The sequence below is a fragment of the Garra rufa genome, chromosome 11 (genome assembly GCF_049309525.1).
Source record: "Garra rufa chromosome 11, GarRuf1.0, whole genome shotgun sequence".
NCBI classification, from domain to species: Eukaryota; Metazoa; Chordata; class Actinopteri; order Cypriniformes; family Cyprinidae; genus Garra; species Garra rufa.
In genome coordinates, this window is record NC_133371.1 from 2,747,842 (window position 1) to 2,818,697 (window position 70,856).

The following is a 70,856-nucleotide window of genomic DNA, read 5'->3' on the forward strand; positions in this document are numbered from 1 at the left end:
TGATTTAAAAACACGTTTTGGGCAAATCTAGGTAATTTACTATAGAAATATGATGTTTTTTTTAACGTTTATGATTGTTATAGCACCACCTGTGGTCTGATCTTCCTAAAACTTTGTGTATGCTCATCAGGTTTCGTAAAGTTGAGTTTTCGTTTAGGCTTTATAGGCTTGTGGGTATATTTAGACAGGCCCCTTTTCTAAACGACCCTATACTCTTAAAAATAAAGGTGCTTCACAATGCCATAGAAGAACCTAGTTGTCTAAATGGTTCCATAAAGAAACTATAACATCTGAAGAACCTTTCTGTTTTACAAAAGTTTCTTTGTGGTGAAAGAAGGTTCTTCAGATTAAAAAAGTAAGAAAGGTAAGAAAGAGTTGGTTCTTTAAAGAACAGTTGACTGAATGGTTCTTTGTAGAACCAAAAATGGATCTTCTATGTCATCGCTGTGAAGAACCCTTAAAAGCACCTTATTTTTAAGAGTGTATTATAGCTTCCCAAAGAGTACATTTTAACATTTCTTTGATAATTATTGACCTATAGAGTACTTGTACTGCAGTGTTTTTTCCAGATTGACCGAAAAACTTAGGACTAGTTTGCAAAAGTAGTAGTTTTTACATTTTCTCAACCATTTAACAAATGGTTTTATTGACAGAAGTGGTTCTAGAGGCAAAGTTGTTTGAAACGAGGAGGTCTATATGTGTGAAAAACTGCTTAAGAAAATGGCAGCCATGCTTTTTCAGATACACAGATGTCCTTACAGCCACTTGAGGCACTTTGGACCAATACCATGTGTACCAATTTTTATGTAGATAGGACAAATGGTTGTGTAGTTATGGCCGTTTTTATGTTTATAGATTATAGCGCCACCAAGTGGCCAAGCTACAGAACATTTTGGCATCCTTTTACGACGGAGAGACGAAAGTTCATCTCTTTTTTGATAATTACTGATATTCACTCATCAGAGTATCTTTCTGCACTGTTTGGTTCACAAAAGTAGGTTTTTCAAAAAAAAAAAAAAAAAAAAAAAAAGCAATACCCAAAAAAATGTTTGAAAATCTGACGATTTAGCAATTTTGTACTTTTGATCTCTGTAGCGCCCCTGTCAGGCCGTTTGGGGCGAGCCTTAGTGACATTGTTGACAGTGCTACCATCCCTCCAAATTTGTCATACAGAGTTTTGTTCCGATTGGCCTCCATTAATCTGATAGGTGCTTAAAGTTCTTTGGCCTATGGCAGCCATTTATCAAACGGTTGCATAGTTATGGCCGCTTTTTATGTTTTTCCCTCTTATAGTGCCACCAAGTAGCCAAGCTCCACAAGTTTTTCCATGTGATAGAGCTCTTACATAAGTTTTCTGAGTTTGGCTAAGATATCTCATTCCATTCAGGAGTTACAGGCATTTTACTAAAAGTGGCCCCGCCACTTTCAAAGGTTTTGGCATCCCTTTGCAATGGAGAGGCGTAGTTTGGAAACACTGGTTTGGTTCTGATTGGTAAAAAAAACTAGGAGTACTTTGCAAAAGTAGGTTTTTCAAAAAATGCAAAGTACCCGAAAATGTCGCTTTGTCCGGCGTGAGCCAAGGATTTCAACGGCATAAGACATTTAAGCCTGCGACTTGCAGTTTAGGAGTAATGAGCAATTTCTTACTTTTTATTGCTGTAGTGCCCCACTCAGGCCAATTGGGGCAAGCCTTGGTGACGATGTTGGCGGTGTGAGTACTACCATCCCTCCAAGTTTCAAGTCTCTACAACGTACGGTTTGGTCTGCACAATCAGTTTTACGCGGAGATTGATGATCCTTGGCCATTCTAACAATTACAATAGGGTTTCTGCACTATGCGCTTGAACCCCTTATAACAAAAAGGAAATAAAAACTCAGTATGGGCTAGCTAGGTTGGCATAAAATGTTGGTTTATAGCTTATACAATGTGTTCTTTTTTTCTCTTTCAAAATTTTACATATCAGTGTTATGCTTTTACAGTGCAGTCCTTTTCGACACCAAAAAGGTACAAGTCAAAGGGACTTTATTCAACTCAGTATATTTACTGTGAAACATTGGTTAACTGAAGCAGTCAGTGGAACTGTTTACAGTAGTCAGTAAGAAATCTCCACTTTTTTTGCTTTAACATGTATGACATTGACTTTATATATACTTTGTGACATTCGTTCATAGTATGCATAGAGCTCATTTAATAAAAAAGAAGAAAACAAAACTGATCACATATAAAGCATTTTTGATTTTAAAAGCAAAGGCAGCAACATGCTAGTAAACTGATTTACATGTTTCAAAAACAAAGGTTTTCACTTGCCTCCTCAAGTCTGCTGTCAAAGGAGTTTGAGAGTTTTAAGTGCTTGTCTTGACTTCACATTCTGATTTAGTTGACTACATTAAAAGCATCATGGAAAAGTGTGTAAAGCCAAGTCTACAGATTTCTACACTGAGTGATGAAAATGTCTGTTATCTACAAGAGTTTGTTTCTATCCCTTAGTTCAGGAGCCATTCTAAGTCATGTGTGTAGCATATCTGGATGTGATGTCATATGATTTTACCATCAAGAAAAGAATGGCGACAGATGCAACATTCCTTTCAAATGACTGAGACCAGTCTTTGGTTTATCACAGTGCTCTTTGGCTTCCAGCTGGGAATCTTTGAATTGCTGCATTTGAATCAAGAATACAAAGTAAGACATTAATTGCGTGTTACAAAATGACCAAAATACAGTGAACGGAGATGCACTGCAGCTGCTGTGGAGCTGGACAACATGCAGGAAGTGCAGACAAAAATCAGTGGAAGTCACATTGGCGTATTGTCTAAGCATCAGAGCCTTTTTGCCGGCGTTTGGATGGTGGTACGAGACGGGCAGGCAGCTCGGGGGGCAGGCCGTGACCATCCAGTTTCACTTCAATCAGGTGGCTTGCCAGGGCAAACTCCTCGTCATCCAGCATGCCGTCGCGATCCACATCCGAGAGCTTCCATATGCGGCCCAGCACGGAGTTGGGCAGCCGTGTGCTCACCATCCAATCTTTGGCTTTGGTGCCACTTAGTTTGCCTTCATTTGGCGCTAGGTTGTAGAAGATCTCATCATACTTGGGCTTGTCCTTTGTCACCACCCATTCGTCGTCTTCCTCACCCACCTCGCCATTTTCATCCACAACCTCGCCAAAGGGGTCACCTTCCACAAAGGGTCCAGCACGGGTTCCCAAGAAAGCCCCACCTTGGACCCCAGGTTGGACCCCAGCCTCTATTTCTTCCTGCCTCAGAAGGGGCATGAGTTTGGCAATGTCGGAAGCCAGCAACTCATCCAGCATAGCCATCAGGTTGGGCTTCAGGGCTTTGAACTTGTTGAAGTCATGTGCCAATAGTTGCTCCTAAGGAAAGTGAAGAAACTCTTTCAAGCAACAGAAATGGCATTTTAACCTCAAAAGAAGGATTAGGTGGTTCACTTACCTGCATCTTGGCACAGTCAGGAAAGTCTCCAGGAGAGATGTGATGCTGTAGCTGAATCTTGGAGAAGATGACCGGGAGCTGGTAGATCAGGTTCTTCTTTTTATTGTCCTTCCTGAAGACAGATGGCATCTCTTGCTTCAAGTAACTGATGATATGGGCATGTACCTATGATTGAAGAACACGTTTTATCATTGTACTCACACAAAATAAGTGTTATTCAATATATCATCTATTGTGTTCCACAGAACAGGTTTGGAATGATTTAAAGGATTAGTTCACTTTCAGAACAAAAATGTACAGATAATGTACTCACCCCTTGTCATCAAAGATGTTCATGTCTTTCTTTCTTCAGTCTTAAAGAAATTATGTTTTTTGAGGAAAACAGTTCAGGATTTCTCTCTATATAATGGACTTCTATGGTATGGAGTTTGAACTTTCAAAATGCAGCTTAAATTTAGCTTCAAAGGGCTCTAAATGATCCCAGCCGAGGAAGAAGGGTCTTATCTAGTGAAATGATCTGTTATTTTCTAAAAACATTTACAATTTATATACTTTTTAATCTCTACACAGAGTACACACAGATCTAGACAAGATGAGCATTTGAAGTTTAAAAGTATATAAATTGTAATTTTTTAAAGAAAACAACCAATCGTTTTGCTAGATAAGACCCTTCTTTCCTCGGCTGGGATCGTTTCGAGCCATTTGAAACTGCATTTTGTAAGTTCAAACTCGGGGGCACCATAGAAGTTCATTATATGGAGAGAAATCCTGAAATGTTTTCCTCAAAAAACATAATTTCCTTACGACTGAGAAAAGAAAGACATGAACATCTTGGATGACAAGGGTGTGAGTACATTTATCTGTAAATTTTTGTTCTGAAAGTGAACTAGTCCTTTATAAGTTCCAAAAAAGTTACTGTCATATTAACGTACCCTCACAAGACGAGCCCTCTTGACCAAGTCATTAAGTTTGCGCAGGGCTGCGTTGCGTGGCAGATTCTGGATATCAGCAAACAGGTCTTCCTCCTCCAACTCAAACAGCTTGCGGTTGTCAGAAACCATAAGAGGTTCAGACCAGAAGGACCCGATGTACACTCTCAGAACCTCAGGAGTACCAAACACTTTCCCTAGAGACCACATTAAAGCTCCATACACCCGCATGAGCTGCTGGGTGTCGACCATATCAGCCTTGTTCAGCACAACACGGAGTTTGTCTTCATTGCCTTTTAGGGCCCCAATGGCCTCTGAGAATTCATCCGAGATCTCTAACTTGTGGGCATCAAAGAGAAGGATGATCCGATCCACACGCTCAGCAAACCAGCGGAGAACTGCTGGAAAGTCATATCCTGTAAAATGAAAGAATAGGTAGAACACAATCAATAAACTAAACAAAACAGAAGATTGTGGTGATCAAACCCACCACCTATGATTTGATTTGAAGCAAGGAAGTGTTTGAAAATCTGAAAAAAGGTCAACTTAAAGTGCCAATTAAATCAAAATGGAAGTTTTTTGGCTTTTAGTATGAATATGATAGCCTTAACAAATAAACACAAGCATTGACTAGAGTGGCTGCAATCAGCTTCACAGACTTGTGCAGTAGAAATAATGGATTATCCAAGCTTCAAAGAAATCCCCTTATTCAAGCACTGTGTAGTCACATATGAGGTGTTTTTTGAGGTATGTGTGAGAGATGCAAGGTGAACTGTAAATGCCGAAAGGCCGTTTTTCATTGCAGTTTTGCGAAAAATTCCTTTTTCCAATTGCCTGAATCTAACTGTTTTACTGTTTATTGCACGTTGTTATTGTCCTCGTTATTTCCCTATAGCGGAAAATGAACCAGTAGTCTCACCAGTAGGCTTACTTCCACGCTGAAGAAAAAGGTGGATAGACCTAGACATGTAGAACATACAGTATGTGCGTTTTGTGCGGGCTACTACCCAAACTCTATTGACTCAGATTAAACAGAGTACACATTTGCATGGCAGAGCTAGACAAGACGAGCATTTGAGGTTATTTTTTTATAAAATGACCAATCGTTTCGCTAGATAAGACCCTTATTCCTCGGCTGGGATTGTTTAGAGCCCTTTGAAGCTGCATTGAAACTACAATTTGGACATTCAAACTCACGGGCACCACTGAAGTCCACTATATGGAGATAATTCCTGAAATGTTTTCTGACTGAAGAAAGAAATGCATGAACTTCTTGGATGACAAAGGGGTGAGTACATTATCTGTACATTTTTGTTCTGAAAGTGAACTAACCCTTCAAGGAACCAGTTATGAATCAGTTATTTGAACCGATTCATTGAGCCAAACTGTCCGAAAGAAATACTTTGTGGAAATATATCAGACTTTGCATTACTATAAAGATTTCAGCTCAATTCAACTTGCTAATCAAAGTGTTCCATGATGAAAAAAAACAGCATATGCTGGTTAGGTAGGTTTTGATTCTGGTTTATGCTGGTCCTTTGCTGGTTCATGCTGGTCCTTTTGCTGGTTTAAGTTGGGCCTTGTCCAGCTAGGACCAGAATAAACCAGCATAAACCAGCTAAGGACCAGCTTAAACCAGCATCAAAACATACCTAACCAGCATTCCAGCAACAAAATTACCTAACCAGCATATGCAGTTTTTTTCACCAGGCAAGTGTGTTGGAGTAGGGCTGGAACTGAAGTCTGCAGGATTGTAGCTCTCCAGAAGCAGAGTTGGAGATCCTGTACAGCCTTAGAACTCATGGTAGGCCTCTATTGAAAGGTTTGTGTGGGGATAGCCAACCTTACTCCTGGAGGTCTACCTTCCTGCACACTTCAGTTCCAACTCTGCTCCAACAAACCTGTCTGTAACTTTAAAGCAATCCTGTACACCTTAATTAGCTGGTTCAGGTTTTTTTTTTTTTTAAATCAGGGTTGGAGCTAAATTCCCTCAAGCAACAGAGTTGGCTACTCCTGTTGGACTGTAATTCTGCAACCCAGCTCTTGTAATCTGTTTTCAATGTGCAAATGTTGTGTGAACAATATATGCCAAAATATTTCTGACAGTAGTTGAATCCTCCAGACCCTCCTACATCCCCTTAATACATGTCATGCCTTCACATTCCTTCCCTTTCCTCTCCCAGTCACACCTTAATGGCTCACTTTCCCATTTTGTGCGTCACTTCAATTTCTTAAAAAAATATGTGAGGAAAAGCAGACATCCACCAGAGAGGTGCATGATCACTGATAAGCTAAGATTACCTAATGATGTTCTCTGTGGGAGAGCCTGGAGATTGATCATCTGGTATTTACTTTGAAACATAACTCAGATCAGTATTATCCTTTTTATTTACGTCAGTTAATACCCAATTCTTATGCTGATGATACACTGGGCAACTTTTTGAGCAATGTTGCCGGGCAACTTTGGCAAATGGTGCCGTCAATCGGCAGCCAGGTGCGACACAGGGCCCACAACTGATCTAAATTATCCAGATAGAAATGTGTTACCCATTCTCAATGGGAAAGTGTCCAAGCAACATTACGTAAAAAAAGTTGCCCGATAAAATTGCTCAAAAAGTTGCCCCGTGTATCATCAGCCTTACAGTTTCTCTAGGGGGTCTTAATACAGTTTTAAAACTTTACCAGTAGAAATAGTTTGAAAGACGCATTGTGGAGTAAGGTTAAAAATAAAATACTTCCAAACCCCTCTCCCTATTTTTTTCAGCCAGCTTACCTCGACTCACTCTCTGTTTAGCACCAGAAAGGATTCCCGGGGTGTCAATGATGCTGATACTCTCCAGCACCTGGTTGGGCATCTGAGCACACTGGAATCTGTCAGAGACAAAGATGAAGTTTAAACAGATTTCATATTGCATTCAATTATAGAATCAAACTTCCATAAGTTCCATTATTCGTCTTGGTTGAATAGTTAAAAATAAAGGTGCTTCACAATGCCATAAAAGAAACTTTTTTGTCTAAATGGTTCCATAAAGGACCTTTAACATCTTTCATAAAAGGATTTTTGTGGCGAAAGACGGTTCTTCAGATTATAAAAATGTAAGAAAGAAATGGTTCTTTATAGAACCTTTGACTGAATGGTTCTTTGTGGAACCAAAAACGGTTCTTCTATGGCCTTCGCTGTGAAGAACCTTTTAAAGCATATTTTATCCATGATTTTCCAGCTGCTTTAAGCTACACTCACCCAAATATATTTGGGCACTCAAGCTACATTGTTTTAAAGAAAGACAGTACAAGTGTGTGAACTTGAGGGGATTTTCATACAGCCACTAAAACATGTATTTAATAAAATACTTTAATACTGCATTTTTAAATAATAATACAACATTATAAGTAACAAATGTTGTCTAAAAACTCTTTAAAGCCACTGTATCAGGGGCGTTTCCTTTGAGGAAGCAAGGGAGGCAGTGCCTCCTCAAAATTTTTGAAAAAAAAAAAAAAAAGTCGTTTTACACACTGCTTTGATTTTTTGTCTCATTTCCAGCCAAAATATCTAAAAATTCTTAAATCAAGAAGGATTTTCTAGATGAGTAAAATTTCTTTTCTTGTTTTCAGAAAAAAAAAAAAAACTATTTAAAATTAAGTGAGTTTTGCTTAGAACAAGCAAACTAATCTGCCAATGGGGTAAGCAAAAAAAAAAAAAAAAAATCGTATTGCAAACAGAAAACAAGATTATTGTTCTTACCCCCATTGGCAGATTATTTCGCTTGTTTCAAGCAAACACACACTTAATTTTTACTTGTTTTTTCTGACAACAAGACAATAATTGTTACTCTTCTGAAAATCCTTCTCGATTTAAGAATTTTTAGATATTTTGGCTAGAAACAAGACAAAAAATCTAAGTAAGAAAAGTATTTTTTGCAGTGCAAAAATATGTTAAAAAGTGCCTAAATCAAACGTTTTTCTAAAAAAAAAACATTGTCTAACAGCAACACCAGCAGGTAAAATTACACACGGAGTCCGTGTCTCTTTCGCCTCCTCTGTGCCCATTAAGTTTTAGCAGACGCCCTAAAGAATGCAGTGAATTTGCTGGAGGGTTATTGAGAATCCACCACAATAGGATTGGATATATGACTGGTTATGCTTAACTGTGATTGCTTCATACAAGAAATCCTGTCTCTTGTGTTCGTGCACGTTCTGCATTCAGAAATCAGTCTGAATAAACAATATAATGGTGTTAAAGGAGTAGTTCACTTCCAGAAACAAAAATTTACAAATAATGTACTCACCCCCTCGTCATCCAAGATGTTCATGTCTTTCTTTCTTCAGTTCTAAATAATTTTTTTTTTTTTTTTTTTTTTTTGAGGAAAACATTTCAGGGTTCCTCTCCAAACAGTGGAATTCTATGGTGCCCCCGAGTTTGAACTTCCAAAATGCAGTTTAATTCCAGCTTCAAAGGGCTCTAAATGATCCCAGCCAAGGAAGAAGGGTCTTATCTAGCGAAACGACTAGTTATTTTCTAAAAAAAAAAAAAAAAATTAGATGGGAGTTTTTTGACATACCCTAACTGTCTTGAACTGGAAAAAAAGGTTCATGCAGATCTAGACAAGACAAGCGTTTGAGGTTATATAAAAAGTCTTTTTTTATATATATATAAAATAACCGATTGTTTCACTAGATAAGACCCTTCATCATTGGCTCATTTAGAGCCCTTTGAAGCTGCATTTAAACTGTATTTTAGAAGTTCAAACTCGGGGGCACCATAGAAGTCCATTACATGGAGAGGCATCCTGAAATGTTTTCCTCAAAAAATATAATTTCTTTACGACTGAAGAAAGAATCTTGGATGACAAGGAGGTAAGTAATTTATCTGTACATTTTTGTTCTGGAAGTGAACCAATACTGTAATGGGAAGACTTACTCACACACTATAACACTTTAAGTCAAGTCAAAATAAAACTTAAAATGGCATGAAAATCCGTGGGAGTTTTTTAGTGAGTAATCAGCTTGGTGAAATTTAAGCTGAATCTATGTCTGTAAGCAATATTTACCAAGCTTTGTTTTTTTCTGATTGTGTAAGTAATGTTTATGTAAGCAAGAAAATGTGACTGGGACATGAATTTACATTTGATTAAAAAAATGAACTCCACCGCACACAACTATGTGCATGTGTCATGCTATGCACACAACAGTTGCAACAAGATTCCTTAAAAGGGCACAACTATGAAACATTCAGGAGCTCTTTAGTAAAAATCACTCTCCCCTGAGAAAAGCTTAAAAAATGACCCATTACTTCTATCACAGCTGTTGTGTGTGATCTAAGAAGCAGACTTCCAACGTCACTCCTCCCAGGCCGATCCATTGTGTGGAAGAGGTGCTTGAAACACACAGGGCTTCCTGAGGGAAAATGACCAGCGCTGCCAAAATCAAACAATACTTGCCACTAATGATCTGCGGCATAGAAAAACATGCTTTCTTCCTGCTTTAAATGAGTTTAACGAGTGGACTGCTTCCCTGGGCAGGAAGTAGGAGAAAAGAAGTTCTCAAAACATGTTTGCAAAAATACACCCAAAGAGACTGGGGGAAAGCTCCATCTGATAAAAGCTCCCTGGCGCTCAAAACAGTGCCCTCTCTGGTGATGACAAATAACTACAAGCTAATTATGTTGAAACTCTTTTGGCAAGGCTAATGAGAGGACTGAGGTATTCAGATGACCTGGACTTGAACTAGAGTTTACTTTCCTCCCACTGTTTGGCTACTGCCTGGTATTTTAATTCCAGGCGTTGATCTACCTACCTCTTCATTCATCAAATTAATACTGTTCATTCAAAGGATTTAAAGTCTGTTCTAATTATTAACACCAATGTTTTGTCCAGATCTAGTCATTAATCAAAAAATATTTAAAATGCAATTTGTACATGCAAAGATATAAACCTCTTCGATGATAAGCTTGTTTTTATTTTCTGTTGAGAAAATTGTGGAAGCTCGTTTCCGCCACTGAATTTAAAAAAAAATAATAATAATTACAACTTTGTATCTTACAATTCTGACTTTCTGATTTAAAGTCCAGTTGAGATATAAAGTCCAGTTCTGAGGAGAAAAAAATAGACTAATATGTTCACAGAATTGCGAGTTTATATGACACACTTTAGACTTCATTTCTCAGAATTGCGAGCTTATATCTTGCAATTCTGACTTTATAACTCGCAATTGTGAGTTTATATCTCACAATTCTAAGAAAAAAAGTCAGAATTGCGAGTTTGTATTATGCAATTCTGACTTTTTTTCTCGCAATTGCAGATTTGTATCTCGCAATTCCGACTTTTTTCTTACAATTGCGATTTTGTATCTCGTAAATCTGACATTTTTTCTCACAAACTGGGACTTCTATCTCGCAATTCAGATTTTTTTCTTACAATTGCGGATTTGTATCTCGCAATTCCGACTTTTTTCTCACAATTGCGAGTTTGTATCTCACAATTCTGACTTTTTTCTCATAATTCTGACTTTTTTCGCAATTGCGAGTTTGTATCTCACAATTTTCACTTTCTTTCTTAGAATTGTGAGATATAAACTCGCATTTGTGAGTTATAAAGTCCAGTTCTGAGGAGAAAAAAAATAGCCTGCCATTTTCACAGAATTGTTTATATCTCACAATTCTGACTTAATATCTTGCAATTGCGAGTTTATATCACTCAATTGTGACTTTATTTCTCAGAATTGCGAGTTTATATCTCACAATTCCGACTTTATAACTCGCAATTGTAAGTTTATATCTCACAATTCTGAGAATAAAAGTCAGAATTGTGAGATAAGTCGCAATAACCTTTTTTTAATTTTTTATTTAGTGGCGAAAACGGGCTTCCATAGAAAATGTCAGTGATATAATAAAGAAAAAAGTGGCCAAGGATCAGCAATCTCCACATAAAACTGATCGTGCAGACCAAATCGTAAGTCGTAGAGACTTGAAAATTGGAGGGATGGTGGTACTCACACTGTCTACAGTGTCACCAAGGCTCACCCCAATCGGCCTGATGGGGGCACTTCAGCGATCAAAATCATATGAAATCGCCTCAAGTGTCTTATGTCATTGGAATCCTTGGCTCACGCTGGACAAAACTCATGCATTGGATTCTTCTGTCACCCTTAATTTTTTGTGTATTTTGCATTTTTTTTAAAAAACCCTACTTTTGCGTACTAGTCCTAGGTTTTTCCACCAGTGCAGGAAGATTCTCTGAAGAGTAAATATCAATAATTATCCAAAAAAAACTTGAACTTTTGACTCTCTGTTGCAAAGGGACGGTAAAACGTTCAAAAGGGGCAGAGCTGCCTTTACTAAAATGGCTATAACTTTTGAACAGAATGAGATATCTTCACAAAACTCAAGAGCCTGTAAGCTGAATCTAAGGTCACAAAAAAAAGGTATGGAACTTGGCTACCTTGTGGCGATATAAGGGGAAAAAAACTTAAAAAAACGGCCATAACTATGCAACCATTTGTCCTATAGACGTGAAAATTGGTACGCACGGTCTTGGTCCAAAGTACCACAAGTATCTAGAAGGACATTTGTGTATCTCAAAACTACTTCACTGCTTTTAAATATTTGAAAAATGTTTGTCCACCAAATCAAAGCCATGTGGTGGCAACAACATGCAGAAAATAAAACATATATCAGGAAATTACATCATACAGACTCCAACAGACTCTCATTACTGTATAAAATATGACAAGGTAGGAATTGTATTCAAAGTGTAAGAAAAATATGTTATTACTTTTAGCTACAGTAAGTTGTTACATCACAACTTTAAACTGAGGTCTGTTAACTTTGGTGCATAGCCTATTATTTGCATTACGAATGCTACCTTAAATCATGACGCTCTTTTTCTCTTTCATAAAATTAGTAAGCAACCACACAAACACCTTAGCAATCCCACTGGAATGTCCTGGGAACCACCCATTACACTCCAGCATAGTGTGAAGCCCCATTCACACTATCTTCAGAAAATGCAAAACTTGATTGCAAAATTTGATTATGTAAAGACAAACTTTGAAACAAGGTCTTCTCTATAACCTCTGGTGGACTCTGACTCTTCTAAATCATCATGCATGCACTTTCTGCTTCAGGCACATTAGCGCTCATTGCCCTCTCTTGTGATATCTCCCCCTTCCACAAGTTTTCCACAAACAAGGAAAGTCCCTCCTACCTTAGAAATTTGGCACGGATGCTTGAAATTCCGTAGAGCAAAAACTAACACACTGTTACTCTGTTATCTTCTCTGCGTGCCCAGAGTAATCAGACGGATCAGTCGACACATTCTTTCACACAACCCAGCCTCATTTCTCAAGTCGTGTCGTACATAGCGGCTCAGTGTAACATCTGCCTCTATGACTATATTCACCTGTTGAGGAAGGTGTTTCCAAATGGGTTGAGCTTGCGGAAGGGTTTGTTGGGATCCACTATGAGGGCGTTTCCAGGAATGATCCCCTCTACGTCTCCATGCATGATGGCGGTGAAGCAGTCGGTGGTGGGCTCCGGCCCTATGCGACTCCCTGGGACGTCCTGTTCCAGCAGATACCTGTGTTGACAGGACAAAGCCATGGTTACTGTGTTGACATGATAGCCTTTTAATAACCTTGTGGTTGTCATTCTGCGTCATCTACTAGAACAAACAAAACCCTGTGGGACAGTTCGGTGTAAGTTCAGCAAAATGTATTTCCATTCAGTAAATGATCTAAAACCAATCCTTGAGTTCAAACTAATGTTATATAGGCAGAAAATAAACGCACAGTGAGCCCTTAAGATCACTAATATCTCCATCCAGGGCCACACTCTTAAAAATAAAGGTGCTTCACGATGCCATAGAAGAACCTTTTTTTTGTCTAAATGGTTCCATAAAGAACCTTTAACATCTGAAGGCGGCCACAGAAGGTTCTTCAGATTCTAAAAAGGTAAGAAAGAGATGGTTCTTTAAAGAACCTTTGACTGAATGGTTCTTTATGGAACCAAAAATAGTTCTATGGAATCGTTGTGAAGAACCTTTTAAAGCACCTTTACTTTTAAGAGTGCATGACCACATAGACGCTTCTGTATTCAGAAAAGCCCTAGTGAACTGGGTCTTACTTGATGAAGGTAGTCTTTCCTGTGGAGTACTGCCCAACCACGAGCACCATGGGTTTGTTGTCAAAGTCGGCGTCCTCCAGACTCGGCGAGTGGAAGTCATGGAAGCCGTAGTACTGCTCCAAGGGCAGGAGTTTCTTTCGATAGAGTGATTTGAGGCCCTCGGTCACTGTCCTGATCACCTCAGGGGCCTTCTTGACATTCTTGCGTCCCCAGCGTGACATCTTTGACTTGCGGGAGTATTCAAAGCTTCCTTTGCAGCTGATTTATGACTGTGTTTTGCACTGTTTACGTGTCCTCTGGGACTGTGAAGACTCTTCTCGTGCTTACAGTATTTATAAAATGTACCCAAATATTCTGCCTCGAAGGTTTACAGCGGTTAAGGGACGTTTGCTGAGTAATAAAGCAAACTATAGTATACAATGCTATATAATCGTTAAACTCCGGGTTTCCTCTGTTGACTTTTTTTGCCTGAAAAACATAAAAAGGGTTGAAGATTATATACTGTAGGTGGCCTTGCTCACATTAAAATGCGTAGCTTTTCCTTTTACCTTCACATAAAGAATTTAAAGAGAGGTTTTCAGCCTACAGGGAAAGTAGAGTGCATTGTCCATGCATGTCCCTGGAAAAAGTTGGTGCTCATTTTGGAAGCACTTAAACACACACCCAAACTCGGGGTGCACAAACACACATTCATAACTTATTTCCGTATATTGAAAAGAGTGAGCCATGTTTTCCAGCAGCGGCTGACAGTGGAAAGTTAAATGGGTGAGGGATTACGGTGTGTAAAGGGATGAATACCCCAGTGATGCATCAAGCAAGCACATTCAGTAGCTTTTGTTGAATCCTGACAGGATTTCGCAGTAATTCCATAATGAGCCTTTGGCTCAAAGTAGAGTCAAAACACTCCCTACTAAGGCGTCATGCTCATGAGGAGGACTTATTCTGAAACAAAATGGAGTCTTTATTAACAACTGAAACGTAACTAGTTATGTTGTAATGAAAGTTCAACTTTTGCACAAATGCCTTGGCAAAAGCATTTGATTTGGGATTTGATTTTATGTAATAGGACTCACATGTTGCGCAGAAGAGGGAAAATACCTTGTGGCATCCTTCACCACAATTGCAACACAGACAGTTGACTTCTTTTAGAGAAGCCTTGAGCTTCAGTTAATTTCCATTAGTATTTCAGAAGCAGAACACTGTGTGCCAATATTCAGAGGAAAGGCCAGAGGCATTTACTCCTTAGTTTAGTCCTTTTCTTTGACTCATTGATACATGCATCAACGGCTCTGAACTTTCAGAAGCTAGATTTAATCAGAACACAATTTAAAAAGTAACAGTACACTCCAAAAAGTTCAAGCTTTGTCCTCTTACCTGGACTTGAAGAGATGATGAGCCTTAACCACCAGCCCTGGAGGTGTTTCTACACGTGACGGTGTACCTTAGAAGAACAATCTTTGTCCAAGGCACCCAAGTAGCACCAAGTCAAACGTTTCAAGTGATGTTTCTTGTATTTCAGCTTGATCTGCCTGTGCTTCTGACTCCTCTAGCAAAATCAGCTCTAAGGCATGCACACAAGTACTGCCTCTTTCCCTGCCTACGTTTCTCTCTCTGCACTTCAAACACTGCCTGACGCAGAAGCAGAGGAGAGAGCCCTGGACGGCTGGTGGGTTTTAGATGAGTGATGACAATGGGTTTAAACCAGGGTGGGGACGGGGAGTGAGGGGGCGCATCGAGAATTGAGGTGGAGCCAAGCGTTTTATAGGGAGTCGTTCATTTACATAAAGTACTGCCTGCAAACGGGAGGGTGTGGCGGTGCTTGTCTTTCAGCGGATGAGGCACCATGGGGCAGCATACTGTATTCTATTATTTCTCCTGCTTTTTGTTTGATCTAAGAGATCTGTTTGCAGAGCAGATGTTCACGTGACTCATGATGCTGGCATGACAGACCACCTTTGAGAGACTTGGCAGATGTTGTGCCTCTCCGACTTAGACTTGATTAAGCAACGCCCCCTACTGGCCTGTAAGACCATTACATACACAATAGCGCAGAGTCTTAAAATAACAAACCAAGTCAAATGGCACAAGTGTGATTGTTTCATAAAAGAAGCAAGGTTTAATTTACAGTTTTACTAAATGTACAGTTTTTTTAAAAAGTGTCATTATACACAATAAATACAATACAAAATTAATCTGTAGTACTATACTTCAAATTCTTACAGTTCTATTTTCTTTTTTTCTCTTTACATTATTATTGTTCTTTTTTCCATGTCATTGCTTTCGCTGTGTTTGCTTCTGAACGGTTCAAAGATCTTTCAGTGATTTTAAATGTGTAAAAGTGTCTGAACATACATATGCCTACAAAAAAAAAAAAAAAAAGTAAAGAAGAAGTGGAGGGAGGTTTTGTGTCTGGGAACTGTCAGACTTTCAATATTCTTCCCAGAAAGATCATATTACATTTTTTTTATTAAAGGGTGACCACATTCACTGCTCTGTTTAATGTTTACTTTAGAAATGTGCTCTTGATGCTGGACTGCTTTAAAGGTCAAGAGATTTTCTACAGTTCTGGTGACGTTTGTTTGTGAATGCTCCATTGTTAATTTCTGCAGCCGGATAACCAAAACCAGATTTCATGTATTCGGGGAGACACAGAACACTATTATGCAATAATGAGCCTCCACACAGTGATCACCAGTTCCCAAAAATATAATTACATGGTAAAGGGGGACAATTCCAACAAAGGGAGAAGTGATCCATTAGTCCCTCCAAAATAAATTCTCCAAATGAACTATTTGATATGACAATTTTCATGATATCACTTAAGTTTCTGCAGTCTGCATACGTCACAATAATTACAAACATTATTTATTAAATGAATGGTCATATTTGTCTCTCACAAGTTGAGAGAAATCTTTAAACTGGGAAACCGATGTTCCGAACCAGGAAAAAACAGAGGGACAAATTTTTGAAAATCATATCGAAGTGCACTTTTTATACTTCAGAAAGTACACTTAAAGGGCCATGTGTAAACCAAAAGAACACATTTGATCAGCACAAACCACAGACAAACAAAGCAAACACAGCTGAACATGGGCAAAGTGTCTCCATTTGCTTCCCCGATCCATTGACATCCAGCTTTTCAGTCTTTCAGTCAACATCGGCTAAAGGGGCTGTTATCTACTGTGCGTCTGTGAAACCAAATTCCCATTTTGTCCTCGTCCCCCTACCTGTGGATGCTGGGACATGGGGGCGGACGAGGGTGGCGTGGAGAGGGGAGGCATGGACTGTCTGTAGGAAGGATGGGTTTGGTGCTGATTAGGCAGGTTTTCCCCATGAACCCTCCCTAAAGCCCCTTTCCCTGAGCCTCCGTGCCCAGGTGGGCCCTGCTGGAGGTTCAGTATACTGTCTATGGCACACTGCAGGTGCTCATTTAACGAGTCGTCGGGCGGCGGGCTGCCGCTGGAGAAACTTGCATTGTCCATATCCGGAGAGTCTGATTTGCAGCGTTTGGCAGGAAGTGTGGAGTCTCTTGTGCAGGAAGACTCACCAGGAGAAGGTGGGCCAGGGGCATGCTGATCCATCCTGAAGGTACCCCTTCCTCCCTCTCGGTTTTTGCTCCCTATGCCCTTCGCCCGCCCCAAACTGCCACGTTCCTCTGCCTCGTCCTCATCCTCTTTGTCGGAGAACTCTCGGTGGTGCTGATACGCGTTTTTAATGCCACGGTAGAGGACGTCCTCCACTGCGGCGAGGCTCTGCGACTCCGCGTGAGGGTGAGAACGCCCATGTCCTCCCTGCCTCTCTAGTTTCACGCTGGCTATCACTGTCCGTTCAGGTTGAGGGGAGGAACCTTGTGGCTGGGGGGAAGAAGTAACAGGGGGTCCTGCTGGCAGAATGGGCAATGTATCTCCGCCTCCTCCTGGTACTCCAGGCCTATGACGCGGACTGATGTTCTCACGGTACGTTTTTCGAAGCGGGAGCCGGCAAGTGGTTAGCGGAGGAGTCGCTGTGGACGCTGGAGTCCGTTTAACCCCGCCTACCTCGTGGTGTTCCAGAGTGCCGTTCAACTGCGCCGTAGACGTGGAAGGGGACGATGAAGACCAGGAGGAGGAAAAAGAGGGTGTAGGTCCACTAGAGGACGTTGCGCTACTGGAGGCGGAGCCTGTGTGTGTGGTTACTGTAGTGACAGTGGAAGAGGGGGTGGGGTAAGACGTTGGGGGAGGAGTTCTAATAACAGTTGTGGGCGGGGTTACATGAGTGGGTTTGACTTTCGGCGGCTGCTCGGGGGTCGGCGGTTTTGGAGTGAGTTGGGATTGGGAGTGGACCGGATCTAACGCAGTGTTGTGAACCACCTTGCTAAACCCCGCCTCCTGTTTGATCTTCAGCTTCAAACCTATTCGCTGGCGCGCCTCGTAGGTCTTGATGGGCGGTTTGCTGGTCCGCTGGGGGAGCGCGACATCATCGTCGTCATCAGCGTGGCGGGAGGACGGAGTGCGGCTGAAGGAGGCGCTTGGCGCGACTGGCTCCGCAGATGGCCGGACCGCGGGAGCATGCGTAGGGGTGGAGCTGGTGGACCAGGATACCGATGCTCCCCCTCCACCTTGCTTGATCACCAGCTTGGTAGGAGGGAAGAGGGCAGGGTTAGATGCAGGAGTCGGGGCAGCAACTGGAGTGGGTGCAGAGGTTGGGGTTGGAGCAGGGGTTGCAGCTGGAGCTGGAGCAGGTGTGGCTGCCATAGGTTGACTTGCACCTGCTGCTGCTGTTGCTGATGATGATGACGATGACGTGGTTCGTACTGAACTCAGCTCCACTGGTACAGGTTTCACTGCACTGCTGTCCAGCAAACAGGAATTGGCCACAAACTCTTCTACAAGAAGTAAAAGATAAAGGTGATTAAATTTCAGCAATTTCATGGCAACATTAACTTAGTATTGAATCTCAGTCATTACCTGGTTTCTCCTTAGCCAGAACCCTGTCCTGACTCAGAGCAACCTTCTCCTCCTGAATGAACATCCGGTCAATCATAACCATCTCTGCTGAGGGACCCAGCCTCTGCTCAAGGTAACAAGCACACAAGATACCAATGATTTTATGGCTCATAAGGTCCAAACATCAAGTGAGGTAAAGCGAGTGAGATTTAAATGATACCTTTGATTCCTCAAAAAGCAAGTGACGATATTTATCCACCATTGCTTGTGTGCGCTTCAAGAGTTGGCATGAGACGTTCTCAAATTCATCATCCACTAGACAGACAAGTGTAAAGCAAGAGTTACACAACCAGTCCTGAAGAGCCACACAACTACACTACAGGAGAGTAAACGTGACCCTGGACCACAAAACCAGTCTTACGGGTGCGTTTTCACTGGGAGCGCGAGCGTTTTCAATTCATTCCTATGGAAGTTGAGCTTAAACGCTCTCACGGTGCATTATTGGATTGAAAGCGGCACGGAGAATGTTGAGAGCGTCAAAAAGGTTGGGCATTCCTCAACTTCATGCAAATCTCGAGCGAAAAGTGCCGGGTGACAACTAATCGCCGTGAAAAGTAGGCAAGGTAAGATTTCGACGTATGCTTCCAAGTGTTTGGATTACTGAGCTGAAATCAACTGTTGTTGAAGTCAAATGTTTTATTTAGGGCTGTCTCTATAGACGTCAAAGTGTTTAGTTTCCGAACCCAAGTTAAAAGAAGATGAAATGCAAACAGGGTGTAAACATTGTTTTTAGTGGCATCGTAGCATTGCCAGAGGCACTGAGTGCGGATTTGGCACTGTAGTGGAAACCATTATATTTGTATATTTGTAGCAATAGTCAAAAATACATAGTATGGGTCAAAATAATAGATTTTCCTTTATGGCAAAATCATTAGAATATTAAGTAAATATCATGTTCCATGAAGATTTTTTTGTAAATTTCCTACCTTAAATATATCATAACTTAATTTTTGATTAGTAATATGTATTGTTAAGAACTTCATTTGGACAACTTTAAAGGTGATCTTCTCAATATTTAGATTTTTTTGCACCCTCAGATTTCAGATTTTCAAATAGTTGCCAAATATTGTCCTACCCTAACAAATCATACATCAATGGAAAGCTTATTTATTCAGCAAATCTCAATTTAAAAAAATTGCCCTATGACTGGTTTTGTGGTCCAGAGTCACAAATGTTCACAAAGAGGTATGAGCATCTACCTTTGCGGTAGTCTTCTGAGGATGAAGCCATGCCTTGGTACAGGTGGTACGGCAGCAGTCGATGAAGTGTATCCTCAAATGAGCGGAAAGGAGAGCTGTAGTCAGGATGGAGAACCGAGCCTTGCTGTTTTCGCAACTGTTCCAGCATCCTACAAACAGATACACAAGCATGTGAGTAGGATACCTGATGATTTTTAAAAAAGCATAGTGCAAAACAGCCAGCAGATTATGAACCAATGGTTTTCAACCTTGCATTATGCATACTTAAAGATTTGTGTTCAATGACTGGCAAGCAGTTTACCAGTCCAGAACTAATCCCTTAAGGGGAGACACTGCAGGCAAAAACACTGATTTTTAATGCACCTGTCAAGTTTGAGATTTTGGGCTTTTTGGTTTTTCATAAAGTGTTTTTTCAGACTAGTAGAAAGAAAACATCCAAAAGACGTTCATTTTATAATACAAAGTGTTATTATTTTATAATAAAAGTGTTTATTTTATAGCACTTTATCTATTTGTGTCAATAGATTTTAATTACAATACATATTTGTTAGAGCTGCACAATTAATCGTTAAAAGATCGCGATCTCGATTCGACCCCCCTCACGATCTTAATCCAGCATTTATACGATTCAGCCAATTATATTTTATTTATATATTACAAAACTTTTGCTAGCCTAATTACTGCTCAGACTGCTGTGAGCTGATGCAGTGACAGGTTCACCGTTCTCTCCAACATTACATAACCATTTAAACTTCATCTTCAGCGCACATTCTGTCAGATGCAATTCATGGTGCCTCTGTCTCAATATACTGTACAACTGTACAAATGATAACTCAGCGGCATAATATCCACTGGGGACACGCTTTTCAAAACCCTGTTGGTGTCCACCCACTTTCAAATGTTTTTTTTAAAGTAATTTCTTGTATTGTAGAATGCACGCTCAGCGCTACCGAGAGTTTCGCGGGATTGTTAAAACGAAACCAAAAGCAAAACCCGGACGCGCTTTCAAAAGCAATTTTAATACACTGAGATTAGAGAGCGACTCCCCAATGCGCGCAAATTAAGCTACATAAAACATCTAGTTAACATCTTATTAGTATGTGGGCTATAAGTTGTGTAGTTGTGTAGATAGCTCTGTATCATGCTTGGAAAATTCGGTCTCTATTAGCACTTTGAATATTGAAAGAGTACTTTGATCGTGCCAGATTTATGGACCGACAGAGCAATGGAACCACATATGAGCATGACGATCCATTAACCCCTTAACTGTTACTCCCATTTTTGAACAGAGACGTGAAAATGAAGAATTGAATCTTAAATCTTTATAATTCATGGACAAGAAAATTTAGTAATATGATTTTGATGTGCATTTTCCATGTTAATTCAATGTCTGATTTTAAAATGGCATTCCAAATTTTGAATTTTGAAATTTTAAGTTTTCATCTGATATACAATTTCTTATTATTTCTAATGTGTAATAGGGAAAAAAGGCAACAAGAAAGTCTGTCTGAGTAAAAGGTCAGAACTCCTGTTATGAAGTAGATTTTTGAGGCACACTCTTGTCATAAATGAATCTATGAAACTCTTGTCATAAATTATTTTCCTACATCATTTGTAACACAAAAAAAGTCAAATATCTATTTAGGAGCCTTATCTTTCCAACGATATATAGTTTGTCATGATTAGATTAGGATTTATTTGTAAAATGGTGAAGTAAACTTGGGCATCCCACAGAGTGGACGTTGACAGCCATAAAATGTTGACACCAAAATAGGCTAGTGTTTCTAGCTAAGAATCTTTAAATCGCTTTACTCTGACATAATACCTTTGTATGTTTATTTTTTAATGTTTAATTTTTTTGTTTACATTATTACATTATTTTTCATTACATTTCTTTAAATTTAAAGCAAAGTTTATTTTGTCTTATTTCACTGCTATTTTACTGTTGTTTGATAACCTAATGTTCAGGAGTAAATCTTTAAAATAAAGTTCTCCAGAATCGTGAGAGAATCGTGATCTTTATTCTGAGCAAAAAAAATCGTGATTCTCATTTTATTCAGAATCGTGCAGCTCTAATATTTGTAAAGGCTGCTATCTCAAAATAAGTCTTTTTAACTATACTGAGCCATAAATCTCCACTTCATTAGCATTAACACACACCAAACTTTAATTTTTTTTATTCCTGTCTATATCCTGGAGATTTGTTCATATATAATTTGCTTAATTATATACAACATTTCATTCCCCCCAAAATTGCTTCAAATTATATTGTTTTATGTCTGTTCTAAGTATTTTCTGAATTATGGAGTGACAAAATTAGATACCCAAATTCCCTCTGTAAAAACATTTGACTCTAATATGTCTTTTGTACTAGAAATGTATGCAAATTAGCACATAGTTAATTAAATAATGCTTCATTTGCATATTTAAACCTAAGATTTTAGAAAACTTGTAATACAAAAATTGTTTGCAATTATCAATGTAATCAATTAACTGGGTAAGGCGATAACTATTAGCCGTTTTGTTTTTTTTACCTTATTCACCTGCAGTGTCTCGCCTTTTTATGGGGTTAACATTTATGGGGTTATTCTTAGATTTTACTAATAACATTTGCAATTTGTGCTCTATGTATATATTACCTAGCTTCTTTGCTTGGTTCCATACTAAAAGGCCTTTTTAATGTTGAAGTCTGTGAAAAACCAAGAGATAACAAAGGATTACCACAAATACGCCATTCAGTTCATTTTAGTAGTCTTATGTACTGTGATTCTGAACTGTACCTGTGTTTGAGGAGCAGGTGGTGGAGGTGCAGGCATTTGAGAAAGTGCAGCACCTAAAACCTGTATCTGCAAACCTGCTTTACTCAGAGTCAGCCCACCAACTGAACTTATGACTCCTGGCTTTGCCTGCAAATCAGAGTCAAGAGTGTTCAAAATTGAGTAAAGATACTAAGCGAAGATAATTCTGCAAAGCTATTAATTACTTTAAAAATACGAAACACCACATTTCTCTTTGTCTCACCTGAACAGCCTGCGCAAGATTTGGAGTCGTGATTCCCTGGTTCACTGTAGACCCGGCAGACACAGCAGAAAATACTTGAGTGTCATTTGCACCTGAGGTGAAGATGACACATTGTAAACACAGGAATATTCGAAAGTAAACATCTAAAGGACAAACGCATCTGATTCCAACCTGCAGTAGAGGATTTGACAAGCACAGACTTCTGCTGCAGAAGGGACTGGACTGGCGCTTGGATGGAGCCACTGGCCGATGAAGTTGAAGCTTGGACTGAAGGCTGATCAGGCATTTTGTTGAACTGGTTTGTAGCCTGTTGCTGAGAGGCCTGGGCTTGTGCCTGAGCTTGCTGCTTAGCCTGGAGAAGAATGTTTTGCTGGACCTATAAATCGCAAGCACACATCATTTTATAAAAAGCTGATTTGAAAAAAAAAAAAAAAACATCAAACCCTCACTTTAGTGTACCCTTCACTTCAACTACAAAAATTAACAGATAATTTACTCACCTCCTTGTCATCCAAGATGTTCATGTCTTCAGTCGTAAAGAAATTATGTTTTTTAAGGAAAACATTTCAGGATTTCTCTCCATATATTGGACTTCTATGGTGCCAGTGAGTCTGAATTTCCAAAATGTAGTTTAAATGCAGCTTTAAAGGGCTCTAAACGATCCCAGCCGAGGAAGAAAATGTCTTATCTAGCAAAACAATCAGTTATTTAAAAAAAATAATAATAATTTTATAATTAATATACGGTTTAACTTCAAATGCTCATCGTGTCTAGCTCTGCAGTGTGTGCACTCTGGTTCAAGACAGTTAGGGTATGTCAAAAACTCCCATCTCATTTTCTCCTCCAACTTTAAAATCGCCCTACATTGCTGTTTTATTTAAACTGCATTTTGGAAGTTCAAACTCGGGGGCACCATAGAAGTCCATTAAAATGGTGAACATTCCTGAAATGTTTTCCTCAAGAAACAATTTTTTTACGACTGAAGACAGACATGAACATCTTGGATGACAAATTTTTGTTCTGGAAGTGAACTTCTCCTTTATCCCTTAAAAATGTGCTAATGGGTGATTTTGTCAGTTGTGACAGTATTTTCATTTCAATGCAAACCTTTTCATTAGAAAACAATATAAAGAACAAGGTGATGTTGGGGAAAGTTACTTTTAGAAGTAATGCATTACAATATTGAGTTACTTCCTAAAAAACTAATTAAGTTAGTTACTTTCTATGGAAAGTAATACATTACATTACTTTTGAGTTACTTTTTAAATCTGGGCAGGGTTTGCTTGTTTGTTTTTAATATAAAAAGTTTAATTTTTGGCAAATGTAAAAGCCCTTTCACTCCAAAATCCTCAGGCTGAAGGAAAAATAAATTCATGTCTTTACAGTAGACCACTTAAGAAAAAAGTTCAACACTCTTCAGCGATAAAAAAGAAAAATGTTAGTTTTAAGTCATTTTTGCTTATTAGTATGGTTGCATTGAATCAAAAGTCAGAAACAAAGGCACTAGCTAATAAAATGGGATTGAATACATTAAAAAAATATTATTTAACATTTAATTATTGCAGATTTGCATCATATTCTGAGTTGCATTTCACTGTTTTTATTCATTTTGAGGAATACTGAACCTGTTTTTTGTGAGTGAGATGAATTAATGCATGTTCACATTTACTCTAAAACTAAAGTTACATCTTACTCCTGATTTCTCTCAACATAGAGAAAAGTAACTCAGATATTTTCTTGTAAATAAAAAGTAATGCATTACTTTACTAGTTACTTGAAAAAAGTAATCTGATTACGTAACTCGCTTGTAATGCGTTACCCCCAACTTGAAGGTGATGATGAAATACCTGGTGAAGTTTTTCCAAAAGCTGCTTTTGCTGAGGAGAGGGCTGCGTGATAGATGACATGGTCTGCAGCTGCGCACTGACCAGCTGAAGGTGATGCTGCTGTTCTGCAGTCAGCCCCGGCACCACAGTCACCTGCTGTTTCACCACTGCAGCTGGAGGCGAACTCACAGCAGGCTGAAACTGGAACTGTGCAGGAAGTGGCTGCGGAGGCTTTGGGGAACAGGAGGAAGGAGGTATGTCTGGCTGGAGGGTGGCAGGCTGAGGCAGAGTCTGAGGAAGAACTTGAGGCTGGAGCTGCACTTGTATTTGCTGAGGCTGCTGCTGCTGCTGCTGTTGCTGAGGTGGAGGAGCTGGCTGTGGAGGTTGAGGAGAACCTCCGATCTGATTGTGTATGATGAACAGAGGCGTGCAGGAGCGCGAGGGAGTCTGTGCCTGAGACTGAGGCTGGGGTTGCGACGGAGGCCGAGACTGCTGGTGCTGGTGAGGAGACTGGATCTGCTGCCCGAGGGTTATGGGAGAAACTTGGGCAGGTTGAGGACTGTCTGTCAGGGTGGGTGTTGGTGCAGGGGTGACCACAGGTTGAGATGGGGAGGCGCTTTGGATCTTTATAGTTTGTGAATGTGCTGCCGACGGAACCTAGACGGCATAAAAAGAGGAAGAGGAGGAGGAAGAGGAAAAATAGTCAATAGTTTGTATTTTTGATAAATCATTTTCGAAAAATCTATTTTTAGGGATGCACTGAATTTTTTTGAAATCGAAAATGACACCTTGATCACAATACATAAAAATATTCTCAATAAGTGAAATAATGGTTCAAAGATCATCAAAGTAACATTTTGGAATACTGACATTTGAGCTTTAAAAAATAAAAAAAACAAACATAAAACAGGAGAAATGTTTTCAGGAAGATTTGGACTTTCATATCTATTTGTTTGAGGCTTTCCCTCACTTCTCTGAAAGACATTATCAGTTTTAAGATGATGGGGAACCTCAACAAACCACAACAGTTTACAATAGGGATGCACCGATCCGTATCGGCCGATCACTTGCGCGTTTTGTCAGTAAAGCCGGTTCTGTAATCAGCGGTAAATGCCATCAGGTGCGTGATTTCACGTTGAGCCGTATATACTACACACAGCTGTTGTTTACCGACGAGCTGCGCACTTTCACACTGATAATGAACATTGATTTGCGCAGCTCGTCGGTAAACAACGGCTGTGTGTAGTATATACGGCTCAACGTGAAATCACGCACCTGATGGCATTTACTGCTGATTACAGAACCGGCTTTACTGACAAAACGCGCAAGCATTATCGGCCGGTTCGTATCGGTGCATCCCTAGTTTACAATCATTGCGTGAACTAGGGCAGAACTTCAGTAAAAATGCATCAACTAATAAAGTTGAAACACGATATAACAAGCAGATGGGAACAGCAGAAAAGACAAAACAGTACCATCCTAGGTGCATATGACACCTGTATTATAAAAATGTTCTGGCTCTTCCAAGCTTTATAATGGCAGTGAATTGTAGTTGAGATTTTGAAGCCTAAAAAGTGCATCCACCCATCATAAAAAGTGCTCCACATGGCTCCGGGGGTTTAATAAAGTCCTTCTGAAGCGAATCAATGCATTTGTGTAAGAAAAATATCCATATTTAAAACTTTATAAACTGTAATCTCTAGTTTCCGCTAACTGTCGTACACACATTTAAGACAGAGTGCCGTTCCAGCGGATGATGTAGGACGTAGGCGTAGCGTAAGCTCTGGTGAGATTATGAGAATTTTGATTCTTGTGAGAACCAAGTTTTGTTTACAGAAGCAAAGGAAGCAAAGTTTTTAACAAAAAAAAGTTTGATGTAGGACGTAGGATGATGTAGGGCGTAGGCGTAGCGTAAGCTCTGGTGAGATTATGAGAACCAAGTTTTGTTTACAGAAGCAAAGGAAGCAAAGTTTTTAACAAAAAAAAAAAGTTTAAAGATTTTATTGAAATCCTCCTTCATTTTTCTTTGCAAATCCTCATTTGTACTTCTGATTAGTGGCCGGTGTTTTGTTTTGTGGATATTTTTCTTACACCAATGCATCGTTAATAAAGGCCTCCTGCCTTAATTAACCCCCTAGAGACATGTGGAGCACTTTTTATGATGGATAGACGCACTTTATTGGACTTTTTTTATTCACTGCCATTATAAAGCATATAAGAGCCAGGACATTTCTTAATATAACTCGATTGTATTCATCTCAAAAAGGAATGTCATATACACCCAGGATGGTTTGAGGATGAGTAAACCATGGGGTAATTTCCATTTTTGAGTAAACTATCCTTTTAAATACATACACAAATGTAGCTGCTTCGAATATATACCACAATACACTTTATAAAGTGTCTCACTGGGAAATTACCAAACCTTACCAAAAGCATGAGAAAAACAAAACTGTATCTAAGTTTCAGTTTCAACCAAGAATTTCGTTTCAGTGCATCACTAAAACAATGACTAACTTGCAATCAAGCCTATAAAGTGCAGGGAAAAAAAACACCACACAGCAACAAGCAACAATTAAAAATATAAGTAGGACAATATAAAAGCAAGAAGAAATAGAAAGGAAAAATCTCTTCAAAATCTCAAAAAGACAATTTTCATAAAAACTAAAAACTAAAAGTATTAAAATGTACAAAACTTCTAAAGTGTACACAAGGTACTCATCTAAAAGATTAGTGCTTTCTGGACAGACACTATTGGAGTTAAGACAACAAACATGAGGACATCATTTTTGCAAAGAACAACAAAAATTGGTTCACAGAAACAGACGAAATAAAAACAGTAAAAATCTAAAACTAAAACAGATTTGCTGGTAGAGGGCAAAGGTAATTCAGGGCAGCGAGCAAGTGATCAAGATCAAAATCTTTGAAAGTGATCTTGAAAGGAATTAATTTAATTTCTCTTGGGGAGGCTGGGTGGTGGGGGGGACGGGGACTGATTGAGGTTAAAAACAGCAGTCACTGAACGTGAGGGTAGCAGAAGTGGTGAGTAGGCTGAATGTTAATATGAATGGACAGAATGAGCGGTAACGATTTACAGCAGGGAAACTAATAGGAAGAGTCATTGCTCCATTATGACATGCCCATGGGAGGATGCACGAAAATGATGCAAACACACGACTGAAAAATAAAGTCCCTAGAGTTTCACCATTTGAAGAGCAACAACTGCACTGTTATTTGCACCAACTCATATCTTAATTAGTGTCGATGTAGTTTGGCAAGCTTCCTACTCAAAAATGATCATGCAAATAAACAGCAGGAAACAAACGAATATTGAGGAAAAGGTATAGCATGCACAATAGTACTGATTAATGGAGAAAATAAACCCATAATTATAGTATCAACGACAAACGGATAACAGTGCAGATTGCAGAAAGACCAGATGAAAACAGGCAAAAACATGAGTGAGAATGAGTGACAGAGCAATAAAAAGGCATCCAAGCCTGAGCAATGACAGTAGAAAGACAAGGGGACATAGAAAGGAAGGGAGTTCTGCTGGGAGACAGTGGTCCGATACGCAGCAGTGGCAGCAACAAGTGGGTGGGGCTTAGTGCGGAGCATGAGCTCATCTACCTTGTTAACCACTGTTGCCATGTGGGCGGGGCCAAGGGAGGGACTGGGACTCTGCCTCTGCCGAGTCTCAGCTAACAAGTTGTCATGGCCTGAAGGGGCGGGACCAGAACTGCTGCCGCTGACGATAACAGATGCAGGTACGCCCACAGCGGCAGGTGGGTCTTTTCCTACTTGCTGCTGTTGGTCCTAACATGGGCACATTTATCAGTTCAGGAATGGGAGAGGTAAAACAATCATCCAAACTGGTCAGAGGTCAGCACGGGGATCAAATGTTGTTATGTTAGCTTATTAGCAAAGACACACCGTTTACAAACAACAGATAAGGTTTAAAGAGCGCACACTGACCTGCTGCAGGAACATTTGAAGAGACTCCTGACTGAGGATCATGCTGGAACCAGGTGATGTGAACAGCACCTTTCCTGGGCTATGCTGGGCCTGAGGACCCAAACCCACCATTGAGGACGTAGATGTGGATATAGTTGGGGATGGAGATGAAGAGGAAGGAACCGAAGCTGCTACTGAAACCGGTGGAGTCGCCTGAACCGTGAGAATTGAGGTCTGCGGTTGGGTCTGTGCCGGCTGAGCCGCAGGGTCCGTAGAGCCGCCCAATACCGTGATACCCTCTCCTGGCTGGCACGGCGCCATGGCCGTCGATCCGCTGTTACCGTTATTTGGGATGCCACCGGATTGCTGCAACGTCTGTAAACTGACCGCTGGGCTTGGCATGCCTTGGATGACCGTTTGCACGTGGCCTGTTACCGGATGGGCTTGCGTCTGCGTTTGTGCCAAGGACACCGGCATTTGGAACATCTGACCAGGTTGGAGCTGGATGTGTCCGGAGAGAATGTGGGCGGCACCGGGGTGACCCTGTGAGGCCAACACCTGACCGAGGTTGATGTTCTGATTGGCTGTTAGGATTTGATTAGCGATTATCTGCCCTCCAGGCCCCTGACTGGTAATGATGTGACCCCCGTGGTGCTGAGTCAAGATCTGACCTCCTGCCTGAAGCCCCTGTAGCAGGAACTGGTGGTTTTGGCTCTGCATGACAGTTTGCGAGGGAATGACAATGCTGCCCTGTTGGTTTAACAAGTGAACACTGAGCGGTTTGCCCGATGTTTGGGGGCCCTGCTGCTTAAAGAGCGCTTGGGAAAACTGCGTTCCCTGCGAAGTGGCCTGTGTGCTCAACACTACGTTTGAGCCAGGCTTCCCGAGGAACGTTACATTCTGACCAGCCGATACTGGGATTTGCTGCACCCCCAGAGCCTTATTAGCGTCATTTGGCAAGGCATGTGGAGCAGGAAGCTGTTGCTGCTGCTTGAAGACTTTGGGTTGGATGGCACCCCCTTGCGGAGGTTTGGGCTGTATTGGCGTTGGCGTTCGCTGGATGATGACATTCTGCATAATTTGGCCTTGAGGCTGGGTTTGAGATTGAATTCCTGCACCCAAAGAGGTGTTACCAAAACCCACAATGCTACCAGCGGTGGCCATCGTAGTTGCGCTGTTGTTAGTATTGGTGTTGCTCAAGCAGACAGCCGGCCCATTTAAGGCAGGGGACCCTAGTGTGGCCTTGCCCCCTTGAATTAAAAGTCCACCTCCTTGACTCAAAACCGAGCCTCCAAGCCCAGCCTGCGTTCCAGCGCTTGCTGCCTCAGGCCCAGGTTGATGCAGTTGGTAGCCGCCCATGGTTTTCGCCAAGATCTGCTGCCCGGATGGATTTATAGTCATTACAGTGGGTTGGCCCACAACTTGAATTTGTCCAATGCCCAACGGTCCAGACTGGCTGCCATTCGGTAAGGCCTGAAGGCTTGAAATGGGTTGAAGGGTTACATTTCCAAGCCCCACTTGCTGTACGAAAGGCTGGACACTGATAGCTTTGTTCATGACCTGGGATTGAAGCTGCAGACCAGGATGTGCCAGGACTGAGCTGAGCATGTCTGGGGTGGCAGTAGAGGGTGCAGCAGGGGTGCCTTGGTTTGGAAAAATCTGAGTTGCACCTCCAATGCCCACCCCAGACAGGCCAGCATCAGGCAGGGGTTGGACCACCTGCGTAAGGCCAGTTAGCCCAAACTGACTGAGGTCAAGCTCAGCATCTGCCTCTTGAAGACTCTGCTCTGTGATGTTAGCCTCTGCCAGGCTCTGCTGCAAAATGTCACAAGGCTCATGATTTGTCCCAACACCATTGCTGCCGTTGTCTCCACCCGGCGATCCCCCCAAGATGTCATCTTCCAGGAAGTCCAAATCAACGCTGACTCTTGGAAGGCCCGGCTCACTTGTCGACAGCTGAGCCTGTGGCTGGACCTCAGGAACGTGGCCCTGGAAGAGAAAGAGAAACAATGTTAGCCTTTTAAACTAGCCATGCATTCAGAATGATGACGGAATAAAATGGCAGGGATTGATCTGGGATGGTGGTAGGCCTCTGGGACTGATTGCTGTAGATCTGGCACGCAATGCATCTGATTTAGATGGCGGGGTTGAGGAGCACATGCTACAAAAAAGGATGGAAACGGGAGGTTGGTGCAAATGGGGGATATTACTCACCCCAGTGCTGGAGAAGAATGAGCTGGACGGGTCACTTGAGCCATCCAAAAGGTCATCAGTGTCCAGCTACAGACAGACATACCCAGGATAGGACAGGCAGAAATCACCACAGCACACAGACGGGCGTGTGAAAGCGACAGGGGGCAGATGCACAAGGGGCAAAGAGGCAGACAAAGAGGGAAAGGCAAGGGAAGAGCAAAGTGAGGACAGTGCACCAATCGACCAGAACAAAAATGCAGGCAAGTTAAAAGGCCAAGCAAACAGGAAAGAATAACAGGAGTCAAAAGACAGGAAAATTAGATTAGTATGTCATATACGTGAATTAACCAAAGAGGGGAAAAATCAGGACTGAAATTAAGAGGAGCAGTTATGTTCTAAAGTAAAGATCAATAAGTTGGACAACCGGCTTAGGGGCAGAAATGCAGAAATAACCCGGAAAGGATTAGAAGGTTCAGGGCGAGTGTGCTGTGTTTTTGTGATGTATCTCGTTATTTTTTCAGAGTGGGATTTCTGCCTTACCCACCAGTGGAGCTTGCAAAAACCTGAACCAAACTCTCGGTACTCACTTGTGTTTCTGATCCATGAAGAAAATCATTGAGTGCTTGTGGGTCACTGTACAACAACAAAAAAAAAAGATGTTATTCAGCTGTGTTTATGTACAAGTGATATGCAAAGCCACCTTTGGTGCAAGAGAGTGAACTTACCAAATTACATCTAGCAAGCACCTGCCATCTTCATCATCCATGTCAACTGTTAAAAAAGGGCACAAACATTAGCCCTGCGAACAAATCAGCTAAACATTACACAGAACTCAAAAGCAAATACTTCCTCAGTAGTCAAATGTAGGTCATGTAATTCACAATCAATTTGATATATGAATTGCACCATGCACGGCAATAAAAACAAAGCAGAACAATTAGAAAAAAAAGTTTTTTAACAATTACACTTTGGACTGTTTGAGATCAATCTACAGAAAATAAATCACTGTTGACAAAAATGCAAATAATATTAAAAGCAGATTACAAGGTTTGAATTTGAAGTAAAAGCTGCCTAAATCTTTTGCCATGTGTCAGAAATAATCTATATATATAAAAAAAAAACATAACATAATACCAAAATCTTGTTTGTTTATCCATACATATCACTAAAACACTAACATAACATTGATTTATCTTCGCCTACGTGTTCGTTGTTGAAACGTATAGTGAAATGTAAAGCATTGTAATGCTTTTAGGAGGAACTATTACAACATAAAACGACTGAGCGTTTTCACATCCTTTGAAAGCAGCAGCTGAACTTTCGTGCACTGTTTGTAGCGCCAGTGAAGTTGAGGGAAAAAGCGCGCGCATCACCTCACACTGTCTCACAGACAGAAAAACACCCCCGACTGTCAAATATCACGATTTACACACTCACAAACACCAGTTTTCACGAATTAGTCAGACTTTGGCGAGTCGCCGTCCTGTGCGTGGTCACAGTGTCGATCTAAACAAATCAAAACCACAAAATGAGGATGAGGTAGGCGGGGACGCCGCTAATGTTTGTTGGGGGTAAAACAGTCAACGCGAAGAGCACACAGACCATCATTAACAAATATCTGTTCTGTCAAACATCTGTTTAGGTCATTTTGAGTGCAACGCTGATCAGAAGTGCACCAGAGACATGAATGGACACTCTGGACCTGCAGGACACGGCGGTTATTTTTCGCATTTGCAAAGCTGAAATAACTCGCTCGACATTCCCTTTGGTGCAAATGCTTTTATTTGCAACCATTTCACAAGTTTAACCGTACAGGACGCCTTTAATTCGGCTTTTTGACGCTCGTTCTGCAGCAGATTCGGTTAGCTGTGGCTAGCTAGCTTCCTAGCTGTAATATGTGCGTTTACAGACGCAATACGAACAAATCTGACAATAACTGACTGTAAACACGCAGTATTTCTGCCGTAAGACCGCATTCGCTGGAGCCAATGCACATAACGGGTGAATATTTGGTGTTTGGGCTCCAATAGACAAATTGCGTAGCCTATCTTTATCCCTGCTAAATATGAGTTTATGTTGGAATACTCTTGGATCAGGGGGGTATGCTTGGGAATTCGCTGTAAAATCACCCTATTCACCGACCTATGCAGCGGGCCGGCTTTATGAGGCAGGAAGAGGTGAGGTCTGCATGCGAATGTTGCAGCGTTGCAATAGTTATTGAGAATTAAAGAGAAATTGCTACATTGTATCAAACTCACCCGAGACGATAGAGGTGCAGGCGGCGCGGGGTCTCCAGTACGGCCCTGCACGGGCTCCGCGTCAGGACCCAAGCACAGCGCTCACAAGCAGGAAACGGAGGCCCGACGCGATCGCCTGATTAATAAACAACTCCACACGGTTGTTGTTGTTATTAACATTGCGGCAGACGGCTGTACCCATTTGCCCTGTCATATTGGCACGATATTAAGCTTTATATGTGTATTAGTTTCACTGTGATATTGTGCTGCGTTCCACTGAATAACATTATCGAAAACACTGTTTTGCGGTTGTAAACACAAGACGTTCAATGACAGTATAACCTTGATATGTTTTAATCATTTTATACATAGGATGTCCTATATATACATTAATAATATGTAAACAAGCTACTAAAATTCCTAATAGTTGAAAAATGTGTTAATCGTTTTAAAAAAATTTTAAATTATTTAGAAAAGATACAAAACCAAACGAGTCTTTGAATAAAATAATATTTACTTTTCTACTATTGTATATATTTTTAGACAATTTATGATTAAATGAATTAAATAAAATCGAAAAAAGAACCACATTTCCCTACAAAAGTGAGATGCACTACAATAGTTAGACTCTTTCCACAATAACAAACAGGCGGTTGTCTGTACAGCTTCACCTTGGGTCCGGATGTTTTTATGACAAAGGAGTCTGTTTTGATGAAACACTGGTGGCTGTGATTGGCCCTCTTTGTTAAACATCACAAATAAGGGGTGGTGCGACCTCAGGCATTACAGTGGAGGATTGGCTTCTTTGTAATAAAAGCTAAAATTAACCATTTGCCCCCTTACAAAAAGGCATTTTTATGAAGTACGTACAAGGGGCGTGGTCTTCGCTCTTGTTTACCGCCATTGATTGGTCGCATTTGAAGTTGTGCTTGAATATTGCTTACAGTTTGGGTGTGGCTTGGACCTTCACGATCGTCCCAGTGCTTTAAAACCATCCCTGCCTGGTGTGACAGAAATATCGCAATGAATAGATGTTCACCCACTCCTTCCTCTTTGTCTCCTTTCAACTGCGCATGTCCTGCAATCAATAGAGACGTCTTCCTTTAGTCATGCAAAATCGATCGGAGCTGTAACTTGGTAATTCACTTGATAATGTACCGATCGATTATTACAGATATTTACAGTCGAGATTAATCTATCTGCACCCTTTCATCAATTCAGGTTCTGGTAATAAAGTACACTAATGATGTTGTCACTGCCAACAGTCTTCAGCAGAGGGCGACGGTGCACCTTTTTACGGCTCTCTCCCCAGCAACTTCACTTAAAGGAGTAGTTCACTTTCAGAACTAAGATTAACAGATAATGTACTCACCCCCTTGTCATCCAAGATGTTCATGTCTTTCTTTCTTCTGTCATAAGTAGCTTATGTTTTTTCACTAAAACATTTGAGGATTTCTCTCCATATAATGGACTTCTATGGTGCCTTCGAGTTTGAACTTTCAAAATATATCTTCAAAGATTTCCAAACGATCACAGCCGAGGAAAGAAGGGTCTTATCTAGCAAAACGATTGGGTATTTTCTAAAAAAAAAAAAAAAAAAAAATACAATTTATATACTTTTTAACCTTAAATGCTTGTCTTGGCTCGCTTGGCAAGACAAGCGTTTGAGATTAAAAAGTATATAAGTTGTAAATGTTTTTAGAAAATAACCAATCGTTTCACTAGATAAGACCATTCTTTCTTGGCTGGGACATTTAGAGCTCTTTGAAGCTGCATTTAAGCTTCCATTTTGGAAGTTCAAACTTGGGGGCACTATATAGTCCATTATATGGAGAGAAATCCTGAAATGTTTTTCTCAAAAAACACAATTTCCTTACGACTGAAGAAAGAAAGACATGAACATCTTGGATGACAAGAAGGTGAGTACATTATCTGTAAATTTTTGGTCTGAAAGTGATCTACTCTTTTAAAATTGTGATCGGGAATCAAAAGACAAGTGACTTGTCAACATATTTGTTATCTCTTTTCTGTGAATGGACATGCTCGTTGAGGTTAGTGTTTTTCCTCCAAAATGCGATGCTGTCATTGTGAATTCAAAGTTTTCCCCAGAGTATTTAAAATATATTTCTGTAGAGGAAATTCGTTTTAGGGATTTCTCTGAGACCTTACATGTCACAGTCTGGATATTTTGTACAGAGCACATTCAGGGCTTTTTAGAGATACCAAATGATTGGAAGTTTCATCATGACCACTTCCTCTCCTTGGTATTTAAAAATGGCTGACATTAATTTAGTGATCAAATTTAACAGCCTTATGGAAATATGATCATATTTGGTAATGATCATTTAAATCTGAATAATTTTCACATGGTTTCTCCTAAAACAACATCTCATAAAAATTGTATGGGGTTTCAAATTAAAATATAACTTTCATGCATGTCCACTGTAGAGGACACCAGGACAGGGTGCATGTTTATTACACATTTTGGGAAACACAACAAGTGAATAGGGAAAGAAATTCTATTTCAATATTGCTATGAAATATTAGATATTATTGTGAAAATCTTGACAGTTATTACTCCCATTAGTTGTTCATTATATGTTGCCCTAAAAACACATTAAAATGCAAATGATACACAGTTTATAGATACATTGTTTATAAAAAAAACTGTTTATGGCCATTTTACACATATTTTGCATAAAGAAAAAAGGTTTATCAAATCATTCTGTTATATCTTTGAAAAAAAAATAGTTGAGAATCATCTTTATATAAAGTTTGGAATGAAACATAACAATTGATTTGTGATTAAAACAAAAATTGGACTGTTTTTTGCCTTTTTATGTCTATTCATGTCTTTTTATTTTTATTTTTTTAAATGATTTTTTTAGTCCTGGTGTCCTCTACAGAGGACATAGTATAACATATGAATAAAATATAAAAATTTTCAGAAAATTTTCAATTTAGTTCTTATACACTAAACAATGTAATGACATTTTTTTCCTGATAGTCAGGAGGATATATATATATTATTACTGCTGACAAATCGATTAATTTCATCCATAAAAGTTTGTGTTTAGATAATATATGTGTGTAATGTTTGTATGTATACTATTATATAAGCAATTTTTACATGTATAGATATAAATATATTACCTATATTTATTAAATATTTACATGTTTGCGTGTATATATATATATACATAAAAATATACACACTACACACACATATGTAAATACAAACGTTTATTTTGGATGCGACTGATCATGATTAATCGTTTTGACAGCACATTTTAATTTATACTGCTATTCCATTTAAGATATTCTAATAATGTCACAATATTATTTCTAATACTACAATATTTTACACAATGATTAAAATCAGTTGTGTTCACATAAACAGAATATGTATCAAAAACAAAATAAATAAATAAATGACAAGAAATCATTTTAGAAAAAAAATCCACCCTAAGGAGTTAAGAGTTAAATATTTTTTCCCAACTTTATTAAAAGTTTTAAATGAGAAACGAACAGGCATTTCAATGTTTTCACTGATAAACACATCAACAATAAAACCTAGCAGTATATCATAAACAACATAAAATATTAACAGAATAAAAAATAAAAGTGAAAATTATATCAAAACAAAGCAAAGCAAAATATCTACATTTATCTACATAAGAAACAAATCTACATTTGTGTAATATAAAACGTGGCTACAGTCAACATATTATTACTTAGATATTATCTTACAAAGCAAAATGTACTTTTAATAAGCTGTATGTTTCTGTAACTAGGGAAATATAAACTGCAGTGCTATCAACTAATTTCACACCCCGTAGAATGCCGCTTATCCTGGTTTCCATAGTAACACCAACATTCTTTACGACAGCGTACTGCCGTGTTCTGACAGACCGGTGTCGTACGTTTTTGCAGAATCACCATGGCGTCTGTGTTGAAAGAGACTGCGGGCTTGTATGAAACGTTGAAAGCCGAGTGGAATAAGAAGAATCCAAATCTTAATAAATGTGGTGAGATCCTGAGCAAGCTAAAGGTAGGATCGATGATATCTAAGAGGAATAATACGCCTAAACGATAGGAATAAGCCGTAGTTGTAGCCTGATGAGCAATTAGCAGCGCTGCTATCCACAACTGTCCAGTCCGATTGATTCGTGTTTACCAACAAACTATTTACTTTTGTGTTTGAGCTTATTTGTATCATAAAAAGCACTGGTGATTTTTTGTAATTGAGTTTTGTGGATTTGCGCTTGTTCGTCACCAAAGTACCAAGTTAGCCAGATATTGAATACAATCGAGATATAACGTTAACATAACGTGTGTCAACGTATTAACCTATTTCTTTTCCTTTTCTTACAAATTATGTTAACTTGAATAGTCTTATTATTTAAAATATTGGGTATTATGAAGAAAAATACACAGGTCTCTTAATTGACAGCTCCGAGGAACCAATTTGTATTAAATCTCACATTTTCTGAAGCTGAATCTGAATATTTTAATGATATTTTTTTCCTCTTTCGGGCTAGATATCCCTGTTGGAGCTGAACTTTCTACCAACTACTGGGACCAAGCTAACCAAACAACAGCTTATCCTCGCCAGTGAGTATTTGTAATAGTACTTTGCTTTTTCATTTTAACCCCTTCACATGTTTTATTTATTTATTATTAATGCGTGATTAATTTTTGTAGGAGATGTTTTGGAGATTGGAGCACTATGGAGCATTCTGAAGAAAGACATCCCCTCCTTTGAACGCTACATGGCTCAGCTGAAGTGTTATTACTTTGATTACAAGTAATTTATTTTTCTTCCGTCTTCTGTTTACTCACTGTGACTCAGAATTTACTTAAAAAGGGCCAGATATAATTGTGCTAAAATCACATTTTGCCTAACACACAACAGTGGCCCGGTTTCACAAACAGGGCTTAGCTTAAGCCAGGACTAGGCCTCAGTTGAATTAAGATATTGAAGCAGCTTTTGTAAAAAAAAAAATGTCAGAGCAAGTTATTTTCAGCTGAGACAGCTCAAACATGCATTTTAGACTGGGCCTTGTCTGTGAAATTGGAGGAGGGATTTTACAATGCGTCATCAGTCGGATATGGGTGACTCTAAATGCAAACAATGCCACTGAACTCAACAAAACTCTTATATTTAGCTAATTATTGCTGCTGAAAATGTTTAGTTATTGTCATGTTTTGGGCTGTACTAATCGGTCAGACTGGGAAAAAGATTATTAAGAGTATTATAGACTGCCAAAAGTTGTAACAAATCACAGAAAACGGTTTAAACCAGGATTTCCAGGGCAAGAATCTTGACAACATTAGTGTTATTATTTCCGGTCAGGTAGGTGAAATATTTGGCTAATATCTAAATTAATACTGCTTGTGCATATTTTGTCTAAATATTGCGCCCTTTCCCGCTTACCAAGTCCTTTTCTATATGATTTGTGACCCTGGACCACAAAAAGTAGCACGGGTGTATTTATAGCAATAGCCAAAAATACACTGTATGGGTCAACATTTTTATTTTATGCCAAAAATCATTAGGATATTAAGTAAAGATCATGTTCCATGAAGATATTTAGTAAATGTTCCACCATAAATATATCACAACTTAATTTTTGATTAGTAATAGGCATTGCTAAGAGCTTCATTTGGACAACTTTAAAAGCGATTTTCTCAAAAAAAAAATTTTTGCACCCTCTGATTTCAGATTTTCAAATAAGTGTATATCAGCATAGAAATATGATATTGTCATATCCTAACAAACCATACATCAATGGAAAGCTTATTTCTTCAACTTTCAGATGATGTAAAAACAGGGTTTCCGCGTGGCATTAAAAAGCATTAAAAGTCATTAAATAGATTTTGTGAAAATTAAGGCCTTAAATGTCATTAAAAAGCATTACATTGTTTTATATGGGCATTAAAAGTTTAGTGTTGAAGAAACAAATATTACCAATTTATCTTGAATATAGCCTGTGAAATTAATAACTTTGATTCACTGTCGCGAAGTATGATAAACACGGAACCAGTTTGGTAATTGCTTCTGGCCGGTCCAAAAATGTGTGAGACAGACTTTTTAAGAGCGGCCAGTTTTAGCCTCTAAGAGTTTGAAGTTTCAGAATTTTTTTCTGTTCAGACTTGATGATATTTGAAATTTTGAAATCTGCAAATAAACGCTGACATTTTAAGCTGTCTCCTGATCCATTTCTAATTATGTTCAGCAGAGTAATATATGTTCATTGTTGCTTCATTGTAAGACCGCATGAAAAAGATGCATTATAATATACATGCATTCATACACAGGCATGTTAGTTATTGGTTGCGTATGGCATTAAAAAGGGCATTAAAAGGCATTAAATAAGATTTGAAAATCCTGCAGAAACCCTGAAAAATCTACCCTTATGACTGGTTTTGTGGTCCAAGGTCACATTTTGTCCATGGTTTAGACGGCATAAATTAGCAGAACAATGCATTCAGTAGTATATTAACCGTGCAGTTCATGCTGTTGTTGACATCTGAGTATCACCAATATGGCCACACTTCTGGGAAACTGACCAAATCGTGACATAAGTGCGATCTATCTCTCTATATGCTGTGTGTTGGTATCTGTAGTGTGATAAAATGCAGCATTAAAAATGAAGAATGGAGACACATTGTACACAGGAAATATTCATATTCATTGAATGTTTACGGCATACCACATTTCTTTCAGAAATACATTGAGATTCGGAATACAGTTCTAGTCACCTTTTCAACATGATATATGCGGAATAGTTTTGTTGGCTTTTTCTTTGCTCCTCTTACAGTCTCGTCTCTTGTTAAATGTCACAGGGATGAGTTGCCGGAGTCAGCCTACATACACCAGTTGCTGGGTCTCAACTTGCTCTTCCTGCTCTCTCAGAACAGATTGTCTGAGTTCCACACGGAGCTGGAAAGACTCTGCGCAAAAGACATTCAGACCAATGTCTACATCAGACATCCAGTTTCATTAGAGCAGGTGTGGGGCACTTTATTATCTTATTGTTTATAATAAGTGCATACCGCAGTATCTGTTTTCTGATACGTTTTTGTTTCTGTATTTCAGTATCTGATGGAAGGCAGTTACAACAAGGTCTTCCTTGCCAAAGGAAATATCCCTGCTGAGAGCTACACTTTCTTCATTGACATTCTTCTTGATACTATTCGGTAGGGGTTATTTATTAGCTACATGGAGGTGATTTGGATAGTTCAACAAAAATGATAATTTACTCACCCCCATGTCATCTAAGATGTTCCAAGTCTTTCTTTCTTCGGTCAAAAAGAAATTGTTTTTTTGAGTAAATCATTTTAGGAACGTTCTCCATATAGTGGACTTCAATGGTGAATGGTTTTTTTAAAGAAAGTAACCGATCATTTCGCTAGACCCTTATTGCTCAGCTGGGATTGTTTAGAGCACTTTGAAGCTGCATTTAAACTGCATTTTGGAAGTTCAAACTTGAGGGCACCATAGAAGTCCACTATATGGAGAAATATTCTGAAATACTTTCCTCAAGAAACAATTATATTATGACTGAAGAAAGACATAAACATCTTGGATGACATGGAGATGAGTAAATTATCTGTCACGACATGTCATGTTAATATTTTTTTTTTTTTTTTTTGTAGAGATGAGATTGCTGGTTGTCTAGAGAAAGCATATGAACAAATTCAGTTCAATGAGGCCACACGGGTGCTTTTCTTTTCATCTCCGAAAAAGATGACAGAATATGCAAAGAAAGTAAGTGTTTATTGTTTGTCAAGTATGCTTACAAGGCTTTTCACAATATTGAATTTTGTGAATGACTGTCATACAAATAATTGCAGTTAATGATTTAATTATGTATGGTTCGTGTCACTTTTACTCATTCCTTTTACTTGGAATCTTATAATAATAAATATAATGAAATAAACACATGATTTATTTTAAAGAAATTATTCACAAACATTTGCTGAAAATGTAGTCACCCTAAGGCCATCCAAGATGTAGAGGACTTTGTGTGTCTTCATCAGTACAGATGGGGAGAAATTAAGCATAACATCATTTGCTCACCAGTGGGATCCTTTGCAGAGAATGGGTGCCATCAGAATAAGAGTCCATTAAAAACATCACAATAATCCACACCGCTCCAGTTCATCAATTAAAATCTTGGTATGAAAAGCTGCGTGCTTGTAAGAGAAAAACCCACTGTTCGTGCAATTAACTTTTAAACAATTTTTTGGGGGCTAAAATCACCCTTTTATTGTTAAGTTTGCTTTCTTTAGTGAAAATATCATCTCTTCTGAATCAGGAGAGAAATATGCACAAATCAAGCAAGTGAAAATGATCCAGAACAGCCTATCTAAACATGTTGGTGGATTTTGATGTGAGAGGACAACAGGGGATGGACTTTTTCACTGGTTAAAAGTTAAAATGCCTTTAAAGATGGATTTGTTTCTTACAGTCAAGCAGCTTTTTATATTTGAAGATGTTTACTGATGGACTGGAGTGGTGTGGATTATTTGTGGATTATTATGATGTTTTTATCAGCGGTTCAGACTCTCATTCTGACGGCACCCATTCACTGCAGAGGATTCAATGGTGAATTTCTGCAAATCTGTTCCTATGAAGAAACAAACTCATCTACATCTTGGATGGCCTTAGAGTAAAATGTTAGGGTTAACTTCTCCTTTATTGGAACGATACATATGTTGATGGTTTGGCTTTTGTGCTCTACAGAGAGGTTGGACCCAGAGTTCTGATGGATTGTATTCATTCAGTACCCAGCACCAAAAGACAGAGGAAGTGACCATCCCCTCTACAGAACTGGCCCAACAAGTCATCGAGTACGCAAGGCAGCTGGAAATGATAGTGTAGTGTGGATATAGCAGTGTTTACACACATGTATACATAAAGGATCACGTCTGTTTATTCAAATATACAAATCAAACCATTGTACAGTGACCATATATCTGTACTCAGTTAAGACACAGGATGACACGGCTGCAAGTAATGACTCTCAGAGGATGAGACCAGAACTCTTTAACCTACAAGTTATTAATATCTACCTGTATCAGGGTCTCTCCGTATGATTGTCTGCTGATTGTGTCAACCCTCCTGCATTACTGATGAACATCTAATAACCAGGTCTCATTTTTTTTTTCTAAATAAACATTTAATATGTCTTATTTTGAATATTCACATGTTGTTCCTCTCAACAAGGATGGTTTTTATCAAGAGTGTTTGTGTAGATGTGAAGAAAACTGGCCTGGCTGGCATTGTCACAAGACATGGACACTTCTGATGAATAAAATGTTTTTCTGAGTCTTTTATAAAATGTCTTTTTCTACACTGTAGAAGTAACATGTTGTCATTAGGGGTTCAGGCACATAGTTCTGAAACCCTATTGTAATGGTACATTTTGTTTTTTGTTAATAGGGGTTCAGGCACACAGCCCTAAAACACTTTTGTAACTGTTAGAATGGCCAAAGATCAGCATTCTTAATGTAAAACTGATTGGGAAGACCAAACTGTAAGTTGCAGAGACTTGAAATTTGGAGATGGTTGTACTCTCAGCCATTGTACAATTTGTCCGTCACCCTGGCAAACTTTTTGGGTAATTTGAATTCTTTGAAAAAAATACTAGTCCTAGGATTTTCGTCTGATCGGAACCAAACCAGTGCATGAAGATTCTCTGAAATATCAAAAAAGTTGAAATTTCAACTCAACGTCACAAAAGGTACTTCAAAACATTTACTAAAATGACTATAACGTTTGAATGGAATGGGAAACTCACAAACTCTTCATCAAATTCACAATTCGTATGTAAGAGCTCAATCTGAGGTCGCGTGAGAAAAAAGTTCCGGAGCTTTTAAAATACAAAAATGGCCATAACTATGCAACAGTTTTTCCTATCGACATGAAAATCAGTACAGGGTCTTGGGCCGAAGTGCCACAAGTGGCTATAAGGATATTTGCATATCAAAAAACATGGCCGCCATTGGGTGATGAACTTTGATCTCCTATTTGACAAGCTTAAAGGAGGTCGATTGGAAAGTTAGCAGGCCTGTTTGACTCATGGTCCTTAAGGTCTGTGAGAAATGTATAAGAAATCAGCCACTGGGAGGTGTTATCACATTTTTCAAGGGTGTAAATTGTATATTGCACCGTTTTTCACACATACAAACACTATTTGCTTCATACAATAGACCTGATTGAGAAAATGTAAAAAAAAAAATACTACTTTTGCAAACTAGTCCTAGGTTTTTTGTTCAATCTGGGAAAAACCACTGCAGTGCAATTCTCTGGACTCTCTAGGTCAATAATTATTGCAGAGGATTTACCCTTTGGGAAGCTATAACTGGGTTGTTTAGAAAAGGGGCCTGTCCAAATTTACCCAAAAGCCTATAAAGCCTAAATGAAAACTGAAAACTTCACGAAACTTGATTAGCACATGAGACAGGTGATTTTGAACAAGCATGTAAAGTTTTAGGGAGATTGGACCACAGCTGGCAATAGTCATGAATGTTAAAAAACATAGTTTTATAATAAATTACCAGGATTTGTCAATTATTTTTAATTTTAATCATTGATTCAAGTGGTTACAGGCTTGCTAAAAAAACATGTGTTATCGCTGCTTGCATCTATATTTTATATTGAGTTAGATGCAAGTACTATTGTGAAAAAATACCTTTTTGTTTCAAATGCAAAAAAAGTGAGGTAAGTACGTGATTTGCCTTCTAATCTGATAAAATATCAAATTAAGTTTTAACAGAAGGAAGTCAACGTTTGTAATGGATGCTGTAGAGTGGTTTATACTCATAATCTGCTTCATGTTCAGGCTAGATAACCAATGTTAAGTCACATGTATGCATGTTTGACTCACCATCTACTACCCAGAAAGCACACGCACTTCTGCAAAATGTCTGTTAAAGATCACTTGATCAGGAAAGCGTCTGCTGTGTACAAACATATGGCAGACGTCTGTAAGATGTAAGTTTTACATACATTCTAAATTATAAACATCTTAAAGACATCTAATAGATGTCTATTTGACATCTGATAGGAAACGTCCTATAGACGTATTGCAGATGAGCAAACGCTAAAAAAATATGTCTTGCAGATGTAAATGCAGACGTCAAATAAACATGGCTACGGCAAACATTGTATGAATCCTGACCTGCCTCTAAATGTTACCCTGATAGCACACATACATCACAGAGACTTCTATTTGACATCTGCATTTATATCTGGAAGACATATTTTTTAGAGTGTTTGCTCATCTGCAATACGTTTAAAGGACGTTTCCTATCAGATGTCAAATAGTTGTCTATTAGATGTCTTTAAGATGTTTATGATTTAGAATGTATGTAAAACATAAGTGTGAGTAAGTGTACAACTCACACTTAGAAATACAACCACTTTGTTATGCCAAAATAAGACTTAAAATGGCATGAAAACGTGATCTGTGGGAGTTTTTATGGAGCAATCAGCTTGGTGAAATTTAAAAGTGACCAATATTTACCGATCGATTCTAAAAATTCAAAAATAGGCCTAGTAAAGGTTAAATAAAAAAAAATTGCTGAACATAAGTTCACAAATAAATGTTTAAATTGTTACTGTCTTGAGTTAATTAATAAATGTAAAATGCTTAAAAACATGAACTTCATTGATAGATTCAAGATTTATACTTGGCTTTAATAAACAGAATATTGATTACATTGTTAATGTAAAATATTTGATTCTGGAGCCAGGCAAGTCAGGATCTCTTAAAAATCACAGTAGATGTCACAGAGTCACAGCCACAGCACACACCAGATCGCACTCAGTGCCTGGTCTACTTTTCACATACTGAACAATACTTGAATCTCCCTGGCATGCTTACCTGTGGATACCTACCTCAGAAAAAATTCACCCACAAATTCATGCTCAGATGGCAATTTACGATGGCACTGTTGAATTGGAGAACTTTATACAGAGAGCCACTAGAATCTCCCTATGCTTGTCCGCTTTTCACATCGCCAAAGCCACTCACCAGCCTGCATCACCCACCACCAACCTTCCAGTACCAGAGCTTATGTAAATGGATTTCACCCGGCTAACCCATCATGCACGGACTCGCCACCTTGCGGGAGGATTATGTTCATGCTGCACTGCATTGGATCACTTCATCAAAGTCTGCCCAGTCTGACCCCCCACGCCCAGTGGTGAGTACCTTCAGGTTGATCCAGATATTGCTTCACTCTCCTTGCTGTCACTACTCACCCCAGAACATTCTGTTACAGTCCCTGCCCTTTTTCGACTTGGGCTTCTCAAGCAATTTCCGCAATTTATCCAAAGACCTACTATGAAGACTTCACCTACCCCTCACACAAGGATGTCCTCAGCAAGCATGCTGCTACTCCTCTTCCTCCACACCGACCATGGGACGGTGAGGCTCTCAATCACGGTATCATCAGACTGTCCACCTCTCCGGCCACCTCAATGTAGCGTCTCAGCGCGAATCAGACAATTCAGGAGATTCGATTAGAAGTTAAAACCCTACTACAGACTCAAATTCCACCACAAGACTCCTGTTGTAAAATTTGTCATTTGACACCCTGGCGCCAGCCAGCTTGAAGCAAACCTAACCGACTAGGAACTTGCAACATTAACACAAAAGGACACTTGTTGATAATCACAAGGAAGGAGATCGTCAACTTTGGGGCAAATAACCAAGATTAATGGTCAAAGAAATGCACATCATGAACATTACTTGAGAAAGTCACTAGTAGAGATTGTGCTTGGTGGGCTTCCCCACCCAGGACACTGAAATTCCTTCAATACCCTTTTGGCCTTTTCGTTCTCCACCGAACACGTCCTTACATTCACAGTATGGCAAAGAAAACTATATACACCTAAATGGTGCTAAAATGACTTATAAGCAACTCATCATTTCTATGCATAGCTTCCTATCATTTATGTAATTCACAAATTTGTCTATTATGTTTTAATCACTCGCTGTGAACCTCAACTCTCAGATGGTGAAGCAGCCTTATCCTCTTCCTTTGGTCCCAGCTGCTCTCGAGGAACTCTGTGAGGCACACATCTTCTCTAAGCTGGACCTGCGGAGCATGTATAATGAGGAGTCACTTGTAGGCGTTCCAGGAGTCTCTCCATCACTTCATGGTCTTCTACATCGATGATATATTGATATACACCCGGAAACTGGCCAAACATCGCCGCCATGTGATGCAGGTCCTCCAAAGGCTCCGCCAACACCATCGCTCCACAGTGCAGTTCTTTGGTTACATCATCAGCCAGGAGGGCATTCAAATTGAACAGGGGAAGGTAAAGGCGATCAAGAAGCTACAGAGATTCCTTGGATTTGCCAACTTCTATCATTGTCCAGGGAACCATAACTGCAAAATGGATGCTCTATCCCACATTTTCCAGACTCACCTTCTGAATTGAGCCAATACTACTTCCACCACTGATAGTCAGCCCCATCCAATGGAACATCGACGATGCCACCTGAGCTGCCACTCTCTCAGAACCTGCTCCGCTGTAATGGGCTCAGTTCACAACATACCGGGCTCTGGACATCCAGGCAGCGAACGGACCCTCTCACTTCTTCAAGCTCGGTACTGGTGGTCCAGTATGTCCCGTGATGTGAACAGGTATGTCCAGAGTTGCTCATTCTGTGCCATGGTGAACCTCCTTATCTCCAGCCTTGTGCTTACTACTCCAGGAAACTGTGCCCAGCAGAGCAAAACTATGACATTGGCAACAGAGAACTCCTAGCCATCAAACTCGCCTTGGAAGAGTGGCAGCATTGGCTGGAGGGAGCTAACTATGTCTTCACTGTCATCACTGATCACAAAAACCTGCAATACCTCAAAAAGGCTCAACCACTGCCAAGCCCATTGGGCTTTGATCTTCACCCAGTTCAATTTCGCCATAATCTACTTTCCAGGGAACCATAACTGCAAAGTGGATGCTCTATCCCGCATTCTCCAGACTCACCTTTTGAACCTGGGCTGATACTTCCTCCACCCCTGATAGTCAGCCCCATCCAATGGAACATCGACGATGCCATCTGAGCTGCCACTCTCTCAGAACCTGCTCTGCTGTAACGGGCTCAGTTCACAACATACTGGGCTCTGGACATCCAGGCAGCAAACAGACCCTCTCGCTTCTTCAAGCTTGGTACTGGTGGTCCAGTATGCCCCGTGATGTGAACAGGTATGTCCAGAGTTGCTCAGTCTGTGCCATGTCTAAAACACCTCATCATCTTCCTGTAGGCAAGCTCGTACCCCTTCCAATACCTCAAAAGATCCAGGAACTTGGACGTTACATCCTGCCTGCAATCAACACACCAACATAAGCATGCTCCTCACACTTCCACGCCATCTGATCTACCGTTCACATACCAAACAGTATCTAACTCTCCCTGGTATGCTTACCTGTGGAGACCTACCTCCGACTCCTTCGTTCTTGTTTCAACAAACTCAACGTCACCTGCAAATGGAAACACAACCAGTCAACGAACAGTTAAAAACTACTGAACTTTCCATTGTGTCTGATACTCACCTGAATTCTCTCCACTCGATCTGCATCCTTGAACCTGTCAACAAAACCTGCCCATTGTTTCTCTTACCTGTTGTCTTTGGCTTCATCTGTGACAGTTTTTTTCCCTTCATGCTGTTTTTCCACTCTAGGTGAAGAAAAAACTTTTAGTGTCATCATCTGTTAGCTTTTATTCTCTTCTGTCATGCAGGCTGGATCTCTAGTTGGGAAGGTTCTTTTGAGGAGTATTTTGAAAATACAAATGAGGAAAATACAGAAAATACAGAAAACCACAAAAATGTAATGCAAAAATGTGTCCAGGTTATATTTAACCCAAAAAAAAAATCTAAAGAAAATTGCATTTCGCATTACATTTCATGACACAAGTGCACAAACTGGAATCAAAGTTTTGTTTTTTACTTTCTTTAATACTTCCTAACATGCCCTTATTTTCACCCTCTTGAGTTTGCTCAAGTATGTCACATGTTTTCTTGCACTTCAGGATGTTGGCTTTAAGTGGAGCTAGTACATAAGCTAGTGTCATTTCAGTTTTAGCCGCAATTTCCCTTGGTCTTTTCAGATACATTGTGTGCTGTCTAATAAAAGATCTGCCCTTGTTAACACAGACTTTAACCTTTCTACTCATGGATGCTGTTGAGGGCCATTCCTCTTTGTAAGGTTTTAATTTAACAGTGTGTTATTGTGAATACAGCAGCCAACAAGTTGGAAATACAGAAGTCGACATGTTAGTCTGTTCATTATCTCATGCATATAGATTATATAGTGTGTTAGTAGAGAGAATGGGTCTTATTGTCCAAGAAAATAAGGTTTTGAGGCAAAATTGATAGATTCAATTAGCAGTGGTTTTAAAGGAAAGGTTCAAACATCTAATTTGAATCTGTCCCTTCTGTAAATATCTGACCTGTTTTAGATAAATATGTCTATAAAGTTACAACATGTAACACACATTGATCTATGTGTTTGAAACAAACATACAAACCCAAAACTTGAGAAAACACATTCAACACATAGTAAAACACACAGTAGCTTTTTTGAGAAATAGATTTTGGAATCAGAACATTTTCACATTATGTTATTGTGTTTATTACTGGTATCTAAATTCAATAAACTGCAATAAACCTTATGTAGTAAAAAAAAGCCAAAAAATATAGATATGTAAGATATGTAAGATTAATAATATTGTAAATGTATATGTAGGCTATATATATATATATATATATATATATATATATATATATATATATATATTTCAATTAAAATTACAATATTCATTGCATTTTTTTCGTGTGAGCCAATGACTACAGCACCTGGAGAATATTATCAATAAAAAGAGATTAGTTTTGGATTAATAAATGGTATTTATGTACAATCTGGCATTTTTGTATATTTTCTTCCGATAAAACTATAATAATAACAAAATAAACAATAAAATTATACTATAATTGAACAACTAAAATAGAGTAATATTTGTCAGTAATGTCAATTTGCCGCTACCTTTGAACGAACGATGAAACAAAAACACATCCAAACATAGAGATTCTAAAAATTCACTGTATTGATTATTTCTCATATCATTTTCATACTGTGACATTTTTGAATGAAAGCGCGCAATTCAATTCGCGCGCAAACATGCATTAGACAACTAATGATATTTGACAATGTATTTTTTAAAATAGCAAACATGTGTTATTTAAGCACTACCGTGCTGTAACTTCATGTACTTTATCCAAATGGTTGAGAGGGAGCGAGACGGGCTCTTTATTTGAGTACTGAAGGCTCGACGCTGGCGTGGCTGTTTATCAATGGTGGGCTATCAGTGAACATGAATGGGGAGTTGGAGATGAATGGAGACTAGCTGCTGTGAATTCTGTCATGGCGTATAGAGCTGTATGGGAGCTGTCCGAGGTGCTGAGGCGTTATCCATCGCTAATCTACACTACATCAACCGAGTTTGTGCACTTATCACTATGTTACTGTAGACTATTCATCATGTGCTGTGTCTAAACATTTTAGCAACCACTCTCCTTTCAGATTTGACAGTGGTGGCTGCTTATGCACATGGCCATTTATAGTAGCAAATCGCTCCAGATGTCCTGACAGCCACAAAACAGGACCGACGCGGCTCCCACTCGGGGACACTGTGTCCATCCACGAGTGTGCTTAATACGAGTGTGTGAGAACTGCTGTAGACAGGTAGAAAGAGAGAGAGAGAGGAACAGGGAGGGAGTGATTGAGAGAGAGAGCGAGTGAGCAAGCGAGAGGAAATAAAGGAAGGGAGGGAGGGAGCGAGAGAGGGAGGACGATGATGATGCTGCCGGTGGAAAATGGCTGCTGCATCCTCGAGCCCATCCGAAACCATATGAAGGTGGACAGAGAAAGACAGGAAAATGAGAGCGGCGAGCGCAAGGAGTGAGTGAAAGAGAGACTGTGTGCGTGCGTATGTGAGCGAGAGTGTGAGAACGCGCGCGCGTGTGTGTGTGTGTGTATGAGTGTGAGAACGCGCGCGCGCGCGCGAGTGTGTGTGTTCGGTAAGAAGGGGAATAAAAAAGACGAGAGACCGGGGGGCAGCCAGCTCGAAGCGGCGGGCAACACCGAGCCATGGAGGGCGAGTAAGTCCATGCATTTTTATTTGAGCACACCAGACTGATTGATTTGCAGCACCTCTAATGGACTGTTAGATGCTCATAAACACTATTACGCAGCTATGGCTATCAACACTGTACACCATATTCTCCATATACATCCAACATTTGATGAATAACGCCAGTGAATGGGCCTCGGCTCAAGTGCACTGTCTAAAACGCCTTCAATGCCGCGAGAAAGACGAACAGGGTGCAGTAAGAGACGGCTTTTTGTCTCGAGGATGATGTGTGTGGAGGCTCCACGTATAACCACCAAATACATCCGTGAATTATAAAACGTGTCGTTCCAAATCGACGAAATATGGCGAGTTTTCTGGCGTCGGGGGCACATTGGCGGGATGGAGGCGGAGAGGGATGCTTTTATCAACGCGTCTCGAGTTTCATTATGATTTTTAAAGCCAAACTTTATGAATGAAATGTGATTTTTCTCTCACCCCCCTCCTCCTCTTCCTCTTCATGTCTCCCCCTCCCCCCAGCGCTTCTCTTCTTCTTCTTCTTCTTGTCCATATCCTCCTTTCACCCACTCATCTGCCCATTGAATTTGCCGAGCTGTAGCATTTATGTGGTTTTATTCATTCATAAAACAGCGGGATGAACGAATGAGTGCGCGTGAACTCCTGTCGATCGGACGATACGGTGCTGCAACGACTTATAATAACCGATAGCGTTTAATAACACAAATGGGGCTCTGAATCAAAATGGATGTGATTTCATAGCGTTTATTGTAATGGAGCTTGTCGGGCTGGAAAACCGCTATGAGGGCCTTGTATGGCGAATGGGCGCGTTCATTGATACATCTCAGGGAGGAATATAACTCTTCATCTCCCACCCTCTCCCTCATCATCTCCACACATTTCGTTCCCCTCAGGCCATTCATTTATTTACGATTTCCTTCTTTGTGCTACTCCCTCATATCAACATATGGAGCCGTTATTATGGCCCTTGTTATTTTATATCGGGTTCATTGTAAATGCAGGACGACTGGATTACAGACTTTTCCATACAAATGAGCGATGGCTGTAAACGCTTGTTCCGTGTGCGCGCTTAAAGTGTGATTAGATTTTCCTCGCCCACGTGACCGTCCATTAAAAAATCGCGCTGTTTCCTCTCATTGTTATAATCGTGCTTGACTGTTTATATTTTCTGGACTGAACCTGTAGTTTAGGGAACACACAAAGCACACGTGACGTTGCGATTTAAGACACAATAAACCAGTCTTTGCAACCATGCCACAACATCTTGTCTCTTGTCACAATTCAGCATTCACTCGTCTAGTTAAGATATAGTAGCCTACATAATATCAAACGGCTGTTTTTTGAATATCACGCATAAAATGTCCATGTTACCTGACGGATGCCTAAAATGGGCGTCTTGTCAAATCACACCTGTCTCTGTCACAGCAAAACTTGTCAAGGGAACGACCCGCCCTTTTTCAGCCGGTCAGTCTTTTGCAAGCTCCAAGTATAGGTTTGCAGGGGGCGTGGCTTTGGCAAGGGGGCGTGTCAAACGTATGTCAAATCAATCAATTTACTGCACATTAAATTAAATGTATGTTACAGGCCCTATTGTGGACCACTCACAATAACTACACATCGATTCAAATTCCTTTGTAATATTTTATCAATTTATAATGACTTGCTCCGCCTCTGAGATGACTGTTCATTTGGACTAACATCACCATCATCAAAGCGTAGGCAGGGAAAAGAGCCAAACATGTTTCATCTACTCCCTTCCAGTCACGTGTCTGCTGCTATCTGTGACCGTCACATCAACCATATTGTAGCAAAAGACTGTGAGGTGCGTCTAGCTCCCAAATCTCAATCACCAAACTGGTTGCAATTGGTGTGAACTAGCTGGCTAGTTTGTAGAAGGTTAAAGGTCTTTCACAACTAAGCACATCCACAATGTCACTTATTTACTTTCTCAATGCATGTCCTTAAAGGAGTAGTTCACTTTCAGAACAAAAATTTACAGATAATGTACTCACCCCCTTGTCATCCAAGATGTTCATGTTTTTCTTTCTTCAGTTGTAAAGAAATCATGTTTTTTGAGGAAAACACTTTTAGGATTTCTCTCATAATGGGCTTCTATGGTGCCCCCAAGTTTGAATTTCTAAAATGCAGTTTAAATGCAGCTTCAAAGGGCTCTAAACGATCCCAGCCGAGGAGGAAGGGTCTTATCTAGCAAAACGATCGGTTATTTTCTAAAATCATTTACAATTTATATACTTTTTAATCTCTACACAGAGTAAACACAGAGCTAGACAAGATGAGCATTTGAGGTTAACAAGTATATAAATTGTAATTTTTTTTTAGAAAATAACCATTTTTCTAGATGAGACCCCACTTTTCTCAGCTGTGTCATTTAGAGCCATTTGAAACTGCATTTTGGAAGTTCAAGCTCGGGCGCACCATAGAAGTCCATTATATGGAGAGAAATCCTGAAATATTTTTCTCAAAAAACATAATTTCCTCACAACTGAAGAAAGAAAGACATGAACATCTTGGATGACAAGGGGGTGAGTACATTATCTGTACATTTTTGTCCTTTAAATGCACAGTGGCGAATTAATTAGTGCATGATATTTCTATTCATAAAATGTTTTTGTAATTTTTTTTACAGATGTAATGTAACTTGCTCATTGTCTGAAACATCCTTTCCTTTTATGATGTCCAGCCACTTTAACATCCACTTTTCAGGATCCAATAAACGTCAAATGGATAAAACACAAAGTCCACTTACCTTTTTTGCTTACTGAATATTCGGTTTCACTTGGAAATATGTCCAGAAAGATTACAGAAGCTAAATGGGTTATGAACGTCATCATTTTAGTAGATATTGCAGGCCAATAATAGTACATCTTCACACTGTATCTCTCTAACACAGTATCGACTCTCTGTTATTTGTCAGTTACCTTCATTTTGAGGCTTTTTTAATATTTTATACTGATGGTTGTATTTTCTTCTTTAATTGCCTTTGTCTCAAAGTCTGTGTTTGTGTGGGTGTGTGTGTGTGTGTGTTTGCGCTCAGCTGGCTAGTGCACTCACTGCTTTCACTTCCTTAACAGTGTGCGTGTCCGAGCCGTGGTGATGACACGTGACGATTCTAGCGGTGGCTGGGTGCCCCTTGGAGGTGGCGGCCTCAGTCATGTGATCATTTGTAAGGGGCGGAGCTCTGAAGGTCGTGGGCGGAGAGAGTACTTCATACGTGGAGAACGGCTACGCGATCGAGCAGTGAGTGTGTGCGTGTGTGTTCATGCCTGTCTTTGAGTGCACTGATGTTCCCTCAACCTGACAGTCCTGGTAGTTGTGGTAATCTGGTAGTTGCCCTCATGAGTGGGCCACAAGTGACCCGCTTCTCTCTTTTTTTTTTTTTTGCGTGTAGCCCGTGCTGGAATGCGTCATTCAAAAGGGTCTGGTCTACAACAAGGTGAACCCCATCTTCCATCACTGGCGTGTGGAGGAGAGGAAGTTTGGTCTGACCTTCCAGAGTCCAGCTGATGCCATCTCCTTCGAGAGGGGGCTTCAAAGTGTCCTTGAGAAGCTGGACAGAGGTATAGAAGCAGCAAAAGATAGTGAACAGGAAGCTGGAGTGAAAAAAAGTAATATAGTTTAGAGTTATAACCACTGTTATGGCCTCTCAATACAATCAAGAAGACAATGCCATACATGGATATGTGTCTAATGGGATCTAGGTGATCCTATTTTCTTTCTTGAAATGTATTCATAATAAAAAAGAATCTATTTTATTTGATCCTTTTTAACATTTTCCTGCAGGATCTGACTCACCGTCCTCCTCGACACCCGAAGAGGGCGACACTGAGGATGACGGTCAAGCAGTGAGTGTTTTTATCATTTAGCATTTTATCATTGGACATTTAAGTCAATAAATCAAAATCAACCATAGTTATATTCTTAAAGGTGCCATAGAATGCATTAATACAATATTTTAAATAGTTCTCTAAAATCTACCAAGAAGGTATACGGCATAGGAAATTGCAAAAATTCTCCCGAAACGGTTTTACAGGTCCATTTACAACCCTAAGATTTGTCCCTGAAATTAAATGGTCTGTTATTACCTTATTTGGAAGGTTCATGAATAATAATGAGGAGCTCAGCTCTGATTGGCTGTTTCACAGAGCATTTCAGTAGCTCACACATGGATGAAAATATAAATTTAATCACGGAGCCCGCTAATATGCGGGTCATTGGGAACTGCCGTTTTTAATGCACGATCATTTTACTTTCACTTTTGAGTTTTGCAATTGCACGTGCTCTGTGTAACTTTATACTACAGCGGCAGTACTTACCACATATTTTACAAGTTTAGATGCTTGTTAGTGAGGCTCAGGATCTGCAAATCATTCGCCATCATCCGCGCAGTCATCTCTCCTTACTCTGTTTATATGATAGAATGTCTTATTTGTTTTCCGTGCCTTTCTGAGTACAGACACCAACCCATTCCTGCACAACCTGGAACATAACATTTATTCCTGTGATCTGCCATTTTCGCTATTGTCCTCGCTTTATTTTTTTCACAATAGCCTACCCGCAGAACGTCTGATGATTGGGCTATGCAAATGTTGGGGGCGTGACTATTCATGATCGCGACTATTACGTCATAGTCTGTGTTATGTTAGGATTAGCCTATTTTTCAGTGGTCTTTTGCAAACACCAGATTTATATAAGGAGGAAACAATGGTGTTTGAGACTCACGGTATGTCATGTCCACGTACAGAACTGTTATTATTCAACTATGCCAAGGTAAATACAGTTTTCCATTCTGTGGCACCTTTAATATTTCATTGTCATTCCAAAAGAAAACTGTCTACGTAATCATCAAAATTAATCAAAATGTAAGAACTTTTTTGAATGAATACTTTTTTAAATGAAGTCAAAGCAGAATCAGTGAATGGCTCATTCATGAAACAAGACAATTCAAGCTACACCTTTACACCTTCTTTCCTCCATCTTGTTGCTTAAGCATCAGATGGTTCTGCATGTTTGATGACTTGCAGTCTGTCTCAGTCTCATACAGGGAGTGAGTCGTCATCCAACAGCAGAAAAGAGATGCTGCCCAAACCCATTACCATTGTGACCAGTGAGTCCTCCTCCACCTGTTTTGTGCGCTCCTCAGAGGAGTTTGCGTATGGGACAGGGCACGCCGTCACGACGCAAACCCCAGCCCAGGTAAATGATTTACATTGCTTAAAAGTTGATTTTAGTATGTCGGTCAATGCTGTGTCCAAAAAGGGGAACATCTATTAATGTATGTATATGTTATATATATTCATTTTAGGACAAAAAGTTTTTAGTTTTTTTGACAAATACCATTAATAATGAATTATTATTACATTTGTAAGAAGGCAATTTACTTTTTCAAATGATCAAAAATTCGATTTTTTAATTTGTTGAATATTTGTTTTAATATTTGTTTATTTGTCAAATATTAATAAGCATAGCAATTAATAAGTGTAGCAATTTTGTTTAAAATACTTGGCAAGGTTTTCTTTTCAAGAATTTGAGAGTCACTGTACACTCTTACTCTTTTTTTTTTTTAAACAAAAAGGCACAATGGTGTCACTGGGGTGGCACCCTTTCAAAAGATACTAATATGCGCAATTTAGGTACTAATACATACATTTGGATTACTAATACGCAGCTTCCTGCAGCTCAAGCATGGTTTTAACAATGTCATAAGTTTGGATTCAAGGGAAAACAAGATCTTAAAGGGAACCCTGGGTATTAAACTTGTATGGCCTAATATAACATAAATTATGTCTCTTACTGAATTAATATTTACGTTATTTAAAAAACCCACATCACAATGGGGGCACAATGGGCATTATTTTGATAACGTGAAACGGTTGCACTCTGTGAGCTACTGGCACTGGGCTACGCTATTTTTACTGCAACACAACTCAGAATACAGAACTCTGGAAAATAAAATACTGACACGATGACCACATCTGCTGAAACAGCTTATAGTTGGCGATGGATATAAGCATAGGCTTAAACCAAATGTCGCACCATTGTTTTTCCCCACTAAGAGTCTAAATGCCTCAGATATCGAGTGAAATCCGCACTGAGAAACTCCTTCAGTGACTGTTTGTAAGCTCTTTCAGTAGCGGTGGTCTATTTAAAGCCTTAAAGGCATCAGGACTAAAGTGGAAAGAACAAAGACACAAGTCTTTAGGACAACTTACATCGCTTCTCTGGTTGCCCTTCAACTGAAAGACGCACAATGTCGCATTGTATCAGAATTTTATTTTCTAAATTGCGAGCTGTATTGCAGTAAAAATAGCAAGAGGTAGGGTCAGTAGCTCACCGGGTACAACTGTTTTACACAATCAAAATAATGAGCATTTACGGTAGTTTTGTGGCAACTGACAATTGCACATGTGCATGTGTACGTACGTTCTGAAAAGGTGAAAAGATGACTCACTCTACCGACATTTGTCTCTCTTTATTTTATTTATTTCCTATCTGTTGGTGACCTGAGTTGGATGCATGCTTGTGTACAGTTTTTCTGGCTCGATCTCCATGTATGTGGAGTGTGTCAACGCGTGAGGTGTTTTATTAGCAACACACAGCACTCTGTTTGTGCTGTTGAAAATTTCAACTCAGGGTTACAATATATTGTAGTAATGCTGTCTCTGGTCGTCTGGTCTGTGTGGGTAGATGCATTCAGGGTGTGTGGCTTTGGACAGCGATTTGCAGGGAGGGTGGGACGTTCGCTTTAGCATTTCCCAAGATCTCCTATTGCATCTTTAATACTCAAGTGTTCCCTTTAAAGGGGTCATATGATGCGATTTCTTGTTTTCCTTTGTCTTTGGAGTGTTACAAGCTGTTTGTGCATAGATAAGATCTGTAAAGTTGCAATGCTTATAGTCTCAAAACCAAAGAGATATTTATTATAAAAGTTAAGACTCAGCCACGCCTCACTAAAACGTCTCGTTCAAACACACCCCCACTTGTCCAGGTCACAGGGTGAGTAGATTAGCGTAACACTGCCCATATGTATATGGAAAGAAAGAAGGCATAACTTTTACCGGCTATAGTAGTGTTGCAGCCGCCATGTTGTACTTTGTTTGGCCTTCCAAATGAAGACACAACTAGAACACACTTCCGGAACAGTACAACGCAATTTCGAGTGGGTGATGCAAATTTTACAGAGCACTATAAGTGCAGCTTACAATGCCAGCAGTACACAAAGAGTTAAGGCTATAAAGTGGGGCAATTCCAATGTTGCAAGGACAGTCTGTGCTTCTGACTCACAGCCTGTAAGTACGTTTTCATATTTAAAGATTTCAGTACTGACTAATGCGAGTTTTGAGCAGTGTAGAGTAGTGCTTGTTGTTTCTCATTCTACGAACGCAAATGGAGACATGGTGTTATGTTTACGCGACACGGTGGGACGCAACGCAACGCAATGCAACGCAACGTGTAAAAAGACGGTATGAATCATTATAATCAGTAGTTATGTCCCCACTGGATGCAACAAATGCCTGGTTTATAATGGGTTTTATTGTTTCTGTCTTGTCACACCGAGAAACGGCATGGTAAGGGGTGTAACATTTCCATCACACACTTGAGGTATTCGGCCAATCACAATGCACCAGATAGCTGGCGAATCACCTCGGTTTCCATTAACGATGAGTTTTGTAAAAATCAAAGCGTTTCAGAAAGGCAGGGCAGAGGAGCAACAATAATGTACAGTATGTGGAAAATAATGTTTTTTGAACCTCAAACTGCATAAACACATTGCATTACAACAAATACACAAAATAATACTCTTATTAGCAAATTAAATGTGTACCTTGGATTAAAGTGTATGTCAAATACATAAAAAAGATGTACCCTTTGAACAGGTGACAGCTTTTTACATTTTAGTGTGTGACTAAAAAAAGCATGCCAGCGTTACATTCATCTCTTGCTCTTGTCTCACCATAGATCCACACCCGACCTGCCCAGCACCAGCTCACCCAAGTTACCGCCGTTTTGAACCCTCCAGCGCCCCCTCCGCCACCTCCGGCTCCCCCGACTCCCCCCTTAGTGCCCCCAGCCGCCTCCCCCCTCTCTCCGCTCTCGCCCACCATCTCCCTATTGGAGGAAGGGGACCTGCGCAGCCTCGACCCCTGCAAGGACCTGTGGGGTACGCGCGGCTACGAGGACTACCGACGCGCCGGTGCTACACGGACCAAGGTGGGCGGGCTGACGGGGGGCGTGGTGGTGGCCGGCGGCCAGGACAAGTCGGAGCTTTGCGTGGTGCGCTTCGAGAAGGAGCTGGCCGGCGTGGGCACCACAGGCTGCGAGGTCACCGTCATGCTGGACACCAAAGGCTCTCAGCGCAACTCTTCGCCCACCTGCATGCCCAACGCCATGCCGGGGGTGCCGTCGGCCAGCGGCTCCCCGCAGGAGACGGGCAAAGGCTCGCCCTCTCCCTGCTGCATCCACACATCGCTCGCCACGCCCCGCTCTCGGACTCGCAAGCGAGGGGGCGGCAACGGCGGCGGAGGCGAAGCCATCTCGCCCGACGACGACAGTTCCTGCCCGCAGGGCTCCTCCTCCTGCTCGTCGCGCTGCGTGTACTGCCGCTCCGTCTTCAGCGCCTCCGAGAACGGACGGGGCCGCTGCCGGGACGCTCCCGACCCGGCGCTACACTGCCTGCGCCAGTGGACGTGTGTTTGGTGCGCGGAGAGCCTGCTCTACCACTGCATGTCGGACTCCGAGGGCGAGTTCTGGGAGCCGTGCTCGTGCGAGGACTCGATGGGCAGGCGGCCACACCCGCTGTGCTGCGCCCGCTGGATGGCGCTGTTGGCGCTGTCTCTTTTCGTGCCCTGCATGTGCTGCTACCTGCCCCTGCGCGCATGCCTGCGCTGTGGGGAGAGATGCGGCTGCTGCGGAGGAAAGCACAAGGCCGTGCGATGAGGCCTGACCGGGGGGAGGGTGCGTGGGCGGGGCTTATTGTGACGGGACGGGAGCACAAAGACGTTGTCGTCGTTCGAGGAACAGCCGTAGGGCCAGATCTCCTACATAAACCTTCACGATAATATCCCCTCGCCCCCTCCAAGGCCGTCTGCTGCATTCCGCTCTTTCTATTCTCTGCTCGGACCCTTCACGCTTGTACCGGCGGTGGGTGCATGGGTTCGGGGAGATCGCTCTCTGATTTGCTGGTCGTTGGGGTCGGGGATCGTCTCCGGGAGGTGGGGAGTGAATGGGGATCAGTGACGTGTAAACAATTGTTAGGTTTTTTTTCCTCTTGTTTTTTTTTTATTTAGGGACAAAATCTGAGATGAAAAATGTTTATAGCTACGGTTATCGGAACTTTTTTGAGTATCTTATTTTACTTGAACTATTGAAAGCTATTTTTTGCAATTGATTTAACGAATACACTCCCCTTGTACCTCTAAGTTACTGAGTTTTACCTCAATGTCCAGAGGAGAGGAAGGCAGATAGAGAGAAAGAGACACTTTTTTTCGGGGACTGTGTGCTGTGGTGAGGTTTTGTATATGGTCTTTGCGGTAGGTTTTTCACGCACGTTTGGCCAGAACATGTTTGTGAAGGAGAACATTTTGATGTCGTATCACTTTTAGTTTGAGAACAGGGAACGTGAACGGTCTGATCGAGGGCAGTTTCACCAAAACCACCACTTTCACCACATACATGCTCATTCTTCTGTCAAGAGAGTATAGTTGTATTGAACTTGCCAACAACCAAGAATGTTGCCTATATTTGAAGTATAGACCAAAAAAGTGGAGAGATAATCTAGACGTGAATCTGCCGAACATTTGCACAGCAAATGTGAACCGAGGCCTTGAAATGTAGTTGTTACACGCCACCAAAAATACAGTGCAATTAGTTATTATCAAGAATAAAATAGCAAAGTATTGTTGTGAGTGACACAACACTTTATCTGTCTATAAGGCAACAAGAGAACTACTCAGTCATTAACTATAATAGGTTATACTGCACCTCACATGTCCTAAACAGACATTTCTGGGTAGCCCACAGTGAAATCCCATTGGTCTAAAAGCATCAGCTGTGTTCTGATTGGCTGTGACTGTGTTACAGTATACTTTGCTTTCACTGTGGACAAACAAATGACAAATGAAAACTTTGTCGTCTGGCTAAAGGACACAAGCATTTAGACCAATCCTTTCGCACACTGCCTGGCGTAACGTTTGGACCTCAAAGTGTTCATAAACATTGCTTTAAAATATCTCAAAGCTGCTATTTCAACTCCCCTAAACTTGTCTTACCTCGCTGCTAGATATGAGGAGTTAGGGAATCAGACACAGCCCTGTAGTCAATTGTTGAGTTCAGAAATCAACGCCTCCAAATTCTGATATCTATGATGGGGAAGAACTAATGTCCAAACTCCAAGAGGTTTCTCCATTAAACTGCTCATTAGAGTCACTTTAAAAGAAAAGGGTTTTTACAGCAAGATGAATCACTGGATCATTTGATCTACACGCATGCATTGTATTTCATTGTCCATCCGCGCTCATTTCAGTCCATTTTCAAAGACGTGAAACATTCTCTCTCACCCTCATTCACACAAACACACACTTACTCACACTTTATGGGCAGAATATTAGACATGAGTAGAGAAACAGAAAAAGACCCAAAAATAGCACTGGAAAAAAGAGAACTTTGCGAGATGAGACCACTCTTGAGGGCCCTAGTCACACATCGTATTAATAAATGTGCCTTTTGATTTATTTAACCAATAACCTATAATTTCTAAGTAACGACGTACCTAAATACTCATTTTCTTTTTCGGGTTGTTTATTTCTGCCAATGTGCATATTTTAATATGTATGTGTCTATTAGTTTGAAAAGTAATCAATGGAAAATATTACCTGTTTATATATTTATTGAGATATTTATTCTAATTCTTTATTTATTTTTGGAGACGGGTTTTTATTTTATGTGCTGTCTTACTTCTCTGACTTTGTGCCAATTTGCTGCTTTGAGGTGTTACATATCGTGGGTTTGTATCATTAATTAAACCCTAACTCTATATTTTAATGAAAAGTTTGCACTCTGAATCGTGTTTACATGTCTTTATGCACACTAATATTGGGACAGCATTCACTCATAACCAAGATATCAGTGTGGTGTTATTACAGCACAGGACAAATATGACCCTGGACCACAAAACCAGTCAGCAATAACAAAAAATACATTGTATGGGTCAAAATTAACTAATTTTCTCTTATGCCAAAAATCATCATTTATGTTCCATTAAGATATTTTGTACATTTACTACCGGAAATATTAGTAATATTAGTAATATGCATTGCTAAGAATTTTTTGGCACCCACAGGTGCACATTATCACACATTATGCTATACATGGAAAGCTTATTTATTCAGCTTTCAGATAATGCAAAAATCTCAATAAAAAAAAACTGACCCTGTTTTGTGGTCCAAGGTCACAAATATCCAGAAAGAAATGTCTAGATCGTATTTCACCCCACTATCAAAGGAAACACACAAGAGTTCATATTTTGCATAAATAAAATGAAATTATTATTTTCATGCCAATAATCTTCCCCTCAAAACACAATCATGAAAATTCTGTGCAGACAATATTTTTCAAATTGAAATTGAGTTTTTATAATCAACAGATATTTAAATAATACACAATTGTTTTGTATTACAGTGGTCCAGCGATTTGGGAGGAGGATGTGCTTGATTGTCATGAAAATGTTCAAAAAAAAAAAATTCTTGAAATAGGAGCCAGACAGATCCTGGCAGTTTCGTTTTGATATATATTCAATAATCACTGTGACCACTAAGTGGAGCCAATTTTCACCTTGCACATTCTTGATTATCCACAAGGGGCGCATCAGTAAGTGTAATGCATTCCAGGACCGTAGAAAACTCAATTAAAAGCACATAGAAGACTTACATCAAGAGAGTTTTCACATTTATTTAAAAATGCAATGAAGACAATATAAATACAGAGGAGATGGATGGATAGAGTGTGAGCATGTACCAGTGTGAGCTCAGGACAGGTGCTGGCGCTTGTGTTTTAGGATCTCTGTTGAGGTCAGATTCAGGTCTTTATTACAGATGTCACAGTGGTAGATCCTGGTCAGACCCGATGAAGATGATGAGGATGGTTTTATACTGTCAGACTCTGTGAAAACAAAGAAAAAGTGATTAGTGATCTAATCTAGAGATTTTACTCAAATAAATGGTGAAAATATTACTGCCAAGATGTAAAGAGTTATGAGAAAAATTTTCATATAATTAAATTTTTATTTCCGTTTTAGTTTTAATTATTTCAGTTAATGTTTATTTTATTTCAAGAAATATTTTTTTGTTTTAATTTGATATATATATATATATATATATATATATATATATATGTGACCCTGGACCCCAAAACCAGTCTTAAGTAGCACAGGTATATTTTTAGCAATAGCCAAAAATGCATTGCATGGGTCAACATTACCAAAAAATTTTTTTGCCAAAAATCATTAGGGTATTAAGTAAAGATCATGTTCCATAAAGGCATTTTGTAAATTTCCTAGTGTAAATATATCAAAACGTAATTTTTTATTAGTAATATGCATTGCTAAGAACTTCATTTGGACAACTTTAAAGGTGATTTTCTTCCATTTTTTTCATCTCAGCCAAATAACAAACCATACATCAATGGAAAGCTTATTTATTCACCTTTTTAGATGATGAATTAATCTCAATTTCAAAGATTTGACCCTTATGACTGGTTTTGTGGTTCAGGGTCACATATAGTCAGTCAGGCCAATTAAATGGCTAATATTTGGCCACTTAAAGGTATAGTTCACCCAAAAATGAAAATGTGATGTTTATCTGCTTACCCCCAGGGCATCCACGATGTAGGTGACTTTGTTTCTTCAGCAGAACACAAACAAAGATTTTTAACTCAAACTGTTGCAGTCTGTCAGTCATATAATGGCAGTCAATGGGCACCAAATTTTTAAGAGGAAAAAAAACATACACAGACAAAACCAAATTAAACCCTGCGGCTCGTGACGATACATTGAGGTGTTAAGACACAAAATGATCGGTCTGTTTTCGTTTTGTGTCTTAAGACCTCAATGTATCGTCACAAGCTGCAGGGTTTAATTTGGTTTTGTCTGTGTTTTTTTGACTCTCAAAGTCGTGGATCCCATTGACTGCCATTATATGACTGACAGACTGCAACGGTTTGAGTTGGATGCCCTGGGGGTAAGCAGATAAACATCAAATGTTCATTTTTGGGTGAACTATCCCTTTAAAGAATATCACTGATAACTACACTGGCTTAACCGTTTTCAAAATCTATCCACCTTTTTCTTCCTGTAAGAGTGTGCACAGCCATTTATAAATTTTATAGGTGTGGCTTCCGGTCTCATCCGTGTCCAGCTTGTTTCAGGTATACAAAACAGATCATTTTGCTGCTTGATATTGCAAATTGGTGTGTCTTACCATATTATTTTAATGCATTATCTTAATTATAAACACACTGGTTTTTAGTGCAAACAGTTTTACCATTTACTGCACGTTTTTATTCCTCCTGTTATCTCCCTTTAGGGGCTAATGAACTGGAAATCTCACCTATAGGCTTACTTCCATGTTAAAGAAAAAGGTGGATAGCAAGCCTTTAATGAATAAAAAGTATGGAAAATGTTTTTACATTTTTGTAAATGCTAAGCAAATATTTAGTTTTTACTTTTATTTGAGCTATTTGTGCATTTTCCATAATTAAATTGCATTATTGCAGTTGAGGTCAAAAGTTTACGTCCCCCCTTTCAGAAAAATTTATGTGAAAAATTTATTTCACATAAAAGATATTTACATATAGTCATCAAGAAAAAATAATAGTTGAATTTATAAAAATGACCCTGTTCAAAAGTTTACATACACTTGATTCTTAATACTGTGTTGTTACCTGAATGATCCATCTGTGTTTTTTTGTTTGTTTGTTTAGTGATAGTTGTTCATGAGTCCCTTGTTCGACCTGAACAGTTAAACTGTCTGCTGTTCTTCAGAAAAATCCTTCAGGTCCCACAAATTATTTGGTTTTCCAGCATTTTTGTGCATTTGAACCCTTTACAACAATGACTGTATGATTTTGAGATCAACTTTTTACACTGAGGACAACTGAGGGACAACTATTACAGAAGGTTCAAACGCTCACTGATGCTTCACAAAGAAACATGATGCATTAACTTTTTGAATTTGAAGATCTGGATAAATTTAACTTATTTAACTATATTCTGTAGCCTCTGATGAGCAGTACTAAATGAAAAAAATATGATATTTAGGCAAAATAGGAAAAATGTACACATCTTCATTCTGCTCAGAAGTTTTCACCCCTTACTCTTAATGCATTTTGTTTCCTTCTGAAGCATCAGTGAGTGTTTGAACCTTCTGCATAGTTGCACATTGATGGACAGGGTTCAAATACACAAAAATGCTGAAAAACCAAAGAATTTGTGGGATTTTTCAGAGGAACAAATAAGGGACTCATGAACAACTATCACTAAACCAAAAAAAACAAAAAAAAAAAAACAGCTGTGGATCATTCAGGTAACAACACAGTATTAAGAAAGAAGTGTATGTAAACTTCTAAACAGGGTCATTTTTATAAATTCAACTATTATTTGCTCTTGTGGACTATATGCAAACATCTTTTATAAGGAAATATCTTATTCAGGTCAGTACTAAATAAACAGTAACATGCATTTTGTATAATCCCTCTTATTTGTCAAATAATTAACATTTTGCAGATTTTTAAAGGGGGGAGTAAACTTGTGACCTCAAATGTATATATATTTTTGCAGCCTTTTACCCAGTCTGCTATCTAGATATTTTGTTCAGAATTAAAACTTGAAATTTGTATTATTTTAGAAACTTTGTAAATGTCTTGAAATTGGCTCTATTCTTTACAATGACGTATTTCTGAAAGCAAAAACATGGAAACGAGTCAGCATTTTAGCACTTCCGGGTTCCATCATGCAAAATAAGTGTTTTTTTTTTAATGGGTTTTTGATTAAATTTCCTTAAATAAGGTCTGTGGTTAATACAAGCTCAAGATTATTTCATGTTCTATTTATTTTTCTGAAGCTATTACTTGTCTTGAAAAGGCAGCTGCTAACAAGTGGCTAAATGGGACTACAGAGGTTGTCGGGATATTAAACACCTTCACAACGAACAGGTAAACTCATCTACTCACAAATCCACTTTCACAGCCTCGTTGTGTTTAGAATCATGCTCTTGCAAACTATTCTAACTCAAACCTTTTTTTTTTTTTTTTTAATAAATCCTTGTTTAATGATGGTGACGTTAAAGTCATGTGACCGTGGTGTAGTTCATTTATAGCCTACATTCAGCTTTTTACTTCTGCCGATTGTATTTACGCTTCTTATGTTAGTCACAGAGCTTATTTTCTGCGGTGGTCCAAAAGTGAATGGAAAAAATCTTTTGGGTTTTAGTTAAGGCAACCCGAGTTATGCAAACCTCCAGGATGGCCTCCATAGTAAGACATCTAAGCATATTCTGAGCCTGAACCACAAAAGCTGGCTTATAAAATGAAAAGCCTCATCCCGCTTACCTTCCTCCGGCTGCTGTTCCTCCGGCGGCCTGCAGGTGGCCTCATGTTGCATGCGCTCCAGGGGCGTCAGGGGCATGTAAAGGTCACAGTGAGGGCAGCTCCAAAAAGTGCGTAAGCATTCGCTGTACAGGTCCTTAGAGTCCTACATGACACACATTAAAAACATCGGAAGTGGTGCTATTAGAAGACTAAGAAAAGGCTTTTGAGCACATCCTGTCACAGCAAGAGCACTTACACACAGACAGTTGTAGGTGAAGTAGCTGCACAAACGTAGGCCTCCTTTAATGGGATCTGGTTCGGCTTTCATGCCAGGAAACAGAGAGCCGATAGCCGAAGCGGAAGACAGGTCCGGATCCAGCTGTGGTCCGATGTACAGGTTTTGAGACTCCAGCGCCGCCAGACGCCTCAGACTGTAACTAACCTATGAGAGAAAGTCAGTATCATTAGGGATGCACCGAAATGAAAATTCTTGGCCGAAGTTAAACAAATTTAAACACTGGGCCGAACATGGTTTTTCCTGTTTTTTTTTCCACCATGTATTTTGCTATTTTTTTCACCATTGTATAAATGAAATAGCCAAAAAACAGCTTTGTTTTGCTTTTCAAAAAAACTATTTAAAAAAAAAATTAACACTGAACATTTTGAACATTCTAGCAGACATTATTATGGAAGCCCGTTTCCGCCAGGTAAGAAAAAAAAATCCATGCTTAAGTCATAATTACAAGATAAAAAGTCGAAATTATGATTTACTGAATCGAAATACCAGACAAACAGAATATATCACAGAATATGCACAAACACATCTAAGTATTCAGATTATTAACAACTGAATATATATATATATATATGATTGTCTTTTTTTGGGTATTATTTTTGGGATATATTCTGTTTGTCTGTAAATGTTATATGATTTAATAATAAGGTGTGTACTGAACTTGTTCCTCCAAATTGTTTTAAGACAAGTTAATTCGTTCTGGAATATCCCATTTATCATTAGAACACTATCATTTGACCAATGCGTTTATAAAATCATTAAATCAGTTTCAACTTCTAAACTCATAATTTTGACTTTTTAATGTCATATCTCACTTAAGTAAGTCATAATTTCGACTTAAGTAAGTATGGCTTAAGTAAGTAAGAATTTCAACTTTGTATCTCATAATTATGACTTTTAAAGTCATAATTTCGACATAGTAAATCATAATTATGACTTAAGTATGTGATAATTTCGACTTTTTAAGGCATGGATTTTTCTGATCTAGAATCCGTGTGTTTTTAAATGTATAAATAAATGCAGCCTTGCTGAGCAAAGGAGAATGTTATAATAAATGTATTAATAGAGCTGTTGTAATGATTGCTATTATTTTTGTCTTTTTTATTTTATTTTTACAGAACAACAGTACTGTAAATTACAATGTTAACATTTATGAATGTTGACTTTTATTATGGCGGAAACCCACAAGAAGACCTCAGTACTACTTTTTGCAGGTTTAAATGCTTCCACACTGCCCACGTTTGCTGCATTAGTGCACACCTCTATTTGATTGCGTCACGTTATTGTTTGGTATAATTTATTCTGCCTTTTCACTTATAATTTCTAACATTCTGTACATCTCTAAATATCATGTGTGTTTGATCCAGATTAATAATACAGATGCATTATTATGTTTGTGTCATTACCTCAGTGTAAAGCAGAAACCGTACTAGTCCCTCACAAAGCTTTTCCAGTTCTCTGCGGGACACTTTGGGCCCACCTGACCCGAGTCCGGCGGAGGAACCCGGGCCGCCCTGACCGAGCTGAGCCTGAAGCTGCCTCTCCCATTCACCCCGCAGACTGAGGGCCGAGGAGAGCACCTTCAGCGCAGAGTTGCCGTCAGTCAAGCCCAGCTCCAGCCAGCCGTCCACCACCATCCTCGTGCAGTCAGCGTTACTGTCCACTGAGTTGGCTACCAGCAGCAGAGCCTGCATCAAAAAAAGAGCATCCAAGATAAAGAAAAAGGACTTATGGGTGCAGCCATTTGTAAATTGAATGGGTCAGGCTTCCGGTCCCAAATATACAACGCTGTTTTAGTGCCATGTTAAAAAAGTTGAAATATTACCAGAATAAAGTCGAAATTATGAGAATAAAGTCCAAATGTTTCAAGAATAAAGTCTAAATTATGAAAATAAAGTCAGTGTTTTGAGAATAAATACAAAATGTTTTAAGAATAAAGTCCAAATATTTTGACAATAAAGTAAAACATTATGAGAATAAAGTCAAAATGTTTTGAGAATAAAGTCCAAATATTTTGACAATAAAGTCAAAAATTATAAGAATAAAGTAAAAATTACAAGAATAAAGTCAGTATTCTAAGAAAATGTCAAAATTACTAGAATAAAGTCGAAGTGTTTCTAGAATAAAGTCCAAATATTTTGACAATAAATTCAAAAATTATAATAAAGTCAAAATGTTTTGAGAATAAAGTCCTAATATTTTGTCAATAAAGTAAAAAATGATGAAAATAAAGTCAAAGTATTTCAAGAATAAAGTAAAGATTATGAGAATAAAGTTGAAATGTTTCAAGAATAAAGGCAAAATATTTTGACAATAAAGTAAAAAAGTATGAGAATAAGGTCAAAATATTTTAAGAATAAAGTCAAAATTACAAGAATAAAGTCTAAATATTTCGACAATAAAGTAAAATAAAGTCCAAATTATGAGAATAAAGTCTAAATTATGAAAATAAAGTCAGTGTTTTGAGAATAAAAACAAAATGTTTTAAGAATAAAGTCAAAATATTTCGACAATAAAGTAAAATAAAGTCCAAATTATGAAAATAAAGTCAGTGTTTTGAGAATAAAAACAAAACGTTTTAAGAATAAAGTCCAAATATTTTGACAATAAAGTAAAAAATATGAGAATAAAGTCAAAATGTTTTGAGAATAAAGTCCAAATATTTTGACAATAAAGTCAAAAATTATAATAAAGTCAAAATGTTTTGAGAATAAAGTCCAAATATTTTGACAATAAAGTAAAAAATTATAAGAATAAAGTCAAAATTACAAGAATAAAGTCAGTATTCTAAGAAAATGTCAAAATTACTAGAATAAAGTCGAAGTGTTTCTAGAATAAAGTCCAAATATTTTGACAATAAATTCAAAAATTATAATAAAGTCAAAATGTTTTGAGAATAAAGTCCTAATATTTTGACAATAAAGTCAAAAATTATGAGAATAAAGTCGAAATGTTTTGAGAATAAAGTCCTAATATTTTGACAATAAAGTAAAAAATTATGAGAATAAAGTCAAAATGTTTTGAGAATAAAGTCAAAAATTATGAGAATAAAGTCAAAATGTTTTGAGAATAAAGTCCAAATATTTTGACAATAAAGTCAAAAATTATGAGAATAAAGTCAAAATGTTTTGAGAATAAAGTCCTAATATTTTGTCAATAAAGTAAAAAATGATGAAAATAAAGTCAAAGTATTTCGAGAATAAAGTAAAAATTATGAGAATAAAGTCGAAATGTTTCAAGAATAAAGACAAAATATTTTGACAATAAAGTAAAAAAGTATGAGAATAAGGTCAAAATATTTTAAGAATAAAGTCAAAATTACAAGAATAAAGTCAAAATATTTCTACAATAAAGTAAAATAAAGTCCAAATTATTAGAATAAAGTCCAAATTATGAGGATAAAGTCTAAATTATGAAAATAAAGTCTAAATTATGAAAATAAAGTCTAAATTATGAAAATAAAGTCAGTGTTTTGAAAATAAAAACAAAATGTTTTAAGAATAAAGTCTAAATATTTTGTCAATAAAGTCAAAATTATGAGAATAAAGTCAAAGTGTTTCTAGAATAAAGATTAAATGTTTCGATAATAAAGCCAAATTGTTTTGAGATTAAAGTTACAATTTAAAAAAAAAAAATCAGTGTTTTGAGAAAAAAAGACTAAATATTTTGAGAATAAAGTCAAGATTACAAGAATAAAGTCCAAATATTTCGACAATAAAGTCAAAGTGTTTCTAGAATAAAGATAAAATGTTTCGATAATAAAGTAAAAAAATTACGAGAATAAAGTCAAAATGTTTTGAGAATAAAGTCCAAATATTTTGACAATAAAGTCAAAAATTATAATAAAGTCAAAATGTTTTGAGAATAAAGTCCTAATATTTTGTCAATAAAGTAAAAAATGATGAAAATAAAGTCAAAATGTTTTGAGAATAAAGTCCTAATATTTTGTCAATAAAGTAAAAAAGGATGAAAATAAAGTCAAAATGTTTTGAGAATAAAGTCCAAATATTTTGACAATAAAGTAAAAAATTATAAGAATAAAGTCAAAATTACAAGAATAAAGTCAGTATTCTAAGAAAATGTCAAAATTACTAGAATAAAGTCGAAGTGTTTCTAGAATAAAGTCCAAATATTTTGACAATAAATTCAAAAATTATAATAAAGTCAAAATGTTTTGAGAATAAAGTCCTAATATTTTGTCAATAAAGTAAAAAATGATGAAAATAAAGTCAAAGTATTTCAAGAATAAAGACAAAATATTTTGACAATAAAGTAAAAAAGTATGAGAATAAGGTCAAAATATTTTAAGAATAAAGTCAAAATTACAAGAATAAAGTCAAAATATTTCGACAATAAAGTCAAATAAAGTCCAAATTATGAGAATAAAGTCCAAATTATGAGGATAAAGTCTAAATTATGAAAATAAAGTCAGTGTTTTGAGAATAAAAACAAAATGTTTTAAGAATAAAGTCCAAATATTTTGACAATAAAGTAAAAAATTATGAGAATAAAGTCAAAATGTTTTGAGAATAAAGTCAAAATTATGAAAATAAAGTCTAAATTATGAAAATAAAGTCAGTGTTTTGAGAATAAAAACAAAATGTTTTAAGAATAAAGTCCAAATATTTTGACAATAAAGTAAAAAATTATGAGAATAAAGTCAAAATGTTTTGAGAATAAAGTCAAAATTATGAAAATAAAGTCTAAATTATGAAAATAAAGTCTAAATTATGAAAATAAAGTCAGTGTTTTGAGAATAAAAACAAAATGTTTTAAGAATAAAGTCTAAATATTTTGTCAATAAAGTCAAAATTATGAGAATAAAGTCAAAGTGTTTCTAGAATAAAGATGAAATGT

General features: G+C 38.8%; 5 protein-coding genes across 7 annotated transcripts in view; 2 read left to right on the forward strand and 3 right to left on the reverse strand.

The window, feature by feature from the left end:
* Positions 1 to 2,006: 2,006 nt before the first annotated feature.
* Positions 2,007 to 15,183, reverse strand: ehd2b (EH-domain containing 2b). The gene is made up of 7 exons (XM_073850588.1): positions 14,869 to 15,183; positions 13,495 to 13,962; positions 12,773 to 12,949; positions 7,150 to 7,247; positions 4,380 to 4,792; positions 3,448 to 3,612; positions 2,007 to 3,368 (listed from the first exon to the last, which is right to left on the reverse strand). The coding sequence occupies exons 2-7, from the start codon at positions 13,713 to 13,715 to the stop codon at positions 2,811 to 2,813; spliced, it is 1,632 nt and encodes a 543-aa protein (XP_073706689.1). The 5' UTR covers positions 13,716 to 13,962; positions 14,869 to 15,183; the 3' UTR covers positions 2,007 to 2,810.
* A 401-nt stretch (positions 15,184 to 15,584) lies between these two features.
* On the reverse strand, positions 15,585 to 32,980 carry bicra (BRD4 interacting chromatin remodeling complex associated protein). 2 transcript variants are annotated; one of them, XM_073850654.1, is made up of 15 exons: positions 32,931 to 32,980; positions 31,398 to 31,443; positions 31,260 to 31,305; positions 30,694 to 30,759; positions 28,501 to 30,468; positions 28,156 to 28,341; positions 24,547 to 25,182; positions 22,871 to 23,075; positions 22,700 to 22,791; positions 22,459 to 22,584; positions 22,318 to 22,367; positions 19,679 to 19,827; positions 18,640 to 18,734; positions 18,441 to 18,543; positions 15,585 to 18,358 (listed from the first exon to the last, which is right to left on the reverse strand). In XM_073850654.1, the coding sequence occupies exons 2-15, from the start codon at positions 31,436 to 31,438 to the stop codon at positions 16,668 to 16,670; spliced, it is 5,454 nt and encodes a 1,817-aa protein (XP_073706755.1). In that variant the 5' UTR covers positions 31,439 to 31,443; positions 32,931 to 32,980; the 3' UTR covers positions 15,585 to 16,667. The 2 variants fall into 2 exon arrangements, with proteins under 2 accessions (XP_073706755.1, XP_073706754.1); XM_073850653.1 differs by having other exon boundaries at positions 18,441 to 18,546.
* A 3,847-nt stretch (positions 32,981 to 36,827) lies between these two features.
* Positions 36,828 to 42,274, forward strand: psmd8 (proteasome 26S subunit, non-ATPase 8). Its single transcript, XM_073850791.1, has 7 exons — positions 36,828 to 36,960; positions 37,451 to 37,523; positions 37,614 to 37,716; positions 39,759 to 39,924; positions 40,012 to 40,112; positions 40,572 to 40,683; positions 41,662 to 42,274. Exons 1-7 carry the CDS (start codon positions 36,850 to 36,852, stop codon positions 41,797 to 41,799), a joined length of 804 nt encoding a protein of 267 aa, XP_073706892.1. The 5' UTR covers positions 36,828 to 36,849; the 3' UTR covers positions 41,800 to 42,274.
* Positions 42,275 to 49,792: 7,518 nt separating this feature from the next.
* Positions 49,793 to 61,937, forward strand: spred3 (sprouty related EVH1 domain containing 3). Of its 2 annotated transcripts, none has more exons than XM_073850719.1 (6): positions 49,793 to 49,899; positions 53,200 to 53,365; positions 53,517 to 53,685; positions 53,909 to 53,970; positions 55,160 to 55,321; positions 58,085 to 61,937. In XM_073850719.1, the coding sequence occupies exons 1-6, from the start codon at positions 49,793 to 49,795 to the stop codon at positions 59,060 to 59,062; spliced, it is 1,644 nt and encodes a 547-aa protein (XP_073706820.1). In that variant the 3' UTR covers positions 59,063 to 61,937. The 2 variants fall into 2 exon arrangements, with proteins under 2 accessions (XP_073706820.1, XP_073706819.1); XM_073850718.1 differs by lacking the exon at positions 49,793 to 49,899 and adding an exon at positions 49,900 to 50,099.
* Positions 61,938 to 62,051: 114 nt separating this feature from the next.
* The window catches only part of dhx34 (DEAH (Asp-Glu-Ala-His) box polypeptide 34), a 20,050-nt gene continuing 11,245 nt past the window's right edge, over positions 62,052 to 70,856 (reverse strand). Inside the window, exons 13-16 of the mRNA XM_073850717.1 lie at positions 67,406 to 67,687; positions 65,961 to 66,146; positions 65,726 to 65,867; positions 62,052 to 62,281 (exon numbers count right to left, since the gene is read on the reverse strand). Coding sequence (XP_073706818.1) covers positions 62,148 to 62,281; positions 65,726 to 65,867; positions 65,961 to 66,146; positions 67,406 to 67,687 — 744 coding nt within the window. The 3' untranslated portion in view covers positions 62,052 to 62,147. The remainder of the gene's footprint in view (positions 62,282 to 65,725; positions 65,868 to 65,960; positions 66,147 to 67,405; positions 67,688 to 70,856) is intronic.

What these genes read in the sequence shown, in the direction of transcription:
- psmd8 (XM_073850791.1), top strand. Translation starts at nt 36,850, where the DNA reads ATGGCGTCTGTGTTGAAAGAGACTGCGGGCTTGTATGAAACGTTGAAA. An exon ending in AGATCCTGAGCAAGCTAAAG is followed by an intron (nt 36,961 to 37,450) that starts GTAGGATCGATG and finishes CTTTCGGGCTAG; the next exon opens with ATATCCCTGTTGGAGCTGAA. An exon ending in TGTTATTACTTTGATTACAA is followed by an intron (nt 37,717 to 39,758) that starts GTAATTTATTTT and finishes TAAATGTCACAG; the next exon opens with GGATGAGTTGCCGGAGTCAG.
- spred3 (XM_073850719.1), top strand. Translation starts at nt 49,793, where the DNA reads ATGATGATGCTGCCGGTGGAAAATGGCTGCTGCATCCTCGAGCCCATC. An exon ending in AACGGCTACGCGATCGAGCA is followed by an intron (nt 53,366 to 53,516) that starts GTGAGTGTGTGC and finishes TTTTGCGTGTAG; the next exon opens with CCCGTGCTGGAATGCGTCAT. An exon ending in CCTTGAGAAGCTGGACAGAG is followed by an intron (nt 53,686 to 53,908) that starts GTATAGAAGCAG and finishes ATTTTCCTGCAG; the next exon opens with GATCTGACTCACCGTCCTCC.
- ehd2b (XM_073850588.1), bottom strand. Translation starts at nt 13,715, where the DNA reads ATGTCACGCTGGGGACGCAAGAATGTCAAGAAGGCCCCTGAGGTGATC. An exon ending in GGAAAGACTACCTTCATCAA is followed by an intron (nt 12,950 to 13,494) that starts GTAAGACCCAGT and finishes CTGTCAACACAG; the next exon opens with GTATCTGCTGGAACAGGACG. An exon ending in AGAGGGCTCGTCTTGTGAGG is followed by an intron (nt 3,613 to 4,379) that starts GTACGTTAATAT and finishes CTTCAATCATAG; the next exon opens with GTACATGCCCATATCATCAG.
- bicra (XM_073850653.1), bottom strand. Translation starts at nt 31,438, where the DNA reads ATGGATGATGAAGATGGCAGGTGCTTGCTAGATGTAATTTG. An exon ending in ATCTTGCGCAGGCTGTTCAG is followed by an intron (nt 22,585 to 22,699) that starts GTGAGACAAAGA and finishes TCTGATTTGCAG; the next exon opens with GCAAAGCCAGGAGTCATAAG. An exon ending in GAACCAAGCAAAGAAGCTAG is followed by an intron (nt 19,828 to 22,317) that starts GTAATATATACA and finishes ATCTGTTTGTAG; the next exon opens with GATGCTGGAACAGTTGCGAA.